General features: G+C 37.1%; 1 protein-coding gene across 1 annotated transcript; it reads left to right on the top strand.

Annotated features, from left to right (window-relative positions):
• The first annotated feature begins 38,291 nt into the window (after positions 1 to 38,291).
• On the top strand, positions 38,292 to 39,013 carry LOC131427383 (probable zinc transporter protein DDB_G0282067). Its single transcript, XM_058590527.1, has one exon. It carries the CDS (start codon positions 38,292 to 38,294, stop codon positions 38,991 to 38,993), a length of 702 nt encoding a protein of 233 aa, XP_058446510.1. The 3' UTR covers positions 38,994 to 39,013.
• Positions 39,014 to 72,089: the final 33,076 nt, after the last annotated feature.

Genomic DNA, 72,089 nt, shown 5'->3' with positions numbered 1-72,089 from the left:
GTTTTTGTTCATCGGCGAATTTACCGGGTTGAGATATATGAATGTTCATTTCCCAAAAATCTTCTGTTCGAGGATCGTATCAGCTATATTCAATGTGGGACGTTTTTGTTAAATTTCATCGAGCAAAATGCTCGCTAGTGAACTTTGCACAACTGATTTTTTGTCATGTGAAATCAGTTTTCTGATCGATGATTTTTTTGTCTAAAAATCACTTGTGAAAAATCTCAGTCGCGATTACCGAAATTTTGATTTTTTCCCAACACTGATGATATTGACATTGGAACGGTTTCATGGTACCACAAAGTGAAAACTCCATAATCAATATTTTCATAACAACGCTCTTCGAAAACAAAACCAAAAAGTGAAACGGCTCCGATTTAGTTAAGCGTATTGTCCAAGGGGCAAATCACTCTAAACTTTGTCTGAACTCAAACAAGTTTCACCGTGAGTAAAAAGGTTTAGCAGGGAACTCGCTGGATTAGAATGGGATAAGAAAAGTTTAGCCGAGATCTGGAAAAGCATTATTTTGACAAAAGAAGCTGTCAACGTAGTATTTGTTTCTTTTCTTTTTTTTCTTTCTTTTTGTAACTGCTCAACGCAGGCAAAGACATCATATCAACAAGATATCCAGATCTCACATTTCCCGAACAAATCATTGGCAACATCCTTTTTTGGGAGCATGGTGCCCTCATCGATTTCGTACATAGAAGTAGAGGAAGGAAATACCAAATTCGTGCGCGCCAAATTTGCAGCACTGCGCACCTAATACAATTGACATGATATGTTGAATATGATACCGTACGATGGCGTTGCTGAACTGAACATAGATTTCACTCCAAGCTGACAGCGTCTGATGCAGGTCAACTCTTTGTTTACTGTTTTTTTTGCGAGCAGAGATGCCAGATATTTTCATAGAAAATCTATATTGTTTTGTATAAAAAATCTGTATTTATCTGTATTCTCTAATCAAATAAAATTTTGGAAAAGTTTGTACTAGCTTGGATGTCTGTTCTGTATGAGCATGTAAAAATCTGTATAATACAGATAAATCTGTATAAATGGCATCTCTGTTTGCGAGCTCGAATGACAGATACACTTCAAACAAGATCAGGAAAAACTAGGTTAGATTACACTAAAATTACTCAAACTTATCTAGACTAGTTGGGATTAAATGAGATTAGAGAATATTATTTTGGAATGAAATGAGTTTATTAGTATGAGATTGTCTAGAGTTTCGAGTCATTTGCCCCTTGCTTATTGTCAAACAAACTGTAAAAATGAATATTGGGGAGTAATTCTTAGAGCTGAGATTTGGTTGATTTCTGACTGCAAGGAATTTTCTGACTGCTCGTAATTTTTGCTTACTATTTTGCTATGTGTAACGCTGTCAGGGGCTGTCCATAAAAGACGTCACGCCGCAAGGAGGAGGGGGGTGTTTCACAAAACGTGACCTTTCGTGACAAGGGAAAGGGGGGAGGGTTGTTGGAATGTGACGTCCAATATTTTCAATGAGCGCAATTTTGAAATACCTATTTATATTACTGCTTTGCCCTATTTCCTGAGAAAATCTACACATAAAACGTTTACATTCTATAGGAAAACGTGTATTTGTTGACGTAAAAGCTTCTTCTTGTAATTTCGGAAATGAATGATGCAGGAAATCAAACCCTGTGTTTCTGTTATTTCCATAAATTGAACTCATGTCAAAAAACGTTTTATTGAGTTTATTCAAAATAGTGCATCATCATAAATATCATCATCAGCATCAACCAGCTGGAAGTAAAACGTCACTCTAATCCCTACGTGGTGTGAAATATTTTTGTAAACTAATTTTGCATGGAGCATTGCTATTGCGTAGAGAAAATGTCAAATTAACAATATCACGATCCAAATTATTATTTTCATGAAACTTTCATCTATCATTTATTTCTTTTAATCTAGTATTCATTTTATTGCGAATAAAACAACGGTTGCGAAATCGATGCATCAAACGAGAATATATGTTGAAACTACGTAAACCGTACCGTAACGAAACCGATATTTTCCCCAACTCTGTTGATAAGGAGTGTTAAAAGAGCCTTTCCCAAAGATACAAAATTAACAATGTTCTATGATTTTCGAAAAATCTCATTGACGACACGCGTTATCCTTAGTTATAAATTCTTGTATGATTGCTGTTTTTACTAATATTCACACCCCTCAACGATTTCAGACGTAGATCATGTCATGTCTTATCTTGATTATATGTGATTTTCCTCCACCAAGATCAAAGCTGATCGAACCATCCAATAAATGAACTTACATGAATCAAGAATCATTTTAGCTCAAAATCACTATCGATTTTGTGTGACGGAAGATCAGTACCGATTTCGATCGATGTGATTTAAAGATCACTGATCAACTGACCTTGAAAAAATCAGATCAGAAGTGATCTTTATTGGGAAAGATAACAAGCGGTCTTCTTCGGCAGTGATCTCGATTTGATGAGGTTTTGATCTTTATTTGCTCAGCCCTGTATGCTACACTAAGGGAATATTATTCCTTAGCTAAAGAAATAATATATCTGTGTGAATTTTATTTATTTTGAATTCGTGACATGTGACATAGGGGGAGGTGGGGGGTCTTAGCTGCTGTGACAATTTTTGACCAAAGGGAGGGGGGGGGGGGGGTTGAAGAGTCGAAAATTGCCAAAAAAAAGCGTAACGTCTTTTATGGATAGCCCCTTATCGTTTACATTGCATTTTGATACAAAGAAAAAAGTGTTCTGCAAATAGCAGAAACTTTACTTCTGCTTAGCGGCTCAAATTGAACTGCCGAGTTTTGCATAAAGCAGTTCAATTTGAACTGCTATGCACTGATGAGTCAAAGACGAAACGTAAACATATTAAAATCGGTTATGTGCCCTAGCACAGAATTTGGCTAACCCCTGAATGATCTATATTTAGTTTCAAACATCTATACACCGAAACCTCCATTTACGAACTAAACGGGGGTTCGTAAATGGAGGGATTTCGTAAAAAAAGTTTACGTTATTTGGGATTTGGTTCGTAAAAAAAGTTTACGTTATTTGGAATTTACTTCGTAAAAAATGTTTTGTGTAATGAATGTCACATGGCCATTTTCGGAACGGATGTGATAAGTGTGTGCAAGAAAATGATGTTTGGGATCGGTTCAAAATCCAAGATGGCGATTTCCGGTTTATCAATATTCCTAAAAACCCTTACAATGTGGGTATTTTCGAACCGGAATTGATGAGTAGTTGACGGAAAACGATGTTTGAAGCGGTTTTTAAATCCAAGATGGCAACTTCCGGTTTATCAATATTCCTAAAAACCCTTACAATGTGGGTATTTTCGAACCGGAATCGATGAGTAGTAGGAAAACGATGTTTCAAGTGGTTTGTAAATCCAAGATGGCAACTTCCGGTTTGTATATATTCCTTAAAAACCTTTACAATGTGGGTATTTTCGGAACGGGATTGATAAGTAGATGACGGAAAACGATGTTTGAAGTGGTTAGTTACGGTTTTCAATTTCGACATTCTAAAAATTAATTTTGAGTCGAAAAAGTTCCTTTATCAGGAAGAAGAGATTGCCATACTGAAGAGGTGTACATTGTCTCATCCGATTCGGAGAAAATCGATCCTGTCAGTTTATCTGCTATTTATTTCTGGAATTGCTCATAAATGTTAGAAAATCAGTGTCATGTGGTTGTCTAACTGACTCTTAGCACTTGAACCAAATAATATCCCTTTTTCTCAATGGCTTACAAAATGTTAAATCATATTCCGACGGGCCAGTTGGCATGAGATTTTGACAAGTTTTAATAAAAACAAATGTGTCGTGATGAGAATAACAGTACTTTTTTCGACTTTATCACGTACACTATAACAACTGAAATTATAAAATGAAAATAAAAAAATTTGGGAACACGGTCATTGATTTGAAACCAAATTTTAATGTTTGTGGTTGCTTCCAAATATTCGATTGAGATTTCCATTTGTTCAATAAAATATTGAAAGCATACAATATAACTATAACAATATAAAATTATTATAGCTGTTCAGACGTCTACTTGTTATGGTCATTTCGAAAATATAGTACAATATTCATACAATAATTATTAGCAGGAAACACTTTTGTCAGAAGCATAACATCTTTTTAAAAGATATATAATCATATCGTAATGATCGTCAAAGAATACCGATACAACTAAACTCACCATTTTGATTTTTGAAGCGCTCTCGAAAATACCCATATTGTAAATGTTTTCAAGCAATATCAAAGAACCGGAAGATGTCATTTTGGATTTCCGAACCACCTCAAACATCGTTTTCCGTCATCTACTCATCAATCCCGTTCCGAAAATACCCACATTGTAAGGGTTTTTAAGGAATATCGTCAAAACGGGAGTCGCCATCTTGGATTTCCGAACTACTTCAAACATCGGTTTCCGTCATCTACTCATCAATCCCGTTCCAAAAATACACATATTGTAGTAATTTCCATGGAGCCGGAAATTGCTTTCATTGGATGCAAAAACCTCTTTTTACGAAGTTGGTTCGTAAAAAAAGTTTACGTTATTTGGGATTTGGTTCGTAAAAAAGATTACGTTATTTGGGATTTGGTTCGTAAAAAGAGTTACGTAAAAAAAGGTAACGTAAAAAAAGTGTTCGTAAACGGAGGTTTGGGTGTATTTATTTTCAGCTGTTTTGCTAATGGTTATAGGTTAGGGAATTTAGACAAAGCAAAGTTTGTTTGTTTCCAAAGACTTTCCAGTCAATTCGTAAATAAACAGGACAATTGCAGGAATAGTACAAAGAGTAAAAGTCAGAGCTCAAACATTTGTTAACTGATTGACGAAACCTACGCCTTGCACTTAAAATTGTTCTGGAATCAAAAGATATCAAAAAATCCTCTCAAACTTGGTTTCTTTAGCTAAAGGAAAAAAGGATAAAATAAAACAAGTTATTTTCACATTAAAACATGTGATAGATAATCCGTCACCTGTCATTACGGCAGCCATTAGGTATCTTGAGTATCTCAAACATAGTGCAAAAGGTAAGGAGAGTCGACATCCCGTTGATTGAATAATGTTTTTTTTTTGGTACCATCCTCTTCCAAGCTGTACCAGGAACAATAAACAAAGGAACCTCGCGGAAGGAATCTATGCCACCTTTCATATCGTTACCAGCTTCACGTGCAGAAACGCTTGTAAAATGAATTACTCAACACTTGTTTTGACATATCTTTAAGCGATGAAGAAGTGGCACGAGGAAAAAAATGAATCCCCCCTTGTTCCTCCAGAACACAAGAAAACGGGTACACGGAAGTCAAGTTTGCGTTTCCCCCGTTTCGACTGCTGTTATGTTGCACTCACGGCACGACGGTTGAAGTGCTTTGGAAATAAATTGTTAATATCATTTTTCAGGTCCACGACGGCACGACGTTTCTCGGAACTAGAAGGACACATTTCAGGCACAGACCGGTACACTTGAGTGGTCCTTTCGTGTTACTTTGCTGGAATGAGTTACGGACTGTTCGTCATGTGGTGGTAGACTGAGAACAAAAAAAAAAACGGAATTACGTTTTAGTAGAAGACTTCTTTAGGTGTTTCTGCGACGCTTTGTTGTTGTTTTGTTTTAAACGACGTCTACCGTAATTTCCGTGAAACTTGACAGTAAGGATGTCTACTTTCGAAGATACTGACTGACGGACTCTGGATGAGAACAATCTGATATTAATCGAGAGATTTGAAATCGTATAATGACACAACATGTGAGAATTGCTCGCCGTGGGATTTTTTTTTACAGTTTGTTTTGAGTCAGCATAGTACAGTTCAAAGTTTGCAATCTAATGACTTGATCAGCTTTTCGGTAAGCATGAGCATGGGTGATGATTGAGACTGTGTTTATCGGAAAAGAGTCTCATAAAGATCCAAATTTCCAACGAATTAAGGAGTTCGACATTTTTTTTGCAAAGTAATGCCATTTTTTTCAAGGATTTTATAGCATCACCGGTTGGCAAAGTTTTCTACTTGCATATGCCTTGCGGAAAGCATCCATTTCAGTTCGGTGCAGTGTTGTGTGTTGCTTGCATGGCACCATTGCAGCAAAGGACGCCATTAACGTGGCACGGAATAATGAGCACTTGGGTGCATGCTAAGCTAATTTCACTCGAAGCGAACCCAAGTGAGCCGTTCAGTTTCGTGATGCTTCATTTTCGCTACTGCCCACTTGATTATCGTAATTATCGAATAAAAACCAGAAACGGATTACAATGCGTCTACTTGGCTTGAATCTATTACTTGGGGCGGGTTGGGATGAACACTTTAGTGAGGGGAGAACGGAGGTACGTACTCATTATTGGCTTGTGGCTACATAGTCTGCATAAGTCGTGCGGTTTTAGCTCTAATGAAGTTGTATTGCTTCCAAATGTTGACTGGGTGGTAAATTATCAGGGGGAAAAGGATAGGTTTTTCGGAGTGAACGAATGAAAACGTATGGATTAAGCAAAGATAAGCCTTAGGCATGGGAAGAGGTGTAGTGGTTAATGGGTCGTTTCGGAACAGCTTAAGGTAATATGATTACGACAACTTGCACGGTGGCCCCTCCCCGTTTCTGTCAACATTGCATACTAGAATTAAGTTCATTAAAATTTGACCGTGCATGCTAACAGTTTATAACCTGGACTAGATTTGAGTTAGATAGATTTGAAATGCATCAGCAATAGGAAAACAAAACATTTAAAGTGTTACACCTTGTCGGTTTCACATTCGACAACAGAATTTCTAATCTACCAATCTGCTCGTAGAACTTTCGATTCAGCCCAACACAACACACAAAGATGGTCTTATTCGCATTCAGGTGATCCTCATAGATAAGCCATTAAGACAACCTACGTGTGTGCCCTGCAAAATGCCATTGTGAATCCTCATCATTCTCATAAATGGTTCCACCGGGTCAGTGATATACTCAGCTGATAAACGTGACCCCTTTCCTCAGATGGAACAAAGCAAAGCATTTAGAAAAATGCAATCAACATTCCCCGAGAGGCATTTAGTCTCGTAGGACCTTTTCACTACACGCCTAGGATAGATGATAAATAAATGTATACTGTTCATTTCCGGCATGTGCGCGTGAGGTTGACGACAAAAGGTTGATTGCTGTGTATTCTGCTCTCGTCATAAGCCCCAGACTTTGTCGTTTCATTCATACGGCGACCGGGATCCCAGCCTAGGTCAGTAGGCGGATGTTGAGACCAAAGGGCTGCTGTTGTTTGAAAGGAAATTTCACACCATATGCGAGTGAGTGCGTATGTCTGTATGTGTGTGCTGGTAGAACCACTCCTCCACTGCTTGGCTAGAGTAGCTATCCGCCATACGATTTAGTTGTTATTGCTGCTGTTCGTGCTTCAAGGCGGCATCGATCAATTTTACGATGTGTCAACGACATGCTCTTGTCATTAATTACATAATTTATCCCTTTGCCAGTTTCTTTCCACGCATGGGTTTCCAATTTTCATGGGTTATCCGAAAGGCATGACGAGGCGTTTTTTTTTGTTCGAGTTGAAGAGGACCCACGACAGGGACATGTTTCAGTAATTGATCGATACATTTTAGACTCTTCCGAAACACATTTTCTAACATTCGATAGAATTTTGTTGAAGAATGAATGATATTTTCTCTGTTTTCAGCTGTGTGATTTTTTTTCTAGTTTAACGTTCATACTACTCAATTCTATTATTGTCGAACCATAAGTACAGGTGTTTCTCTTATAAATTTTTAAAGTTCGATTAATGGGTTCTAAAAAAATGTGATGTTGGCTAAGCTCGAGTGAATTCTATACTTAGATAGCTTATGATAACACCTAGCCTAAAGGATTTAAATTGTTATAATCGCTGTTGGCGAAGATATCGATATTTGCGTACAAGCTACAGCGTACTTTGTGACCTTCATCACAGTATGAGATGATCATGATCAAGTTCTCATAGTGAGGTAAGACGAATTCATGTTAAGAATTTCGTATTATTTCAAGAAACCTATTGAAAAATATTCAGAAACCACGCGGAAATTTTTACACGATTTATAGAAATATCAGAACAATGTAAGGAACTACCGTGGTATAACGAATTATTTATTTAAAAGATATTTTTATTATTTGCGTACAAGCTTTACGTGGTCGATTGTCCAGTTTATCACATGGTTTACCGTAGTGAACAGCTTTTTGGCAATATTGACATGTGGCCATCTGATTGTCATAGGAAACAAGCGATTTGCACGGAATTCTTGTATCCTGACCGAAAGTCACATTAGAATGTATAGGCCTCTTCAAGCGCATGCGTAACAAACGTACGCCATTTAGAATACCGGGGAAAAAGTTCTTCCACCTAATGATTTCGTGCTCCACATAGTGCACTTTGTTATTGTCTTTTGCGAATTGAATTGCATCCAACTCTTTATAAAACTGTATGTAAACAATATTATTTGTCTTATTGCATTGAAGTAAATGCACACGTTTAATGTCAAGATGCATTTGCTCCTTAAGCAAACCTTCAAGTTCTCGTATCGAATTTTTCACTGCCTGAAGTCAACAATAATTGTATTCTTTCGTATATAAGGTAGCTTTTGTTCGTTTGGTTCACTCATTTCGAGATTGTTCTATTGTTCACTACACAATACTGTACTTGGTTTCTTCCGTCCCGAACGTAACGGGTGGCAACTAAAATTTTGAAATTTCTTTCTCAAGCTATCAAAAAAATAGATAAACATACTTGGAGAAGATCTGATTTATTGAAATTAAAGATACATTGCTCATTGTTGAAAAAAATTAGTGAACATTTGAAAACGGTCCGTAATCGGATGTTCGGCGAAGCTTCCGTTTGATGTCGGAACAGAAGCGTTGTACGGCCTTCATGTCAACTTTGCGAATGTATCTCTTGGTTCTACCAATCAACTGTTAGCAATTCGTGGCTCTCCAGTTATTTTTGTACACCAAGGAGCTCAAAACCCCGAAGAAATCTTCGATTAGGCGACACTGAGGTAGATTTATCGGGTTGTGGTTTTTGGGTACAAATGGGATCGAATGGGTATTCAGGAACGATTGTGTTTTTTGGCGCAATGCGATGACGTTTTATCCGGCCAAAACACGTATTGTCCATGAGCATGATGTTTTTGAAGAAACGGGATCAAAATTTTCTTCAAACATTCGTTCTGGTACACATCTTGATTGATTGCCAAACCAGAGAGCTTGAACCATGGCTTAGAAATACCTTTCTCGGAAATGGCAATGTACAGCATCACTTTCTGTTCAAACTTATGTTTAAAGTAATATTTTATATTCGGATGTACAGTAGAACTATCCGTTGAATAGTATCGATCGTTTGCGGGAATCTGCGTCTTCGAAAGAGCGAATTAACTTTCGTCGTCCAAAACAAAACTTTTTCCGGAAAATTTTTTAATCAACCAGCGGCATTGGGAATTCAGCGTTGAAATCTGTGCATCAGTATATCCTGGGGCTCTTGTCTTCTTTCGGTACTTTATTCCGAGTTTTTTCAATGTTTTGCAGATGTACTGGTGAGAACAGATGAATTTTTTTGCGGCATCCCTTTGACTCAGTGAATCCTTGTTGTTGAAGGTACGAGAAAGAGAACGAAGTCCTTTTGCGTCCATAATTTTGGCTGTTCTTCCACTACCTTCCTTACGAGCAGTTGTTGGGCATCTTAGGATATTGTAAACTGTCGAAGCCGCAACATTTTTGCTTTTAAAATGTTGTACCGTATACTATTTGCCGAGATTTCTGTGCAGTTCGTAGAACTGTACAATGCGCTCGTGAAATACTTCTTGTTTCAACGGCATTTTGAGCAAAACTGAGCAAGCATGAACAAAACAGAAAATACTAGCAGAAAGAGGAGAAAAAGAGCTTACACATAGACACTCTTAGTTCTTTCTGAGTTCGTTTGATGTTGAGCACACAGGCCTCGGAAAAATTCCAAAATTTTAGCTGCCACCCGTTAAGCGGTTTTGTTTTATCGACTGACTTGGATGAGATGTGAAAGCGAACTGGTGTAACGAATTTGTCTGCTGCTTTAAAGCTCTTCGAAATAATAGTGAGCAATAAGTTAGAATATATTTCAGTTGATCAACACGGCTTTATGCCCTAGTGTTTGGTCAGTTCTAATTTTCTGGATTTTACCTACACCTATATTTTGTGTTTGGAGGAAAAAGTTCAAATTGATGCGTCGTTCGACCGAATTGATCACCGAATTATTTTATGCAAGTTATCGCATCTGGGCGTAACAAAAAAGTCCTTTGGCTGGCTATGCTCTTACATAAGTGGTAGAGTCTTACGCGTCAAGCTTGATTCATGTATGTCATCTTCGTTCTCGAACATATCAGGTGTACCTCAAGGCAGCAACATGGGTCCACTTCTGTTCTCGCTGTTCTTTAATGACGATATTTCGCTGCTCGATAATGACTGCAAATTAGTTTACGCTGACGACTTGAAACTTTACCTTGACGTACGCTCTATTGACGACTGCGTGCGTTTTCAAAAACTTCTGGATGAATTCGTTACCCGTTGTCGAAGGAACTGGCTTATCGTTAGCGCAGCAAAATGTCAGGTCATAACATTCCATCGAATATTGAATCCATTACATTTTGACTATAAAATTGACGGCCAAACGCTTCAAAGAGTTGATCGTGTAAATAACATTAGTGTTATGTTGGATTCCAAACTCAATTTTAGTTTGCATCGATCCACATTAATTACAAAAGCGACTCGACAATTAGGTTTTATTTCTACAATCGGACGTGATTTTAAGCATCCACGTTGTTTGAAGACGTTATATTGCTTGCTAGTTCGGCCTATACTTGAAAATGCTAGTATAGTTTGGAGTCCGTATCAACTAGCGTGAAGTTTACGAATTGAACGCGTGCAGAAAAGATTTGTTCAATTTGCTCTAAGAAATCTTCCCTGGAAAAATCCGTTAGATCTTCAACCGTATCTCAATCGCTGCCGTCAGATTGGTCTGGACACACTGGAATGGCGCAGAAAAATTCAGCAAGTAATCATTGTTACGAAAATCTTAAACGGCGATATTGATTCTCCGAAGCTTTAATCTAGTCTTGATTTCCGTGCATTACAACGATCGCTACGTTCTACCAGTTTACTTGAACCGAGATTCCACCGAACGACGTTTGGATTCTATGAACCGATAACAGCATGCATTAGAACATTTGGCACTGTTGAACATCTCTTCGATTTTGGCAAACCTGCACATAAATTTGCGCAGAAAGTGTTACGATCCACTCTTTTATAACTTGACTACATTATATTCATTAAGACCTTTTATTGTCGAATGAATTAGAGAAAAATAAATAAATGAATGTAGGTTTGTAAGAAAAACTCCCCTTCTTACTTTTTTAGTCTTAGTTATTTTAGACCTAGTTTCGGAAGCGTTAGTGAACTTTTTTTTTCAGTTTTTGCATCTACCTTTTCCTTCACCAGCGTACACTTACGTTTGGTTTCATTGAGGAATCGGTCAAAATTTGGATCAATTCGCGATTTACGACCTTGACAGTCCTGCGAGGAGAAAGCTCTGGCGTCTTCAGGAAGGCCTACATCTGCAGCAGATTCTATTCTGAAGGATGAGCTTCGTTCGAGATTAGGTCGGTCAGTGACGAATCCTGTCAGGAACTCTAAATGCTAAAAGTTTCGTTGGAATTTAATTAAAAAAATATTGGAATAATCTTTTTTATAGGCAATTTCCAACTGTTAATGATCCTATTCTCTTATTTCTATTTGTTAATAAATAAAACTGAAATAAGCTGGCAATTATTTTGAATACTATTCAGCCGCAAAACTTTCACCTTCCTCGAAAATGCACTCAACCTAGCTTATTATGGAACATTAGAATAAGCAAATTTACCACAGAATAATCGAATTCTTTTTGTTGTAGCTTTGGTGTCGTTAGCCCGCCGTATTGACTGGAATCGTGTAAGGACGCAAATATTTAAAGTGTGCTTTCATTCGGCTAGTGTCAGTAATAATTTACTTTGCATCGTGTGAAATTTTGTGGGGAAAATCGTACACATTTTGTGACAAACAAGTGACGCATATTTTCATCAATATTCAGCAACAGAATAGGCAATATATGACGGAGCTAAGCAACATTCATTGGAAATCGAGTTAACTCACCGTCCTTTAACATCAACATTTACATGATGAAAGATAATTTTAGAATTACGTTATTTGCGTTGCGTTCCCGGGTCGATGTATATAACAAACATCTTGTCTTAATATTTCTGTGCTGTCATAGCGATATTAGATAATTTCTTAATATTTCATTGAAGGAAGCAAGAAATTGTACAGTATCTGCTTAGCATCAAAATTAGTTATTATATCGATGAGTTATTCATATTTGATTAGGTTCAATTGATCAAGTAGTTCTTCAAATCAAATGCTATTGAATAAATTGCATCAGAATCAGACAAAAAAAAAAATGCTTATAATATTATTCTACTCTGAATGCAAGAATTTTAAATACATGAAAAATTCGTTTTCTATAGATATTTTGTTCTTGCTTTGATGCTACAATGATTTTGTAACATATTTTTGATATTTTATTGTTTTTTTTCATGCAGACATTGTTATGATTTTTGATATTTTGGATCTTATTTCAAATTAAATGATGTGTAATTCAACGATTGAAATGTTTGGTTTTAATAATTTAATTTTTTGCACATCACTTCTACCCGGATTGTGACAATGATTTTGGCGGATTGCACACTGATATCATCATGTTTTCTGATGTTTGACAGATTTGTTTAAGGAATAGTAATGGGAATTTATACCATTACACAGCATGAAAGACACCATTGCTGGCCACCCCCATCTTTATCGTTCACAGGAAAGGATAAAGGATAAGGAGTAAACGAAATGCTGATGCTTCACCTACCTTCCGGAAGGGCGACGACTCACCATTTTATTCCATAGGTGTTGCGGAGGATTCACTCTAAGCTAGCAATACGATGGTATAAGATGGAACCAAGAGTTAAAAGTTGGATTTCATATTTAAGCTCGAATCTTCTATTAGAAGATAAAAATTAAATTACTAAAAGATTTCTGCTTTCTCAAATGACCCTTGTCACGTCTTATCTTTCCATTCTTAATATTTTTGCTCTCCCTTGAGAACTATCACTTTATTATTTTCATTGCATCTTCCTAATAAAAAGTCTCTGTTTAGCTGAATGTCACACAATAACAAAATTGACTTTTAAGGAGTGTATCGAAAATAAGGTATCCACCAATTTCTCTTTCAAATTATGATAAGAAACGATATTTTATTCAAACTAAAAATTGATCCTTTATTGTACGAGGTTAAACTTGAGCATAACGAAAACCGGATGAAATTTAAGTTATTCCTTCACGAATGTTCGAACTTTTGGTTGAACACTCTCCATCAAGCTCCGGACAAGTGTTGCATCGCATTTTTTCGGCGCTTGAGCCCACATTTTTTGAACTCCTGCATGTTCCCAGCTGCCTTACCAGTCTTCTTGAAGACCCTCTTCACGATTGCCCAGTAACGTTCGATGGGTCTGCCTCTTCCTGGTAGTTTATCCAAAGAATGGTGTTCCCCGAACTTATTAATGATGGTTTTAATTTTGGCATGGTGAATTCTAAACCGATTCGTCAATTTTCGCATAGTAACTACCCTTCTCACTTAGCCATGTGTCCAAAACCTTGATTTTCACTTCTTTTTAAATACGCGACGCATTTCAACCGCACAAACAAGTAAACAAACGCAAGCTGACAGCCAAACGCTCAGCATGCTGTGATCTGAGCATAAAAAACCATCACATATACATGCGTACAACACAAATGTATGTGGATAGCTAATTCTTAATACACTCTTTATTACTTACTCGTTTTAAAAATGAGAAAAAATGGAGCAATAACACCGACTACACCATTATTTTCCAATAAGGAGTGCAATCGTCATGGTCTTTAGTTCCATGTTATCACCAATTTAACAAGTTGAATGAAGAAAAGTATTCATGAAGACTGGCTCATGAAATCTTTCCTATGAACACAAATTAGCTTTCGTAATTCGAATCACACATCTCCACACGACGAATCTACAGCATTTTCTCATTTTGAAAGAAAATGTAAGATAAAGAAGTTTTTATTATTGCGATTCTTAACATAGAATGCTAAGAATTCTTTCTATTATTTACTAGTATTTAGAATACTGTTTTCAAGTTAAGAACTCACGTTACTTTAACCTAAATCTGGCACCCATGCCCAACTGTGGCGTATCCTGCTTTCATAGTTTCGAAGCTTCATTTCTATGGGAAAATCACATTTTTTCAAATCAAATTGAAACCTAAGCCTACTACGAAAACATTTTACCCATTTCAAGGAAACAGTTTTGCTCTGCACTATATTCTGAACAACTTTTTCTTGAGTGCCATTAAAACTCGAGTGACTGTTGAGGCTCCAAAGAGACGAACATCGTTGCCGCTATTATTCGCAGAGTTGAAATAGTTTCGAAAACCGATGAATGTCGGTTTGGAATACTTCAAACGAAAACTGTGATACTCTCGCAGAAAGATCATTTAAGGCGATTTACATGGAAGAGTGCCTTAATAAGAATCTCTTGCCATTCACAAACAAAAACACAAAAAATCAACTCTGTTTTGGCCTGATCTGGCATCCTGTCACTACGCTTGAAACGTGTTGGAAGCCAACAAAGTCATTTTTGTGCGAAAAGATTTGATCCTACCGAATTCACCGAAGCTTCGCCCAATTGTAAAATCTGGATAACTATGAAAACGGAACTTCGCGAATATCCCAAAAATGGTAAAACAGAGCTGGAGTTGAAGAAAATTTGACAAAAAACTACAAACAATTAGGGTTACAGTTTATCAAAAAGGCTCGCATCTTTCATCGAATGCGTTTTTATTGTATCTGCTTCCTTAATGAAGTTTTCCATACATTGTCTAATCTCTGTTTATCACACAAACTACGTGGTTCATCTCTACGAAAACACGAGAATAATTACACCTTTTCATGCCATCTCATAAGTTAAATTGCGACGAACATTCGAAATCATATTGATTGTCTATGTAACTGTGCACATTTGCATTCGATACCAATTTGTCACGAGAAATTTTTCCTTAAAGTCTTAATGCACCACCACTTCTGTGTTAGGAAAAAATGAATGGTTTTTGTCTGAAAAACTCGATCAAGTTTATTAGCTAGTATGAATGAACTAGAATGAATGCTTGCTATGAGTCATTGAATCAACAAGCACCACTTATTCAAACAAAAGATTTCGTTCTTGGTTATAACTCTTTTCTATATATTTTTGCATTATATTACCGGCATTCGAATCTGGAATTTCAAAGCGTAGAGATCATTTAACTGAACGTGTTTGTCGCCCGGCAGAACTTTCATCACATCCAAAGCCTGGAAAAAAAATCAGTGGATGTAGAAGGTTAAGCTCCCCAACGGTTCAAAACACCAGATTGGTGACTTCATTTCAACGTTGAGGTCAATATGACTTCATTTTGGTTAGCGCTCAACGCCCCCCTCAGCCATTCCGACGCGTAGAACAAAATCCAATCACTGCCAAAGTTAACAGAAAATCCCGTTACTAAAAACGTTTCTAAACGAACAGCATTTCCATTGGCCACAAGATCTCCGCTGAAGATTTCCGGAAGCTTTGCAATCTAAAATTCCAATCAAACAATTTCCATTTTTAGATTCTGGTTGCCAGCTGGCTGCCTGCCTTCCGAAAAATCCGTTCGATCGGTCGGAGGTGCCTTGACGTGGTCCTGTGGGTGATTCGAAAGCCAAAAAGAGAACGTCAGAATGAAAATAAATGTAATCGTATTCATGTTGGTTTGGTAAAATTTTCCATCATTCCCATTTCTCTGCTCGATAGCTTGAGTTCCGTTTCAGTCCCGCGTCTCGCTCCTTCCCTCCCTCTGCCATCCATGACCAACGTCGGCCGACGAGAAACTGCACCGTAACACGAATGTCATTCGGTTTTTGTTTCGCTTCGATGATAAATGATAAAACTTCCCTCGTTGGCACTCAGCTGCCCTGTCTTCGGCATCGGTACTGACACACAGTAAAATGATGGAGGGCAAAGCGTTCGTTTCCAGGCGCTAGAACCTTGTTCCGAAGTTGGCAGAAAATAAGAATAGCGAGCGGAATCGTGTAAATGAAATTTGCCAACACATTTCGTTTGGAATATCGGCCAGTAGGTTTCCGTCTCAGTTCATACATTTCCTACGTTGAAAGTTGAGTCGTTCACGATTGGAAAATCGGAAATGAAATTGTGGTGAGTAATGCGACAACGGTCAGAACCATGCATTGGGAAGAGAAACGAACAATATAACTATACAAAAAATAAAGAATTCGTCGAAAGGAAAAGCTAATGGAGCGCAAGGATACGGCAAAAGAAAATCAACGAGGGAAAATATATATTCAATCAAGTGGCTGAACTTTTTGCACAAATATTTGCATAATTTTTCCAGTGTTCTCGATTTTCCTCGTCAGCACCTTGAGCTGGTTTAGCATGGTAAAAGAAAACTCCGGATGGCTGGTCATGTGTAGCGTTGCTTTTCTATATAATATCGTGCTCGTGATTCAAAATATAAACTGCAAACAGTATAAAACTGGAACACCATTGTTTTCCTTCCCGCGTTCAAAGTGTTTCCTCTGCTGAGCACCAATTTTGTAGTTGTTCCATATTTAGCACAGTACCAGCTAAGAGCGATGCCGGTTGGAAAAAAATTAGAATGAACGTTTCTTTGAACTAATCTACTTGTTGCTCAAGACCAACAGCTAATCAGTTTGCTGAAAACTCGTGAAAAATATAGAACCGATGATTGCGTGCGAAAGAAGGTTTTACTATTCTTTCAAATAAAATGGGGTATCTATCACAGGAAGATTAGTCAATTCGCAACAGATTAGTTAAAGAACGCAACGGTCAATCTAAAATAAGCTTATCAAAAATGTTATTAGACTTTAGTTAGAGTCGACACTTAGGAAGATAAACGGCGCTTTGTGCGATGAATATTGATGGATGACGTCTACACCGTAGTAGTCGTTGCATTCGTTTAACAGTTTAGTAGGATATTTACTCTGAGTTTTGTTGGAGTTACTGCATACTTGATGCCTTTTTTATGTTGAACATATCATTGTTTTCTATATATGGGAACAGACAAATATTCAAAAAGGTTACATGTTACTAAACGGTCAGATTTTGAACAATTACATTTTCAATTATGGGTTTCTAGAATTTTCGGAAAAAGCGAGCTTTGTCTAATTTCGCCTGTATTTAAGACGTTGTGCTGGAATAATGACTTTTCCTATCAAAAACAACAATATTGTGAGAACAAGGGGCATATCATATGAAACCACAACCACAATCACAACCACAACCACAACCACAACCACAACCACAACCACAACCACAACCACAACCACAACCACAACCACAACCACAACCACAACCACAACCACAACCACAACCACAACCACAACCACAACCACAACCACAACCACAACCACAACCACAACCACAACCACAACCACAACCACAACCACAACCACAACCACAACCACAACCACAACCACAACCACAACCACAACCACAACCACAACCACAACCACAACCACAACCACAACCACAACCACAACCACAACCACAACCACAACCACAACCACAACCACAACCACAACCACAACCACAACCACAACCACAACCACAACCACAACCACAACCACAACCACAACCACAACCACAACCACAACCACAACCACAACCACAACCACAACCACAACCACAACCACAACCACAACCACAACCACAACCACAACCACAACCACAACCACAACCACAACCACAACCACAACCACAACCACAACCACAACCACAACCACAACCACAACCACAACCACAACCACAACCACAACCACAACCACAACCACAACCACAACCACAACCACAACCACAACCACAACCATAACCACAACCATAACCACAACCACAACCACAATCACAACCACAATCTCAACCACAACCACAACCCAACCACAACCACAACCACAACCACAACCACTAACTCGTAACTGTTCGTGCACAGTGCTTATCTTTAGTAAGAATTGGGTATGGTAAAAAATATCAAAAGAGAGTGTAAGAGTCGATAGTAGAAAAATATAATCAATAATAGATTCACGGAGTTCCTGGTTCCATGTCGTAAATGGCGGCGATAGCGAAAGTTGTTTTTTTTTTCGCTTCTCGGTTACCAGAATCTTTTGGTTCATGAAACTGGTTTTTCTCAATTTATCAAAATCGCCCTTATTCTGAATAACGTCGTATCGCTTTTTCGCTCGTATTTCATTTGTATTCCCCATAACGCTAGCAAAATCAAAGGTAGCTATGATTCGATCGAACCACATTCGATCGAAAAATCAATACGTCGTTATTCAGAATAAGGGCGAATATCTCTTCGTTTCTTTTGTTAGGCGAAATTATTGTTGATTCTGTTTCAAATCGATTGATAAATACTATCTTGTATATTTGTGAGTAAAATTTTATCTGTTGACAATCCTTGAACGTAGCTTTATCTGTCAACGCAACGTTAAAAAATATCGTAATTATTACAAAATTTTGGCCAGGAACTGGTGAATGATGATGCAACTATTTTTGTAGTAAGGTCTGCTTTTGTTATAATTTAAACTATCGAAATTTTCAAACAGGTATCAAAAAGAGAAATAGTTTAGATACGATATGTGTAGCCTAAGCTCAAACATAGGATAACAATTTTCATTTAATTATGATTTGAGGTTCTATAGTAATCGTAATCTAGTGCAAAATTTTCTTTCACCGTAACAACTACATCGCTAAGAAGTTTCTTTCAATGACCTAATAGCTAGAATATTACTAGATATTCGCCCTTATTCTGAATAACGTCGTATCGTTTTTTCGCTCGTATTTCATTCGTATTCCCAATAACGCTAGCAAAATCAAAGGTAGTTATGATTCGATCGAACCACATTCGATCGAAAAATCAATACGTCGTTATTCAGAATAAGGGCGATTATAATCAGTGTTGGTGATTGCCGAAAATTTGACAGAAGCTGCTCGATATTCATCTATGTTGTATACAACATTTTCAATCCAGTAGAAGATGCTACAAGAACTCGAGTCTCTCAATACATGAACCGCGAGAGAATTTTTCTACTTTTCTTCGCTCCACTTTATACTCTGAGTATTTCACGGTCCTTAAAAAAATTACAGTCTAATAATGATTGGTGCTGTGAAGAATTTACCAAGAGAGAATCGCAAGTTGACAATTATCGCAGAAAATCGAATCGATGATTCGACTTGATGATTCTCATACTAGGTTGCAATATTTTTAAACCCGTGTATGGAGCATTCACATATATTTTCATAGACACAAAGGTTTTATGCGTGTGAGTGAGAATATGCGGCAAAAGTTAAACGATTCTACAGCAATTATCAACTGCTCATACAGAATCGGATCGCGAAACGAGAATAAGCGACCGTTTGTTGTTTTTAGAGAGAATCCCCACAGCAGCGAGCTAACCTTTGATTCTCAGACAGGTCATCGAGAGAAATTCGCTTTCTCACTGGTATCTATTCTATGTTAAATGAACCATGCCGGTTTTTTGTTGCTACGATGATATCCGTCTCTCTCGTGTGAAGAGTTGCTAGTGAGCGTTCTTTGATACGATAAAAGCCATCCTTGATTCCAAGTCAGTTGCATGAAGCGTCCTTTTGGAGTTACCGGTAGAGGCCATCGATTTTGTAAGCTCAAGAACGCGCAAATTTATCGGGGGAGCGTTCTGTTTCTCTTTGCTGGTTTGGCGGCTGACCGATTAACGTTTGCATTTAAAAAATCACTAAATTTCTGTTTGAGCTGTTAGTAGAATATTCTCACTTATAGTCACTATTTTCACAGTCACTATTTTCACAAAAGTGTATCAAACGTTATAATATAGATACGTATTTCAGAATGTTATTTACATCCTTCTTCAGTGTATTGGTAAACCGGTAAAACGGTACAAAAACAGTACTATTAGATTAAGAAAATATTTTTTTCCGGATGGTGATAAAAAAAGCTTTTAAAAAATTTCCCATGGAAGGCACTTAACCGGAACATTCACCATGGTAGACGAGAACATGCGTGAGTTCTTTCTTCGTTTTATTTATCAATTCCTGCTCAGTTTTCGCGCCCAATTGTTGGAGTAAATCTTACCCTTCAGGTTGGCCCAAAAATTCGCGGGGACGCAGTTGGGGTACATTGGGTGGGTTCGCCGACTTGAGTACCACATCGATATTCAGCCGCTCAATCTCCTCCAACGAAAGCTTTGAATAGTGGGCCGACGCCAGATCTTGCCAGAACAGAGCGTCTTTGCCTTTATGGCATTTCTTGATGAACGAAACAGCTTCCAGGTATTTAGTATTTCCCCGTTCACGACTAGCCCGGATCGAAAGAAGACAGACTTTGACATCCTCTTCTCACTGATTGTCAGAAGGTGCTCTTGGGGGACTTGGTGTGTGAAATGCAATGTGGTAGAAGTTGTGTGAAATGAACTTCACCTCGGAGCTCACATCCTTCGTGGAGAAAGTAAAATACGAAGTGACCTGCAGTCGTGACCCGAGATAGGTCGTTGGGTGAGATAGGCCTTGTCGTCCATCACCACAGCCACGTCACGATTTGCCAGGAAAATCGATTTGACCATCTTAGTGCCAAGATGTTATAGATACCGGAATGGGCGTCCTGCGTCCACAAAGTGCCACACCATGCCCAGTTTTCGACGCGATGGAGTTGTTTCACTGTTTTTGATTAGAATTCAACTAATAGAGCTGGCAAATTTTGTCTTGGTTACTACGATTGATGCTGCATGAGTAGGTTTGTCAGTGCGGGTGAGGGCAAACCCATAGAAAATCGACAATTTTTGTCCATTTTTAAATGCAAACGTTAGTTAGGAGTTGTTCGTAAACACGAGACGTGATGACACTGTGTGGTACTAGACCACAACTTAGTTACCACGTTTCGCCACGTTTCCGTGACCATTAGCAATCAGTGCATCTCCATCACAGCAATCGTTTGCTACATATGACATCTGCATCGTTATCATTATTGGACTTAGTCGAGACAAGAAGGTTTTCTTGTTGGATTGGAAATAACGAAGATTTCAGGAATTCAGAAGTCACACAATGGCGATCCTGCCAGTAGACGACAGTTAGCTTGTTCGTCAAAGCCAGTTGACGGATGAATTTTTTCTCAAGAAAAGCACAAAAAATAATAGGTAAAATAAATGAATGCAACTTAATTTATACGTGGGAAAGCGCGGCCGCGATTCGGAAGAAGGTTTAGTGCGGATCGGGACGACCGCTGAGAAAAATTTGGACGCGGACCGGGACGGCCACGAGGAGTTCTAGTGTGGATCGGGACGACCGCTGAGAAAAATTTGGACGCGGACCGGGACGGCCGTGAGGAGTTTTAGTGCGGATCGAGATGACCGCTGAGAAAAAATTGGAAGTGGACCGGGACGGCCACGAGGAGTTCTAGTGCGGATCGGGACGACCGCTGAGAAAAATTTGGACGCGGACCGGGACGGCCGTGAGGAGTTTTAGTGCGGATCGGGACGACCGCTGAGAAAAATTTGGACGCGGACCGGGACGGCCGTGAGGAGTTTTAGTGCGGATCGGGATGACCGCTGAGAAAAATTTAGACGCGGGCCGGGACGGCCGTTAGGAGTTTTAGTGTGGATCGGGACGACCGCTGAGAAAAATTTGGACGCGGACCGGGACGGCCGTGAGGAGTTTTAGTGCGGATCGGGATGACCGCTGAGAAAAAATTGGACGTGGACCGGGACGGCCACGAGGAGTTCTAGTGCGGATCGGGACGACCGCTGAGAAAAATTTGGACGCGGACCGGGACGGCCGTGAGGAGTTTTAGTGCGGATCGGGATGACCGCTGAGAAAAAATTGGACGTGGACCGGGACGGCCACGAGGAGTTCTAGTGCGGATCGGGACGACCGCTGAGAAAAATTTGGACACGGACTGGGATGACCGTGAGGAGTTTTAGTGTGGATCGGGGCGACCGCTGAAAAAATTTGGACGCGGACCGGAACGGCCGTGAGGAGTTTTAGTGCGGATCGGGGCGACCGCTGAAAAAATTTGGACGCGGACCGGGACGGCCGTGAGGAGTTTTAGTGCGGATCGGGACGACCGCTGAGAATAATTTGGACGCAGACCTGGAGTTTTAGCGCGGACCGGGTCGGCCGTAAGGATTTATAGTGCGGATCGGGACAACCGCCGAGAAAAAAATTTGGACACGTGCCGGGACGTCTACTTTATTTGGAGATGAGGGAGGATGTGTGGTTCTAGACCACAACTTAGTTACCACGTTTCGCCACGTTTCCGTGACCATTAGCAATCAGTGCATCTCCATCACAGCAATCGTTTGCTACATATGACATCTGCATCGTTATCATTATTGGACTTAGTCGAGACAAGAAGGTTTTCGTGTTGGATTGGAAATAACGAAGATTTCAGGAATTCAGAAGTCACACAGACACAACGAGCCGTGGTAATTCTGAAGAGTCTCAAAGCTCATTAAACAACTATGAACTTATCAGTGGAAGAGGCAACAGTGTTTCGGTGTTGGTCCGATCCGTATTCATTTTTGTAAGCAAACAGAATTTAGCGCTTAGGAATCATTTTTAGTTGACGTTTCGTGTGTGCACCGATAGAAAGATATTATAGTTTGTGATTCATCATCGCAGTGCCTTGATTTCATTTGGCGTATTGACAGAGCCAAACGATCCTCAAAAACTCATCACCTACGCTATACTCAGTTTTCTGTAAGTGATCTAAATATTCGGTAGCAGCTTCTCGTTGTCATGAGGCTACAAATTCGCCGTGGATAATCAGCATCTACCATTGCGTTCGATCGAAGCAAATGGCGTTCATCATCAACATCGTCAGCAGCGAAATCGCCATCTTCGGACACCAAACATAAAATTTTATGTTTTGATGTCTAGGAGCATGGGACCGCCATTGACGTCCTTATCTTATCGACAAATATTATATTAATGTCGTATCAAGCGAATATTAATATTATATTAATGTCGCATCAAACGAAAACGGCATTAATACACGGAACGACCGAAATTAGCTCTGCGCCTAATTCGTATTACTGTTTTTGAATTAGTTGATTCTAACAACAAAATTTCCAAAATAACTATAAAATTAGTTAAAATGTAGAATCTACTGTGCTGAAAAAAACTCTTATTTTTAGAGAATGTGTTTAGTTGGCGAATATTCTGGACACAAACCAGCAATATTTCAATCCAACACGAAATTCTCATTGACAACTAATTTCGTTATTAAAATCAGAAACTTTGATTCTATTTATCTATCACCGTCATTACTGAACGACAGCAGTGTCAAAGCAAAACAATCCATTAAAAAGCTAAAAGGGACAGTCTTGTTGAAACTGCTCGCAAATTGTTTAGATGTTTTTCGCATGTGTTACGATATATCCCTATATAATTTTCTAAACCGATATGTAAAAATGACGTAAACTGTTAGTGAAAAGTGTATTTAATCAGAATTTGTGCGCATTTAAACCGATTGTGCGTAATAATGTTTTTACGGGGAACAGTGAAGTGAGTTTCGAATATTGCACTCTAATTGTATATGTCAAATGATGTTTTTTGTATCTTCCAACCTTCTGGGCTACGCTGTCCGGTGTACTACTTGTATTCGGTTTTTGTTTTCCGAGTGCTCAACGTTTTCACTGATGTAGTTCAATTTCGCGAAGTCGAATGAAGAAAACAGCAATTGAGAAGGAAAATTTTCAAAAAGAAGTTTTTGTTTCGCTTATGTCTTTTTCTCCAATACAACATCGTATTTATACCTGCCAATATAGAAAAGTCACGGTTGACTGAAATTTTTTTCGGTAGTCGTGTGCCATCTAGTGGCTAGTAGTCATTACGGTGTTAACGTTTTTTCGGTGACAGAGCGCCATATAGCTGCAAATGGCAGAAACCAATTCAACCATTTATGTTGGTTGAAAACAACGTTTTATTTATCTAATTCAACTAAAAAATTAGTTGAATGGATATGAAGCGTGCCTTAGCTAAGAAATGACAGCACGTTTAATTGGTGAATTCAACTAAAAAAATAGTCATTTCAACAAATATTTTATTATTATTAAGGGAATTAGAATTAAAAAATCTATATTAGCAAAAGTAAGATTTTTTTAGTTGTCTCAAAAAATAACTAACTAAAATCAGAAAATCAACTAATATTTTCGCCAAAATGCTGATTTCGGTCTTTCCGTGTTCGATTGATTACGGGTCAACTGGGAAGATTGATTTTGCCAATTTCCTTCGGATCGTTCAAGCTGGAGGTTTTAACTTTGCAGTGATGATAACAAACGAGTACGCTCTTCGATTCAAGCTGTGCATTGTTTTTTGTTCGTAGGGGAAACATTTTCTGATTTGTTTCACAAAGATTTTTGAACAATTATTATTTATTTGCCTAATCAGATTTGACATCCCAACCGGTTTGAAAATTATAGGAGAACTGAGCTATCCCTGATGTGAGCTTTCCAAGCTTTAATGTTCAACTAATTGTTTACGATATGTAAACTCCCCTTAACACATCACTAAATCAACCATTAATGTTACAAGTGGCTAACCAAATCGATAACCGAACGTTTTTAATATTATGACTGAAACACGCAAACTAAGTTACATTGTGGGTAACACCGGTGGGTTCTACAAACCGAGTGTCACACAACTGGAAAATGCTACAACATGTTGTTCATATTAAATGAACAATAATTTGCCAACCGTGCGATAATGTGGATGCAGTATAAGTGTGCGCTGCAGTGTTACTAACATTTCTACCGAGCGGGATCCAACTGCAAAAGAAGAAATCTGAACTCTACAAAAGTCTCTGCATCTCAAAGGCTTAGCCTAAACCAACTTTGTGCTTACTTGAAGCAGTGTAGCAGATTTAAATTAACACCGTTAGTTGCACAGGTTTACTTTTTTGCCAGATGAAAATTTAGCTGAAGAAGTTGAACAAATTAAATCCATTCTGGAAACATTTTAAGGTTCTTAGGAAACGTCAGGAACCAATTCATACTCTCAAAGACGGAAATTAAATACTAACAAACAGCGAAAAAGCTTAAAAACTTGCTCAGCAGTTTGAGTGTCCAAAATTTTAATTTAACATTGTGAGTCCTATTCTAAGCGACGTTCAACTGAAATATAATCACATTTCAACTCAAGTATTGTTGCAATATGACTTTACTGAGACGAAATTTTGTGAAATTGGGTCAATCATTAGGAAACTTAAAAATATAAGAAGTGGCGGAATTTTTAATATTCTTGTCAAAAATCTGTCCGATTTTTCCTTGGGATTCTTGTTTAAAATTTACAACACGTAATTTGCATTAGCTTACTTCCCTAAGAGTTTTAAAAACCCTAAAGTTATTCCTATTCTCTAATCCGATATACATCCGTCAGAAACATCCAGTTATCGATCATCTATAAGTAATCCTTTCGAAACATGGTAAAAACAAATACGTCGTCTGGTTTATCCGCTGGAGTTACTTTTCTAGACATAGAAAAAGCATTCGACAGTGTTTGGCACAATAGTTTAATAACAAAAATGTTTGTAACGATTTATTAATTTTTAGTTTGACGTAAAGCCGCCATGACTATGTTCAGTTTTTGCAATGACTGAGCGGAAATATATATTGGAGAAGCCAAGTGAAAGAAAAACTAACAGAAAAGATGAATTTTTGGAAAAAGATACGCTCAGAGACACCATTAAGAAGGTGACAAGCGATTATAAATACACTCTCCTACTCAATGCTTGATCGGAGAAATAGGTATAAAGCGAGAGGACTAGTGTTTGATGAACAGAGAAGATGTTTGGATGTGAGATATCGGTCGGGTGAGACGGCCAGGATGTAGACCATGTTCGATGTACGTTGCTACTGTGTCTGTTTCGAGTTTTGCAGTGGCTAAAACAAGATCAGAGTGGCGAAATGGTAGCGCGTATGCACGGAATGCATAAGAACGCAGGTTCGAGTCCTGTCTCTGAGCGTATCTTTTTCCAAAAATTCATCTTTTCTGTTAGTTTTTCTTTCACTTGGCTTCTCCAATATATATTTCCGCTCAGTCATTGCAAAAACCAAAAATGTTTGACTTTCAGTTTGCTTTACGGATAAAACTCCATTACTAGTACCATGGTTGAGAAATTATGAGAATCATGAAACAGTTCTTCCCATCAGATCATACCTATTATTAATGATACTTTGAGCAAAATTTTTATGCGAGACGAGTTATTGCTCGTGACATGAATCATTTTACTCATAAAATCATCAATAATCGGCATGACATCATGATTTTCATGATTACTTAATCAAGGTACCGACAATGGATTTGTATCCGTGTATTCATTTGATCAAAATGAACCAACATTATTTAACTGATCGTGTTCTCCAGGTTAGCTAGGTTGAAGTTGTTAATCTGAATTGCTCCAATCTTGTATAATCTCCCAAATCCCCAATGGTTGTGAGGAATCTCTATTCTGTGACGACACGAGTCTGCTAACAAGCCCGTACCCAGCATTTCGTTTCGAGTGGGATCAGGTGACTTGTTCTTGAAGCATAGAAAAAGGGGTAAAAAAAGTTGGAATGCACTTGGTACGGATTTCTCAGATATTGCTTGGCCTATTTCATGAACTTATATTCAAATGAAACGTGTTATTATCTCGTATGACATTTAATTTCATTAAGATCCAACTTCTAAGCCCAAAGTACAGTTGAAAATTTCAAACTAGAAATAACGATGCAATAAATACAGAAAAATCTTGTCCACTTTGTTCAAAACTGTTTCAGTTTCAAAATCTTGTTAGTTGGTTTATATACTAACTTGGCTTTACCGGTTTCCGGTTTTCGGATCTGGAAGTAACGCTCAAAAATTTCATTTCTTAACGTTTACTCTCATGCAATTTCTGTAACACATATCTGAGAGCTTTCAAATGAACATTTATATAGCACAGCAATCCACAAAAGTTGTGATGATAGATTGCCGAGATAGCTCTCTTACTCTGATTAGTGGAGAACGGGAAACATTTTCTAAATCTGTAGGTCATATTAGTTGATGACTATACAAGCATCAATGCACGCTAATACTTGCATTTCTCAATGATTTGTTTTAGACTTGTTGAGACGTATAGCCATAGTGATGTACTTTTAAATTTGATCTGTATCTGACGGGGAAAACATATTGGAAATAAGACATGCATATTTAACTATGTAATGAAAACCGCGAAAGTGTTACCGCAGAGACAAGTCTCGAAACCATAGCTAGCTCTTAAATGGGGAAATGATTTTCCCAATTAAACTACCCTGCATATGAAAACACACGTAGAGACAGCCTTATTGACTTACATTTCTGTTTTGAGGTGGTCCTTCAAAAGAGTATTATAACAATCCCAGAAAACCGGCATCATGATCTTTCCGACCCATTTGAGGCACTCGTGCCGCATGGAAGAACTCGTGCAGACTTCAGTCCATTGCCGGGTAATCATCCTACTCTGGCGTATAATAATGGATCCAACCAAACATGTATTTGAAGTGCGCTTGCGTTCGTATTTTTTGTCCCAAATGCGGGATCCATCGTCTGGATATATTTCTTATCTGCAGAATCTTGCCCAATTATGTCATACTAGCGGTGTCTATTTCCGGTAACCCAGTACAAGTTTATGTATTTTATTATTGTCGTTTATTTTACCCCGGTTTCAATCTTCATTTTATGTAGAATAAACACTGTCAGTGGAGTTTCGGCCATCACGAAACCACTGTCTAAACTTTTTATTATTTCTGTTTCTGATTTCGGGAGGGACCAGGGACCCTCGGGCCCCACTCTGGGTACGTGCCTGTCTGCTGGCAGGTAGAATTCTTCGAGTGATCTGTCGCCTAAAGAAGCTTAGAAATTTTAAGGTATTACCAGACAAAATGGAAAATTCAACCAAATGCGCTAAAAAGAAAACAATTAATTATTATTTCTCCTAATCCTAGAGCTTCTTTCCTCAAACTGAACAATAATCACTTCCGTTAACAAAATGAATGGATTGAAATTGACATGGTATGATCAAGCAAAACATTTAGATTTAACGTATGATAAAAATCTCACTTTTAAGAATAACGCAGAATAAATCGGAGCAACGTATAATAAATATATTAAATGTGTATATCTTCTTATGAATAGAAATTCTAAGCTCTGTCTTAAGAACAGTTTATTGTTTTTTTTTAATTTTTAGACCAGCCATGCTTTATGCAGTACTAATTTGGTCAATTTTTTCATTAGGAAGAAAAGGCTTCAAAGGATTCAGAATAAAATTTTGAAAATAATTTTGAAACGTCGTCTTTGGTTTAGTATAAATGAGTTACACAGACTCATCTATATAGAGCCATTAAATGTAATGTACCATGATATTATAAGCGAATTCCGAAAAAAATCTATGCAAACCTCAATTAAATCGATTGGCTGTTTGTATTAGTTAGCAAGCTGGTTTATAAATTTCTTTCCTTCGTTACACATTACAAGCTATCTTACATTTTTGCTACGAAAAATCACCGATTTTCTGATGTAACTAATGTCCTAGCGTTCTGAATATTTTCTAATCCTAGTTCATCTAGGACTTTGGATAAATAATTTTCGTAGTAATGCTTGGCTCAGCTAATATCTTGTTGAACTGCTTATTTTTTGCAGCGCTTCAAGTAGTCAGTTCAGGTTCAAGGGGGTCGGGGTCATTTTACCGAAAGCTGTTTCGAAAAATACTGCAATTGTCTTAATATCGTAATAGGAATTGACTTCAGGAAAAGACAAATGAAAGATGATAGCGTTATTGCCCGCTTTGTTGACCTACAATTGTACTTCTTGAATAAAGCATGAGCGTCAGAAAGGAGTTCCCAGGAAAACTTGTTGACTGCATTAGACATTATGCAAATGTTTGTGGTATTTTCCCTCTACTGAGTAAATGAATGCGGCTTCTACACACTGTTTTGACTCGTGTGCTGTCCGACCTCGCTACCACTCGTTCGGACCTTAATAAAGCAAAGAAACCTAGCTTTGAGTAGATCGGTCGCTGGCGTCGCTTCGGTGGTTGTGCCACATCAATTATTCAGGATACATAAAAACACAATAATAATAATAATATGATGTATTAGAAATTATCCTTTCCATGGAATGCCCCTTGCTGTTAAATAACCTGTCAGGTTAAACGACTTTCGGTGAAATGATCTATTCGGTGAAATGGCATTCGGCGAAACGACTTTCGACGAAATGGCTTTTGGCGAAATGACTCGCTCCCGTTCAAAGTGGTGTTTTGACAGCACTTCGGTGAAGCTTTCTATAGTTTTGTTACAATTTATTCAGAATAAACATAAGTTAATATAGATGGAAACCGAAATAAGGAAATTAGAACATTTGAAAAGTCAACGAACTTTTTTCTATCCGTTCAATTTTCTTGGCAATGGTTCAACCAATTTTAAATATCTTAAACTCGTCCTAAAGCCACTCTTGGGTAATCAATTCAGGTTGTAATCAAATGGCTAATACTTCCGGTTTCAGAGCTATAACTATATGAGTTATATATTTTGCATCGATCTTTAAAATAAAGGAGTTTTTCGTAATTGATTGGGTAATTAGTTGATTGATTGAATTCAACATACAAGCTCGTACTCCACATGAGGTTTATTCAGTTCTGTTCGATTTTCCTTTGTTTTTCGTTCAATAAAGACATAAGATGACGAGAGAACAAAATCTAGGTAGTGTATGAACTTAAAGAACGAGATGAGAAGATCAAACATAAGCATTTTATGGATTTGAAACGCAGCAGTGTTCGTTTCACGGTAAAAGAGATTGGAGTTTTGGGGAACGGGTATAGCGTGATGGGTAAGTCGATGCCTTTCACGCTGCCCACCTGGGTTCGATTCCCAACCCCGCACATAGGGTCAGAAAACTTTTCTAGCCCGAAGAGGTGAATGACCACAATGTTAAAACCTCTATAATCAAAACAAAAAAAAAGATTGGAGTTTTGTAGAAACGTAGTACAAATTCATATTGATATGAAAGTGTTCAAGAAATACTATGGCAGCTACCGGGCAGAAGTGATTGGCAAACCAATAGCAAATTTTATTATTAAAGCTGAACATCTCAATGATAGAAATTAACATTATTTAGTTTGAAATGAGAGTTAAAATATCAAAAACCATAACAAAGTCTGCATGAGAAAACAGCAACAAACTATCAAATTCTGCCATTGTAATATCAAAGTTTCTAAAAGACGAATTTTTCAGTTATTGGATACTCTATAGCACCCCGAAAAGAATAATATTATAAGCATTTCTCTTATCTGATTCTGATCCAGTTTATTCAATTGTATTTTATATGAAGATAGAACTACGGGACCAATTGTACTAAATTAAATTGAAATATCTCATACATTACTAAATAAGATATAATAACTAATTTTGATGCTTAACAGATATTGTACTATTTCAAGTATCGCTATGAAAGCACTTAAACATCAAGACAAGCTATGATGGTAAAATTTGGATTTATTTTGTTATTTGCTTCTTATTCACATTTACCCGTGAGGTAGTCGGATAATTTTGTTCAACTGGTTAGGTAACGGCATTTCGAACTTTGGGCTAATGTATTTGGGTCAACATTTATTCAATTTTTTCAACGGCATCATAGAATTCGACTATTTCCGAAACATTATTCGCCAAAGAAACGCGATATTGGAAATAAAACAGAGTTGTCATCGATGAAACCATAAATTATTAGATTTTTACTCTTTGTGTCTATAGAATTGCAAAAGGTTTTATTCGTAGAGAATTGGCTGCGAAATGCAAATTTCCATATGACACAGCTCAACATAAACTGTTATGCACTGATGAGTCGAAGACGAAACATAAAGTATACAAAACGGTTATGTGCCCTATGTACAAATAAGGGTCAACCCCTAAATGACATGTGTCACAATTCATTTATATGTTATTCGTAACATGGCGTGTAGACTCCCATGTTTCGGCGCTAAGAGCTAGATAACTTCTATTTCCGTTTAAAATAATAGAGAAATATCATTCTTAAATAAATGATGAACAAATTAGGGTTATTTTCATTTATTTACTATATTAACTTTTTTATATATATCCAGAATGTATCATTTAATTGAAATTAAAAATTGTCAAAACAAATGTAATGGATTAGCGCAGTTCATAAAGCCTTTTTAAATATTATTGTGCGTGCGTTTTTCGTAGAATAAAAATAATTGTTATTGTTAAATTCATGTGATTTTGCTGTTGCGAAATAGCTTAACATTATAATTAAATATTCTTCAAACAAATTGTCGATTGTGGCGATATTGCATTGAAAAAAAACAAACTTTTCCGCCTCAAAATTAAATTACCAAAACTGAATGACCCAATCAGAACGAAGCAAAAGCTGCGACATTAATCGACTTATCGTCATTCCTACCCGGGCTGACACTTGTTCGGCTCTTTCCAAATCCACTGACTTTCCATACAGTGGGGGTGATTCTTCCTTCTAGCCGTGAACCTACACATATTGGAACAAGTTTCAACTGGAGAACAATCGCATAACCAGCGCATCCAATCAGATCGATCAAAAAAGTCGTATCAATTCTCAGCAGCAAAAAGTGAAATAAAGTAAACCCCAAAGTTTTTCAGTCGATTGCAAGCGGTGCTTGACTACCAGTATTACAATTCGTAAGTACAGTGGGAATTTCTTCCATTGGTGAGACGTTTCTTTTCGGGGCATTTGAACCTAGCACTCGGTCACCCCGATCTAGGGGACAAGCCGGGTTCAAATAGAAACGAACGTTCGTACTGACCGCCAACGGTAGCCACTGCGTTCAAGTAGGAAACAAACGGAAAACTATAAGAAAAAAAAACGTAAATCAATTTGCGATTACATCGATCTCTTTGTAACGCTTGATTGATCACATTGTGTTGGGTTCGCTTCGCTACGTTGCAAAAGCGACTTTGAATTTGTTTCGATCCGGGAGTGTTCGGTCGTACCGAATGTCACTGCGCTTATTCGCTATCTATTCGGTGTTTCGTTTTTAGTTTTTTTTGTCGGTTTCGATCTTGTTTCACCTGCATCAACGTATTTACGAGATAGAGAAAGTTTTTTCTCGATGTATTTATTTATGCAAGCCGATAGTTTTACATAAACCACTTGGACTGGAGGTAGAATTCTACAATCTATAGGCTAATGCAGTTGAATCTTTGGGAAATGTATAAATATAACTTTTGGTGTGGTTGAAATATTTGTCTGATTCGACTAATATTGTTATCACTAATCCTAGTTTACTTAAAATCTCTACCGTCCAATATATATAGAAAGGTTGTTTTTATTTTAAAAACCTTTTTTAATCCACCTAGTGGTGTAATGATGCCTTTCTCATATTGCTTATATTTTCAAATATGTCAATTTTTTTCAATCTTGAATAAAATAAAAAACTTTCTCTAAGTATAAACTAACATTACCTTTTTAATTTGTAAACAGTTATGTCAAGTTTATAAGAATTTCTCTTTATTTTGCATCGTCGCACTAAGTGATTAAACACACTTTACCCTATAGTTCTTGAACCGGAAGTCGGACCCGGATGAAATTAAACAGCAGCCTATGAAACTATAGGAACTTTTATTTGAGCCTGTTTATGAAAATCGATCAAATCAAATCTGAGAGAATTGAGTGAGTCTTATTTTAAACTTTTTGACCACTATTTCCGGTACTTCTGGAACCGGGAACTTGGAACAAGTATAGCCGAAGTCGGTTCGTTTAGTAAGTAACTTATATAGCCTACAAATTGAGTCTGTTTTAAATCAAATCGAGAAGAATTTTCCCCTTTTTTGCATCGTCGCTCTAAATGACGGTGTGAAATTCAATAGCATCCTATGGGACTATGATATTTTTATTTGACATATAGTGACATTATTTGACACATTCTTACACACATACACGCGCAGACACATACATTGCTCAGCTTGATGAACTGTGTTGAATGATGTAGAACACTTAGCCCTCTGGGCCATTTTTCAATAGTCAATTTTTCAAGAGATTGCATCAAATTTTTATATGAGAAAGCCAATAAGTGTACTTTTATAGAAAAGCATCGTTATCATGATCTTGTAATAACACTAACAAGTAGGTAAAAATTGGACAAAAAAATTTTTTTCACCTTAAATATATAAATTTTAATGCTACGCACGCTGCGAACGGAGCAAAGCCGCACGTACCGTCTCTCACTAGTTTTGCATCGTCATTTTGAATGATGATTGGAATGTTTTGACTTTCATCGCCCTATAATTTCAGAACCGGAAGTCGGATCAGGATGAAATTGCACAGTTTATTTAAAGACAACAAGAGCTTTAATTTGAATCATGATTCGTGAAGATCGGTTTAACCGTTGTTGAGAAATCGAAGTGAGTTCCGTTTTTGGAGATTTTCTTCACTTTTATCAGTGCTGGGAAGCGGAAACTGGGAACTAGTTGTCCCAAAGTAGTTTTATATATTCACTAACTAACAAGACCTGCCAAGTGGATGAATTTAGCAAAAACTTTTATAAAAATGTGCATCTCGTTTCGCCATCGCTTGTGAAAAAATACTCATCAAATTAAAAATTTTCACTAATCGCACTGTAATACCGGATGTCGGATCAGGATTAACTTTTCGGGAACTTTTTAAAGAATTTCAAGACCTTTAGTTTGCTTCTTAGTTTGTGAAAATCGGTTCAGAAATTTCCGAGAAAATCGAGTGTGCATCTTTTAATAAGTTTGCACGTATTTCCTTGTAATTCGGGAACCGGAAGTTGGATCCAAACGAAATTCAGGAAACTTGTATTAAGGCGTAAGACCTTTCATTTTATTCTAAGGTTGTGAAAATCGGTTCAGCCATCTCTGAAAAACGTGTGTGACTATTTTTTTGGTGCATAGCACCCTGTAATTCCGGAACCGGGAGTCGGATCCAAATGAAACTCAGGAACTTTATATGGGACCTTAAGACCTTTCATTTCGATCTAAGCTTGTGAAAATCGGTTAAGCCATCTCTGAGAAATTTGAGTTTTATTGTTTGTCACATACACACATACAAACATACATACATACACACAGACAGACATTTTGTGATCTTGACGAACTGAGTCGAATGTTATATGACACTCGGCCCTCTGGGCCTCGGTTGTAAAGATGGTTTTCACAGCGATTGCAGAGCCTTTTTATATGAAAAAAGCAAAAAGGCTCTGTGTTACGCAGTTTTGAATACACACAGGCGAGAAAAATTTGTTCGAACTGTGAATATTTATGCGTACGGGAAACAATAACAATAACAAACAACAAATCATATTGGATCTAAATGAATTTTACAGGTTGCGTTTGTCTCTTGCACTTACGATTTATCTTTTGACTCAGAATAGGCCTAAGTTTTAACGATAACATCTTCATTCGTGCGAAATTTCTCACCAGCGAGCAGTTTTTCATGTCTGCGAACAACCAGTAGTCACTGGGAGCCAAAAATGGGGAATACGGCGGATGTGGAAGCAATTTGAAGTTCCCAAAATACCGAAGCTATAACCTTTACAGCCGATTGATGTGCTTTCGAGCGCTTTGGACGAAGTTCACCAGTTGCTGTCCACTCAAATGACGATCGTTTTGATTCCGGAGTGAAGTAATGAATCCCTTCACCGTCCCTCCAGGTCGTGAACTTTTTGACTGCATCGCTAGTAGTGGCTGACTTGTTTCGTTGAAAATATTACACAACCTTTTTGTACAAATTATGGTTACTGGGATCGGAATTCTGGTCTGTTCTAGACAGGGCCGCCGAGAGTAAAAAAAAACGGGCCCCCTTCGTTTAGTGAAAAAAATGACTTCACTCCATCTCCGCGAATTGAACGAGCATTATGAATTTGATTATGAACAAAAAATAATAACAGTGTTAAATCTTCAAATTTCCGGGCCCCTGAAAAAAATCTGGCCCGGAGGGAAATATCCCTTCTCGGCGCCCTGGTTCTATCTAAATCCTTAGGGAAGATTTCTTTACAAAACTTTTTTATTGAAACGTTTTACACTAAGGAGTATATCGAAAATAAGCTATCGACATACATTTGTGTGGTATTTGTGATAGTTTTTTATGCTCAGGTCGAAGCATGCTGTGCGTTTGGCTGTCAGCTTTCGATTCTTTACTTGTTTGTGCGGTTGAAATTCTGCGTTTTCAAAATGTCGCGTATTGAAAAGGAAGTGGAAATTAAAGTTCTGGACACATGGCTAAGTGAGAAGGGTATTACTATGCGAAAATTGGCGAAGCGGTTTGGAATTCATCATGCCAGGGTAAAAAACATAATTAATAAGTTTGGGGAACATTATTCTTAGGGTGAGCTACCAGGAAGAGGTAGAAAACCCGGTTCTTCCAACCCGAAACTGGACCAGAAAGTTGTATCTCTAATCATGAAGAACAAATCAATGTCAATACGTGATTTTGCCAAAACAGCAGGAAATCACCTAAAGACCTACAAGAAGCAGAAAATTTCGGAACAAAGTGTAAAACAGAAGAAGCAAACAGCAACAAGGGCCCGGAAATTGTATTCGCGTCTTTTGCAGGGTCCGGATGCATGCGTTTTGATGGACGATGAGACTTATGTAAAAGAGGACTCAAAAACCCTTCCAGGTCCACAATACTTTACTGTCATCGTTGGGGAGGATGTGAGCGATGCGGACAGGTCGATTCAAGTGGAGAAACTCTGTCGAAAGGCAGTGTTGGTGATTGCCGAAAATTTGACAGAAGCTGCTATATTGCTATCTATATTGTATACAACATTTTCAATCCGGTAGAAGATGCTACAAGAACTCGAGTCTCTCAATGCATGAACCGCGAGAGAATTTTTCTACATTCCTTCGCTCCACTTCATACTATGAGTATTTCACGGCCCTTAAAAAAATTACAGTCTGATAATGATCGTTGCTGTGTGGAATTTCCCAAGAGAGAATCGCAAGTTGACAATTATTGCAAAAAAACGAGTTGAAGATTCAACTTGATGATTCTCATACTAGGTGGCAATATATCAAAACCCTTGTATGGAGCATTCACATACATTTTCATAGACACAACTTATACAAAGATTATATGCACATAGTTAGAATAAGCGGTAACATAGTGTCGATTCTATGTTAAATGAGCCATGCCGGGTTTTTGTTGTTGCGATGATTTCCAACTCTCTTTGATGGCACTGATTCAATCGTTGAAGAGTTGCCAGTGAACGTTCTTTGATACGATAAAAGCCATCCTTGTCGAAAGGTACTGTTCCTGTGGTTTGAGGTCAACCATTTTTTACATTACCGGAACTATAAATGCAGAAATATATCGATCTGAGTGTTTCCAGAAGAGATTGCTGCTTTTATATTAGAAGCATAGTACACCTCCACTGTTTTGACTGGATTTTTTCGTCGGCTCACTATGCCAAAACCACTCTCAATTGGCTTGCGGAAAATGGTATACATTTCGTTGAGAAAAATATCAATCCACCAAATTGGTCTCAGCTTCGACACATCGAACGTTACTGGGCAATCGTGAAGAGGGTCTTCAAGAAGACTGGTTAGGCAGCTGGGAACATGCAGGAGCTCAAAAAAATTTGGGTTCAAGCGTCCAAAAAATGCGATGCAACACTTGTCCGGAACTTGATGAAGAGCGTTCGATCAAAAGTTCGAAAACTCGTGAAGGAATAACTTTAAATTCATTCGTTTTTTTTTATGCTCAAGTTTAACCTCATACAATAAAGAATTAATTTTTAGTTTGAATAAAATATCGTTTTTTATCATAATTTGAAAGAAAAATGTGTGGATAACTTATTTTCGATATTGAGCTGAGTAAACCACATGAACTCTTCTTGCAATGTGATTGTTGGTAACATACTTTTCAGTGTCTTAACTGTGCAGAAGCATCCTTTCGTCGCCCCAACTGTCTTAAATTAAATCCACGATAGTTTGATTACAATGTACAAATTGGAATTTTACAAAATTTACACTAGTTCATGAGTAGCATCGCATTTAATATTCATAATTACTTTTAGATACACTTTTTCTATGGAAACACTCCTTTCTACATATTGATTTTTAGAGTATTCTATAAAATCGCTTCGATTCGTATAATTTGAATAAAAATTCTATTGTCCAATAGACTAGATAACTAAAAACATTAATAAAACTACGAATGTCGAAATACTTTCCAAACATGTTTTTGGATCCAGGAACTTTGAAATAGCAACAGTCACAGTTATATAAAAATCGGTTATCTAGAAAAGAATAGTCACTCCAGGCATTTTTACTCAATGCAACCTTCAGTTTTTCATCGACGCTGGCTATCATGTGCCATTGAACTCGATTCGTAAAGATCGACAATTTATCTCGATCTAAAAAATCTCTACTGATTGATATGTGCGATTCTTGTGAATTGATTTTTGATATCTTTTGATACCAATTTGATGATAACTTGTAAAATTTTTTCACATGAGGATATAGTGTTAGCATGTTTGCATAAATATGAAAGCATTTTTGTTCTGGATTTGTTGTTACATTCCATTTGGGTTTGGTTTGGAAATGTTCGATTCTCCAAGTCACTGTGCATCTATCGAGAAGATTCTTTTGCCTTGGATTTTTTTTCCTGGAGGGTGTTCAGATCTTCACTAGCGTCGTTAGAAGCAAAAACATTCTTTTTCACAAGTTTGGCGAATCAGCAGACACAATTAGGTAATTCGACCATGACAGAACTGGGTACAAACAGCATCATTGAAAGATGAGCATACTCCGTGGAAAAGTTAGACCGTTGGCAAGTTTATTTGCGCTAGCACTGTAGCATCACCATCAGAAACTATCTAAACTGGCTCCATCACCGTTGGGAATCGACGAGCACCGGCTCAAGTCATCCGTTCGGAAGGCAACCATCGAACCAACCATTTGGCAACGAACGCCAGTAGGTAACGAAACGATTGAAAGATATTGGAAATTGTTCGCGGGTGTCAATTTCCTGCGCTGATTGGAGTGGGTGGGTGGGAATCGATATAAATAGTGATTGAGCTTGATTGAGCTAATGTAGTTTGGGCATTGTTTGATTGACGGTAGCGCGATGGTGGCTGGCAGGGTACTATTCTTGGTGGCAGTTGTCTGTTGTGTATTTTCACTCGTCCAGGGCAGACCAAACGAGAAGGAATGGAAGCACGGTGGCGGGAAGGATCATCATTCGGAGGAACACTCATCGCATGGTGAGAAGGGTGATAAAGGCTACAAGCAAGATGAGGAACATGAGGAAGGCAAGAAAGGCCATCATGATAAGGAAGGCCATAAGAAGGAATATCATGACGAAGGTGGACAGAAGAAAAAACATCACGATGAGGGGGGTTATCATAAAGAGAACAAAAAAGGTGAAAAAGGTGAAAAGGGGCATAAATTTGAGGAGAGCGGTAGCTTCAAAAAAGGACACTCAACGAAAGGCCATCACGAGATACACAAGCTAGATGAGTTCAAAAAAGAGAAAAAGTTCTTCGACGAAGATCATGATGAGGCATTCGACGAGAAATTCGGTGATTTCAAAGAGGAACACGGCTATAAAAAGGGAGGCCACGAGAAGAAAGGACATAAGAAATCTGGACATCATCACGATCACTATGGCAAAAAGGGACATAAAAAGAAGGGATCACATCATCACGACCACGTAGGTCACAAGAACGAGGACGGTCATGACGAACATTGGAGTCACAAGGAAGAATTTGCTAAAAAGGGTGGTAAGGATCATCACAAGAAATGGGGACACAAGAAAGGACACCATTAGGGTGGTTTTGGTGGCAGCTAACATACTTGGAAAAATATATGAATATGAAATAAGAAACAATCTTTCTTTTGTCAAATTCCTGTATGATTAAAGTAGTAGACTGTTATTTGGACCAATGTTTTGAAACTGAAATAACTTGAAGTATTTCGGTAGTTGAATGTGGCAAAAAAACACCGAAATACTAGTATCTGTGACTGGTGACATTAGTGGCGAAATAGTAAAAACAATTATATATAGTGAAACTGAATGGAATTAATTTTTTTTTTAAATCAATTTCAAAACGTTCTGAGTTCGCATTAGATGTGTAAGGCATTCGAAAATGCTACATAGTTGATGAACTATTTCTCAAGGTTAGTATTCATAATATCCATATATGTTAAAAAAAAACCATCTTCTATTCATCAAAGTGTCGCTATTTTACTACCTCATTTACATCGCTTCATCCAAAAGAACATGTAGATAAATATTTCTGGCTACAAGGAAAATTTACAATGCCATCCAGTACAGCTCATTCAAATTTTAGGTTCACTATTTTTCGAAGTCCGAAAATCAGTCAGTAGCATAACCATAATTTGGATGCGAAATATGTTGGAATTGCTGTGGTTCAAACTGTTGGTTCATATTAAGACGCTATAGATGTCTTCAAGTAGTGTACGAAAAACGCACCGACTTCGAATACGAAAGATAAACAGTAAAATAAAGAGGATAGATTTTTCGGAATAGTTAAATTTAGCTAAGATTTTTAGGATTTTTCATTGCTAAAGCATTCTAATGAGATGCCGAACCAAAAGTAAATTATTGTTGAAATAGAAACTGTTGTGTTTACTTTTGGAAAATTGGTCTAGAATTATTTAATACGACATACGACAACTATATACCAAATACACTGAGGTTTTTTTTTCTTACGCCGAGGATACGTACCGCACAAAAAAACCTCACAAAGAACAAACGCGTAAAAAATGCAAAAATGCAGAAAAATTTCGTTGTTGCTAAATGTTTTCAAATATTCATAACTCATCGAGATCTGGTGTTATTTCGACAAAAATTTGTTTGAAATAAAATCGGCTTTGGAACTTTTTTATAAAATTTTAGATTTCCGAAAACGAATATTTTTTATGCAAAATGTCTTAGAAATGCATGACACTACGAGATCTGATGTGATCTCGAAAAATATTTTTTTAACAGAGTTGTTAACTTAAAAAAAACTCGACATAACACCAAATCTCGACGCTTCATGCATTCCCAAGACAATTTGCATAACAAAGTATTCGTTTTTGGGGACCTAAAAATTTTCTGTGAAAAAAAACAGCGGACCTTCGGAAATCCGCGTAAAAAGGCCACGTGAAAAAATAAATTTGATACATAGATGATTCAAGACAGTAGAATGCTGAAGAACGCCTGAAGTCTTAAAATGTTCGAATCATTTAGTAAAATGCAAAACAGTCAACGAAGAAACATGCAGCAGCAATCAAAGCTTTGATAAAATAAAGAATCATGAAAGGAAAAAAAAAGGTACATTCAAGGTTTGAAGCAGAATGATTACATTTAAATTATTTCAAAGCTGGTAGTATACGACATAGGATTGAATAAAGGAATCACATGCTAAATTTATTATCGTATATAATCAGACTTACAAGTAGATTTACAATTTTCTCTACATACAATCATAAAGACTGTCCCAGAAAGTATGGACGCACTTTGATTTCGCTGTAAATAATTCACAAGTGTTAGATATTCAAATTTTATTCGATATACTGATAATATTAGACTACAACAACAGAATATTATTCTCAACATTTACTATTTAGCCATTGTAGACTAGCTGGCGCACCTTCTTGCGAACGTTCCTCATTAAATTCCGTACAGACTTCTTGGCGATAAGTTTAGACACTTTTTTCCAATCTTTTTCGAACTGTTGAATGGTTTCGGCTGCCGAGACATGATTACTAAGATGTGCCTTCGTTAATGCCCAAAATTCCGCAATTGGTCGAAGTTTTGGGCAATTTGGTGGATTCATGTCTTTTGGGATGTATACCATTCTACCGTTGATTTCGAGTAGTAGCAAGACGCAAGATCTGGCCAGAAGACAACATGATCCTTGTGGCTTCGAATCATGGGTAGAAGTCGTTTTTGTAAACATTCCTTGAGGTATATTTCGCTGTTCATTGAAGCAGTGGTGATGAAGGGTTTCGAAATCTTATCGCAGCTACAAATTGCATGCCAGACCATAACTTTCTTACCAATTTTTTCGACTTTAATTGATGTCTCGGACTGGTTTAACACTTGCTCTTCTCGCACCGTTTAATATTGTGGTCCCGGCAAGGATTTGTAATCGAGTTTCACGTAGGTTTCGCCGTCCATGATTATGCAGTTCAAATTTCCAGCAAAAAATCGTATTGTACAGCTTTCGAACCCTCGGTCTGATCGATGCTTCTTGTTTCGGGCTACGTTTTGGTTGTTTCTGCTTCTTATAGGTTCGAAGATTCAAACGTTCTTCAGCACGAAGAACATTTGACTTCGAAGTGCCGACTTTATTGGCCAAATCCCGAACTGAAACCTCCTTCTTTTGCTCGAACGCCTTCAGTATACGTTTATCCAACTGAGGGTTAGTAGGACTTTTTTCGAAGCGTTTTCGGTTTATCCTCAAACTTCCTGATTGCATTTCGCACGGCTATTTCACTTACTTCTACATTTTTGCTATCTTCCTCAGTGACAGTCCGCGTTCTGTGCACCATTTGAACACAATTTTTCGACGTTGTTCTGCTGAAAGTCCACGCATTTCGAAACAAGCTAAAGAAAACGAATAAACAACTGCACAAGTGGTTAGAGAAGAGTATAAAAAACAGGATGCAGTCATAAAAATTGACAGACTCTGAACCATTGCGAAATGGCAGCGGTTTTTGGTTGCGTTCATACGTTTTAGGACAGTGTTTAGAATGGTATGATGATGTACTATGGTAATAATCAAATCATATATATAATAGGGCTGAAATCTTAACAATTCAAATTTAATTCATATTGCAATAAATAACACATTTAAAAATCATTTCCTTAGCTGCAGATATTATTCAGCTGAATTTTACATCGAACTGGACACAAAATTTAATTTACGTGTTAATAGAAGTAATATTCGTTCAAAATCCATGCTACGGTATGCTTGGAGTTACATCATATGTAAGTTTCATTTTTTTTTTCTAAGTGTGTAGCCAAAAGTTTTATTTCACTTAGAAAACAATTAGATGAAATCAAAAATTATTAAACAATTTAAAATGAGTGAATAAATAGGAATAGAGTTAGGAAGCATGTAGTGCTAATACTCTCAAATAGCGTAATTATCCTACAGTAACCGTTAGCTGCGTCTAACGTATCAACTCTATAGGTCCTGGATGAAACCATAGAAAACACTTAACCTCTTCCTACTCTAAACAAAGGCTATAGCAGAGTAAGCATGTGAAATCCACCACAATCGAAAGGTCATAGACTGGAAACAATTTTCTCAAAGTTTCAACCCTTTAACTACCATATTGACGGAGCTAGGGTGGTTCTATTGATTTTTAGTTTCATTTGATTTTTTAAGCTCCTCCGAAAAATAAAAAAAAGGCATTATGGGAAAGGCTTACAATTTTTTCAAAATGTTTGAAGATGTATTTCTTCCATTGAAAAATACTTAAATATTTTGAAACATATTTCTTTCCTCTTCCAATTTTGCACCACCCTGGATTTTTTAGTGATAAATAAAAATTTTTTGAACATGTTAAAACGGTATGTTTTCATATTTTCAGAAAATGTGGACGACCATAATATTTGATTTTTTCTCAAAAAATAAATAACAGTCGACCATGTGTTCCCATCAAGTTCTGTTAGAAGGAAACGCGTTCTGTTAGAAGGAAGGCTGGTGCTACGATCCTACTGACATTACGAATCCTTCCTGGTCGGGGCTCGAACATACGACAGCTTGTTTTTAAGACGTCCAAAGAAGACTACAAAGAGTGAACCGGAGAAGTTTATTCTGAATGGTTTCGACGCGTTGGATGTCGAGTTAACAATATGAAGCCAAAACGACAGCACCATTTTCAAGAATTGCTCGAATAAGTTCATAATATATAGCTCCTGAATTATCACACATTTAAGATATGTCGTAATTTATGTTGTATTGAGCACTAGGCCATATGCTATGCGGAGAGGACAAGATCTTCCGCACTTTCGAGTAAACGAAACGAGTATTCTGATAGATACTGTAAACATTACGGTACACAAGCTCCACCTGGTAGAGTGATTATTTTTTAAATACATTTATGTTTTGCGCATAATTTATGTTTTGCATAGAAACTGATTCAGGACCACTACCTTTCCAGATAATCAAAATCGTTACGCGTAATCCAACTTTATGGTATTAAATGCAATATAATTTTGTTCATACTTTTTTCAATGCGGCTCTGGTGCGAAAATTCTCAACTAATTTTAATTATAATATCACAAACACAACAAACTCTACGAAGTCAGTACAGTTCTATACTATACTAAATTTATAAGAGTTTTCAAGAAATGTTGATGATTTGGGGCGATCGCTATAAAATAAAATTAAAAAAAAACTATACATATCAGGTTTTATGTACCTATCATTATATCTAGCGATACAAATAATCAAAACATTGATATTAGGTTCGAGTTTCACTCTCCCAAGTTCCTTAGATTTCAGATGACGATAGCTAATTCATGTTAATAATTTAGTAGCTTACCAGCGACTTCTAGAAAAACAGATTTCGATTTGTCTATCCTCCACCAATATATTGAAAAACTGATCGAAAACATCGCTGTCGAAAATTTTCAGTTACCGAAGACTACTTTGTAGATACAATACGAGCTGCTTAGTCAATCAAAGAAACCATCTGAATGAGTCAACATAAATTTCCAACCTTGAGATGAACACTAGCGCCACCAATTGGAGAATTTTCAGATACTGTTTACACTATTTGATCTGTTTTGAACTCCCGAACATTCTTTCCGAAAACATCAGCATAATATATCATCATTATGAATTTTCTATCGTCAAATTGTTAACCCACTAGCGCCATTCAGTGGACAGATTCTCAACTAACATGGTTTTCATAATGTATACCCTGACATTCCTAACAACTTTCCAACAAAAAACCGTTCTATATATTAAAGTTTTTTGATAAGAGCATAATTCTGATAATTAAAATTTGTATTCAAGCACATTAACTGGTTCCGAGTTAAAACATTTGCTGTTTGACAAACTTTGAATTCTCGCGTTCTTCAAAATACTATAATTTGCGAGCTCAAATCGTTTTGTCTGTGTTAAGCAAATAATTTATATCATGCATTTTTTAAAGCTCCCCTGGCGAAGCAGTTCTCCACTAATTGTCTGTCAAACTACACTAAATTGTTGGTCTAAGTATCCAAAAACAAGTTTGCCGAAGATTGTGTGGCTCTATCTGTCGACCGAAGCGAGATAACCGTTCACAGACAACAACGAATACCGGCAAAACCGAATCCGCGTTGTACGAGAACCCGCTGTATTATGCAAAGGTTGAAACTCATTTCCTCCTTTTCGTTACTTTAATTTCTAAGCCTTGCGCTTGAGTTGCATAAACTACTAGAACAAAGCACCATGCGTTTCCTTCTAACAGAACTTGATGGGGACGCATGGTTTTTAGAAAAAATCAAATATTGTGGTCGTCCACATTTTTTAAAAATATGAAAACATACCGCTTCGATATGTCCAAAAAATTGTTATCTATCACTAAAAAATCCAGGGTGGTGCAAAATTGGAAGAAGGAATTATTTTTTAATGGAAGGAATACATCTTCAGAAATTTTGAAAAAAATTGTAAACCATCCCCATAATGCCTTAAACATACATGATTTTTTTCCAAATTATTCGGAGGAGCGGTTTCTTCAAAAATCAAATAAAATAAAAATCAATAGAACCACCCTAGCTTCGTCAATATGGCAGTTAAAGGGTTGAAACTTTGAGAAAATTGTTTCCAGACGGAGAAGAATGAAAAAAAAAGCAAACTAAGAGATTTTTCTTTCATTCTGCCTCCGAATGAATTAGATTACACTAAGCGAACATAATAAGTAACAATTAGATCAATGTTCCAGATGATTACAATAATAGATTGAGAGTGCAATTTTATATATCATATTCTGTGATTTTTTTTTCAAATTGGTAAGATCAATACCAAAAATCTTATTTAAGCGTCGTCTCTCTAAGCAACCAAAAGTTCCACAGTGCCTGGAGAATATTCTCTTTGTTAGAGCTCTAAAATACGCGTATCACTTTTTGGCAACTTGAACTGAACGCATAGAAAAAGTTCTGAGGATACTTTCTCGCTGTTTAAAAACTGTATTAGAAACTGCTTCAAAGTTTGTTCTGTTTGCGTTTGCGTCGGGTGAACATTCAACTATGAGCAATTCCTTAAAAACGGACTCTTCAGAATGCTTTGCATGTTTCTTAAGCCAAATCTTTTTTACGAACTTTTGGTTACTTGGGCTAAATACTAATTGTAAATACCTATATCCTACTCTCCGAATGAACAACTCTAGAAGAGAAACTCTTTAATTAGAGATGAGAAGTATTTCACATTTTCACTTTAATTTTTTGTGATATTTCTTTTCGGGCTAAAGCAAATGTGTGTCAAATTCCGTTGATTGTAGGTTAAGTAATCAGAAAAATAATGGAGAGAAACGTTAACCACTCAGTCGTTTTACAATTCTGATGTACGAGAAGATAAATTCGAACAAATTTTGGGGCGAGACGAAGTTCGACGGGTCAGCTAGTTTCATATAAAAGGAAAAACTTTGCAGCATTCTTACAGTAAATCTTAAAAACCTCACAAAATAAATTTATGCTTGTGAAATTATTCTACTAAATACTCAAACGCTGATAAATTAAAGTACCGCGATATTACAAAAGAAAGTAGAAAATTTTATTTTCTGGTGCACACCAAGAAATTTAAGCTAACCAAATTACACCTGACTGATTCTTGTGGGGCGAAAGATTATAACATTTTTGATAAATTTATTCGATAAGCCATTTTAAAAGTTATTTCATTGAAACGAAAGATCAAAATTCACGCACTTGACGAGAGTAGCAGAAAGTTTTCGATGCCGCAAAGAGGTACGTGTGGCTCAAATGAAATCTCCATATGTAAATATGCAACCGGGCCAACTGCTGCAGAAAGCAATTTTGCGTCTGTTTCCATTTTCCGTTTGAATATCAAACGCATTGAAATTTCCTATCAGTACCGTACCACTTCGAGTCATAGTTTGATCTTCTGAAAGCTTCTCTGTGTAACTGCTGCCTCAAAAGAGTGTAAGAGTGAGCAGTACTTTGAATAACACATTTACGCTAACTAATGTGCTTCTTTTGCACCTTGCCACCGAGTTTGGGAAACTGAACGACACTCTTTTTGGCAAACGAGAAAATCATCGGCTTTAAGTGCATAACACCAAACGACAGATGTTCGGTATGATATATAATGGCGTTTTAATGTTTTATGGAAGTGTGAGATAGTGCTAGCTTGAAGGTTGTATATCTTCCCGGAACGGATCATTGACAACCCCTTCCTCGATGGATACATCCAAGGGGGTTGAAGTTTCTCACACACAAGCGTTTGCATGACATATAAGAGATATGAAATGTAGCCTACAGGTAGTAGATAACGAGGTCGAAAGGTGAATTCTCGGAATAAATCTTGTGCTAGATTTGGATTTATGCATAATGGATTTGTATTAACAAACACTCATGTAAAGGGGCACACTTACACACAAACGCATGTTTTCGGGAGAATTTGAAACACGTTGCTTGGGATGAGTTCGTTACTTACATTATCATGTCTGCTATGCTACGTTAGTTCAATTACTGTGGTGCCTAGTTTCCTAACGGTGATGCCAGTCGAATTTGGCATGCATTAGAAATGATAGTTTACCTACCAAACGATAAAATCAAAGTACTTACATAAATCTGTTGAAATGAAAACAAACATAAATCAATGAAAGAAGGAACTTTACTAAACAAACTTAAGTTCCTTGTGGAACCCGATGGTGCATAATAACCTCTTCGTCACTGATTAATTTCGTGTAGCATTTGGTAACGGGAGGCCCTTGGAATCGGCTCCACCCCAAAGCCAATATTCCTAACCGGAACCCATTTAGACTAATTGCAGCCTCCCGATGATGGTCGAATCGAGAATCTACCGTTGAACTTTCCTGCTTCGATAGACGGCACAAACACTCGACAGCTGCTGCCTCTCGAATGCGGCAAATAACCAAACACTGCATACACACTTTTGCCTAGATGTGGCGTTGGCATCCTAGCTTAAGATGAAGAGTAAGTTTTTTGGCAGCATCAAGATCGTCAATAGGAAATAATTGCCAAAGTTCAACTAGCAACGATTGGAAAACGAGCACCTTTTCAACAATTACGTGACTTTCGACTTCGGGAAAGTGCGCACATACACACAATTGGGCCCGAAATCTTCACGGCTGTTTCACTCCTGGTATGTGCGGCACATAGGAAGGAGATGCGACCAACGCAAGTCATAACTTATTTCCCTCCCAAACAGGACTTGGTTTCATGCCGACCCCGTCAGCCTGTTTGCTTGCAGGCAACGCTACAATATTCACTCAGAATTCGTCTTCCTGCCGACTGCGGTGATTTTCGTTCCTTCTTCTGGTGGAGAAGGTTTCCGAACTGCAAAACTTATAACAGATAATAATTTCTGCACGATCATAAATCCTTCAAGAGAACTTGTTGTTTTCTCAAAGCTGCTTGAAAGATCTGTGTTTGAGTAGCACGCAGAGAAGAACAATTTCTGTTATGGCTGTTTCACTGGCAAACGTCAACGACTTGTTCCTAGTGAGAAATCAATGCGAATATGAGGTTTTATTTTCTTCAACTCTGATTGTTTTGTAAAATCACTTCGCACTTTTATCACAAAGGATTTATTAAAAGCTAACGCGAAACGTTATCCTGAACTGAGCTTAAATCAAACCATGCACGGAACTAGCACAGTGCATTTGCTGTTCTATTCACGTTTTCTAAGACACTGGCTTGATTGGGAACTTATAGCTCTCACATGCTGGGAAATTGCACGGCACTAAGTCCAGAAAATAACCTGCCTGCAGTGAAGGCTTAGAGGATTTTATGGAAAGGAAAGGGCTTACACATTGTTAAAGAAAGATTCGCGTTTGTACATTTGGAAAACTGTTACTTCATTTTTGTTAGTTCATGGTAAGTTCGGCAACTTACTTCTTGGTTTGGTTTATAGTATAAAAAATTGATTTTGAGGATGTGTTTCAGCAGTTTTGTGTTGGACTTCTAGTGGATTGTGGAGACGACAGACGATAGACGACAGACGACAGACGACAGACGACAGACGACAGACGACAGACGACAGACGACAGACGACAGACGACAGACGACAGACGACAGACGACAGACGACAGACGACAGACGACAGACGACAGACGACAGACGACAGACGACAGACGACAGACGACAGACGACAGACGACAGACGACAGACGACAGACGACAGACGACAGACGACAGACGACAGACGACAGACGACAGACGACAGACGACAGACGACAGACGACAGACGACAGACGACAGACGACAGACGACAGACGGCAGACGACAGACGACAGACGTCGTGCGGTTGAAATTCTGCGTTTTCAGAATATCGCGTATTGAAAAAAGGGAGTGAAAATTAAGGTTTTGGACACTTGACTAAGTAAGAAGGGGATTACTATGCGAAAATTGGCGAAGCGATTTGGAAGTCATCATGCCATTGTCAAAACCATCATTAATAAGTTTGGGGAACACTATTCTTTGGATGAGCTACCAGGAAGAGACAGAAAATCCGATTCTTCCAACTCGAAACTGGATCAGAAAGTGGTATCTCTAATCATGAAGAATAAATCAATATCAATACCTGATTTGGCCAAAAAAGCAGGAAAGAGTGTCGGAATGATCCAGCGTATCAAAAGGCGAAATCACCTGAAGACCTACAAGAAGCAGAAAATCTCGAAACAAAGTGTAGAACAGAAGAAGCGAGATGGGGACGGGTATAGCGTGATGGGTAAGTCGATGCCTTTCACGCAGCCCGCCTGGGTTCGATTCCCAACCCTGCACATAGGGTCAGAAAGTTTTTCTGGCCCGAAGAGGCGAATGACATTAATGTTAAAGCCTCTATAATTGAAACAAAAAAAAAAAGAAGAAGCGAGCAACAAAAAAGGCCCGGAAATTGTATTCGCATCTTATGCAGTGTCCGGATGCATGTGTTTTGATGGGCGATGAGACTTATATAAAGGAGAACTCAAAACCCTTCCAGGTCCACAATATTTTACTGTCGTCGTAGAGGAGAATGTGAGTGATGCGGACAGGTCGATTCAAGTGGAGTAATTCGGTCGAAAGGTACTGGTATGGCAAGCAATATGTTCCTGTGGTTTGAAGTCTACTATTTTTTATACTACCGGAACTATAAATGCAGAAATCTATCGATCTGAGTGTCTCCAGAAGAGATTGCTGTTTTGGCCGGATTTAGCGTCGGCTTACTATGCCAATACCACTCTCAATTGGCCTGCGGAAAAGGGTATAAATTTCGTTGAGAAAAATATCAATCAACCAAATTGCCCTCAGCTTCGGCCCATATAACGTTACACGGCAATCATGAAGAGGGTTTTCAAAAAGACTGGTAAGGCAGCTGGGAACATGCAGGAGTTCAAAAAAAAATTGGTCTCAAGCGTCCAAAAAATGCGATAAAACACTTGTCCGGAACTTTATGAAGAGCGTTCGATCAAAAGTTCGAAAATTCGTGAAGGAATAACTTAAAATTCATCCGGTTTTCATTATGCCCAAGTTTAACCTCGTACAATAAAGGATCAATTTTTAGTTTGAATAAAATATCGTTTTTTATCATAATTTGAATGAAAAATTTGTGGATAGCTTATTTTCGATACACTCCTTATTCTGGGTGAATCATTCCAAATAAACCAATCCCCGTTCTGTAAAAAAAACTACTGTTCCTCAACCAGACACGCGTGACTCGAACCGAAAGAAAATCTTTTTAGACCAAACGCAATTCTTATGATTTTCCACCCAGCTAAGAAGTTTATCCAAATGGTTAGCCTTATCAGATATTTCGGCCTTGCATAATATTATTGCAACTTGTGAACGTTGCCATCGTCATATTAAGGGTGACACGAACACTTTCTCTAACATGTTTAATCTTGACTTCACGCATATTATTGATTAAAATATGCCTTTAATTATTATCGTTATTCACAATGGGTATCGATTTTTGCTAAATGCTCGTAACTATTTTCCTATTTTTACATATGAGTTCTAGCGAAAGGTATTTGTTTGCCGGCACCCCAACGTAACTTTTGACAGAAAGCAGATAGCGTCATTTCGACATATGTCATGTGTGTGTAATAGCAGAACGTTCTTTTTGTGCCGAATACCGAAGCAAACAGACGATTGTACTTTTTTCTGCGTTCAAAATAAATTTTAATTGCGTGAAAATCAACACAAAAGTTGTTTCTGGCTTTTGTTATAGTATCATACATTGAAGAGCATCAATCGGAAAGGTTAGTGGATTGAATATTTATGAGGTAAAATCGATCTATTTCGTGATTTAATACCGGATGCTATCAAAATTTTCGCAACCAAAGATTTGCTTTGTCATTTTAAAAATGTCTACCGATTTCGGTTACCGGCGCCCCATTTTTTTCGACAAATCTTGAAAAATTGTCAGTGATACGCAGGCTGCGTGGAAGACCATCCAAATCATCTACCACGAGAGCCAAGGCGAAGTCACCATCAGACAATGAAGACTTTTGTCCAAAGCGCTTCCAAAAAGAAGAAAAAAAATTGTTTTTTCTTTGAAATTTATTTAAATTTTTCCATTTTCAGTAAAATTTCTTGGGGTGCTGGCAGTCACGTACCCAGAGGGGGGGGGGCCAAGGGGCCCGGGCCCCTCCCGAAATCAAAAATAGATATATAATTATTTAGAAGGTCTCAGACAATAATGGAATACAATAACAGTTCCAGTGGAAAAGTTTAAATTGTATGTTAAAAACACTCGTAAAAGGCACACCGAGAATCAGCTACATAGGCAATCTTCAGTAACATTATTTTTTTATCTTTGGTCCCCTCCCGAAACGAAATTCTGGGTACGGGCCTGGGTGCTGGTAACCGAACAGTTAGCTCTGTTGTTAGCTAGGGTATTTAGCTTTCCATTGATGTATAGATGGCCGCATAATGTGCACTAAGTCAGAAATTATGAGCTTAAATTGAAAGGGTACCGGTAACCTAACACTTTCCCTTACTAAGTGCATTAGTAGTTTATGTTGATCATCATATGATCCACAATGGAAAAAATTTTTTAATTATACTTGGTATTATTTTAATTCTACTATCAAATACCTCGCATTTTTTCATGAGAAACAAGTTGCACTACGAACAGTGTCGCATAAATTATGGACTAACCTTTTGATCCAACGAATTTCTCATTTTCTTCAATATTCATTTGGGGAGAATGCGTAGGAAATATAAAACTTTTTAAATAACTAGAATATTATCTACATGGGTTACCAGTTCATTTAGCATTACATCGATGGTAGCAAACGACAGACGGAAGGGGCTAAGTCAGGGGAGTGTGTCGGGTGAGGCAAAATTTCTCAGCTGAGTTCAGAAATGATGTTCCTAACTGTTTTCGCTGTGTGTGAAGGGATGTTGCCGTGCTGAAATATGACTTTCTCATTTCCTGTGGAACATTTTGGTAGTTTTTTGAGCAATGCTTGATCCAATTTTATTATTTGCCGTCGGTAGCGATTAGTATTAATAGTATCCCCTGGTTTGAGATGCTTGTAGCCCAAAACATTTGCAGTTTTGCAGTTGATATCAATAGTTGGCCAGAGTCGACCCTTGTTTCTCTGCGCTTGGGATTCTCCAAATAAGTTTCTCTACTTTTGTTTCGATTTAAAGCAAAAATTGTTCTGTTTCTTGCCGGAAAAGCAAATTTTGCTCAATGTTTTTCACTGTTTGTCATTCAGTTCATGGGGAGCATATTTTTTCTCCTTGTGAATCATTTCCATGACGAGTAGATGATAAGAATTGGCTTGGTAACTATCGATTAACTTTTCCTTTGCGTTCTTTACCTGTCACAATGACATCTCTTCTTTTAAGGAGTAACATACAAAGTTTCGGATCTGAAAGTCCAATTCCTTAAATTGGATATTCTGCAAGTACATATTATCTAAAATAGCTTTGGGAAATTTCACCCGGAACGGAGTGCTAGATTTCAAAGGACATCAGTTCGACGCGCTTGTTCATCCATAGACATACCTTATGATCAAAACAGAACCGGAAATTTTATTTTTAGATTCCCGCGCTTGTCCAATCGGTAAACTTTTATTCTCTTAACGTTGGCAACACTTTTATACACATTCTGTCAAATTTCGACGTATATCGTACGATTAGTTTTTGTTTGGCGTCTGTACAAAGAAGTTGAAAAATTTTCGTATGGCGATTTTTATAATGGATGGTTTCGGCTCGCCTTCGAAACGCTATTTGGTCGATTGTTGTGCGGTGTCGACTTCATATTCATAGAGCCACACCTCATCACCAGTTATGATGCATTCGATGAATGTGGGGTCACTATCTGCGTTGGAAATCATCTCTTTGGTCACATCAACACGACGCTGTTTTTGAATGAAATTCAGCTTTTTTGGCACCAGCCGATAAGCGACGCGTTTCAAACCCAAAACATCAGTTAAAATGTGTTCGGCTGATCCATAAGAGATGCCCAACAACACAGCAATCTCTCTAATCGGTACAGAACGATTTTGCAACACGATTTGCTTCGCTGATTCAATGTTTTCTTCAGTAACAGATGTTGTTGGGCGGCCAGGGATCTCATCATGATCCAAGCTTGTACGACCACCTTTGAAGCGTTTATACCACTCGTATGCCTGTGTTTTTCCTAGACACGATTCACCAAAGGCCTTTTCTAACATTTTCAACGTTTCGGAACACTTAAATCCATTTGCAACAGAAAATTTCATGCACGCACGTTGTTCTAAATTTTCATCCATTATAAAAATCGCCACACGAAAATTTTTCAACTTCTTTGTAAAGACGCCAAACAAAAACTAATCGTACGATATGCGTCAAAATTTGACAGAATGTGTATAAAAGTGTTGCCAACGTTGAGAGAATAAAAGTTTACCGTTTGGACAAGCGCGGGAATTTTAAAATGAAAATACCGGTTCTTTTTTGATCATAAGGTATGACGAACGAAACTTTAAACGCTATTATCTTGAAGTAAGGTTTTTCGAAAAGTGCCGTTGTGGTGAACGATTTTCAACCGAGTTTCATAAATGAAGCAATAGTTTCCACAATGAACTAACTTCTGTTTGTAGAGACGTCTCTTGAGAAAATGCCACATTATTAGGTACCATACCTGGTAGTTTGAGCGTGTGTATAGCGTTCCAGTGTAGTATAAAAAGTGTCAAAAATTTCGTGATGAGAACAAAAACCATTTTCTCTAGTAAAACTGATTGCGTTGAGTTATTTTGTGATGCAAACAAACCAATTCTCTTGAATCAATTTGGCATTGGTGTTTATTTTTTCTACTCAATCACTGTGTAGGATATATGAATTATATGCGGTTTTCTCTGCATTAATAGAAATTTATTGTTTTATTTGTTTATCAACTACAACTGCTCGGCAGGTGCTGCAATGCAACTGGCACCCAGCTCGGGGGAATTCAGTATACTACCCTTGAACCGTCGACTCTGACTAAATAACGCCACATCGCTATCGAATAAATGTAATCTTCTGAACATAGGGAGATAGGGAGCGTTTTAGGGTTCATTTCGACACCCCCTACATCGCAAATTGACTAGGAAACAATGTTACCTTGCAGGAAAGTTGCGTCAATTTGGACTTTATTCAGCAAGCTTTTACGTACTGGTAGCGGAAATCAGCGCTATATTTTAGCGCATTTTATGAAGGCAATTATCATATCCTTTGTCATCATTTCGCACGATTTTACCTTCTGTTCCTTCGGTTTTCTCGTTAAAGCGACATCGGCAGTCCCGAGTAGAGCTACAAGAAAACCTGATGCCCATAATCAGTGTTAAAATGCTGCTTCTTTGGCTGCTTTTGTCATCGAGACCAACCAGTAAATGTTTTAGTTTAAACAACTGAGAAAAACGCAGTTTTCTGCAGTGAAACTTTTTCGGTTACGAGATTTTGGTTGAGTATGTGGGATCATGTCCAGTTAGATGATTCAATCCAAAAAAATCATTTGTACAAAGTCAAAAGGAGCAAACCTGCTGAATCGATTTACTGATGTTGACTACCATTTAAAAATGTTGATTGTTTTGCACTTATTTGTAGAGTTTTCAAAATATCTAGAGTCTACTATTACGACGCAGTGACATAAACTTCTAGTAACATTTGTTTACGATTATATTCACTATTTTTTCCACAAACAAACAAATTGGGAAATCTGATCCTGTGCAGCAAAACAAAACACACTCTTGCCTTATCTTCGGGTGAGCCCAGGAGTTTAGATTAATATCTACAACCACTGTTCGGAGAACGTCCTTGGTTTGGAAGCGAGGATTGTGTTTGCTCTGTGGAAAACTGCCAACGCTTGTTGATTTCTCAGTAGCTCAGCCTGTCAAACGTTCGTGTGCTGATTCGCCATAAAAACAACCTGTTTTTTTACATTCATATGGGTGCGGATGAAGAAGCAGCAGAAATCATGGTGGTAAACAACAACACGTGTTTGGATTAAAAGTTTCGCGAAATAGGGTTGATGTTACACACGGTATTACAGACTGTTTGAACATTGCGGGATCGAAACAATAGGCTAAAGTGCACAATCGAGACGGTGGCAATTTCGAAGAAATCACGAAACTAAAAGTCTTTTCTTGGATTTAATTACCTCAAACTATTCTATTAAACCATACATTATGCAACATATGTCACATTCAAAGATTGAAAATGGCAGAGGATTAGTCAACGCTTTCGAATCAGAAGTGAAATATGCATACATGTTCGAGTATCACTCTGGCCGCACTTGCTTTCGATACCGACCGCATTGTGCCGTCTGCCACTACCACCGAATGCAAATATATGTCTAGCGGTTACGTAAATAAATTATAAACTCATTTTCACTCTTCCCATGTTTCCGTTTTCCAACCGCAGCCACCAGTGCAACCTGTGCTGCTGACTTTCACAGTAATTGAGCAATAAAGTGCGCCTGGTTCTTATACTACTGTGCCACTCAGCAGAAGAAGAGCAGTGCCAACTTTTAGCGACTAATGCTGTGCATTGCCATTTAGCACCACTTAGCATGGGGCCGGCTGGAGTTACTCAAAATGCACCCAATCCGGCATAATTCTGTGTCCCACGCGTTGCCATCGGGCCATAAACTTCGCCGATTCCCATACACACCACAGCAGACGATTCCGTACCAATCCGAAAGTGTACCGTCTCTCATTTGCCGCAGCAGCCAAAGTAACCAGTGCCATGAATCAAACGGATTAAATTTTCTCCTCCGGCAAATGGCCATTCGTGTGACTGCTCGGTCTGAACAGGGTTTACGGTAAGACTACCACAGCAGAACCGCAAAATTATTGATTCAGTTATGATTTAGTGCATTAATGATGGTAGGGTGGTGTGCTGGACACTTTATAGCATTCTATTCCCGGACACATGCGAGCAGTCCTTGTTTTTCTTTTCATTTAAAGTTGCATGAGTTACCAGTACAGTTGGACACTTATGTACATGAACGTTATTCACTGAAATCAAAGATCTCATATTAACAAGATATCCAGCTCATCCCGAACAAATCTTTGGGAACATCCTTTTTTGAGAGCATGACGAGTTGGCATCGAATCTCGTACAAAGAAATAGAGGAGATAAATGTCAAATACTTGCGCACCAACATGATATGTTGAATGTGATGCCGTGCGATGGCGTTGCTGAACTGAAGATTGATTTCGCTCCCAGCTGATAAGGTCCGCTGTAATGGATCACATATGATAATTTGAAATTTTAGTATTTTCATTCAATGAACTTTGATTAGTGAAAGCAATAAAAAACAGAAACAGTAAGAATTTTTATTCTCAAGACTAGCAACAGTTATTTAAGTCTAACTCATATTAACAATGTTCATATTAATGGTATAAATAAGTAGCCGTTTTTTAAATTTACAAAATATAGTTACAAAAATTCAAAATTCAAAGTATTGTCCATCACTAGCCACTACTTTTTCTAATCTTCCTGGCTATTCTCGGATACCGCTTTCAGAAATTCAACTGGTTTAACCTCACTCCTCAAATTGATTCATGTTTTGACTTCATCAAAATTGGAGAAGTGCTGGTCAGCCAGGCCAAGCTGCATCAACCCGAACAAATAGTAATCGGAAGGAGTAAACTGCTTCAACCGACATTTAGGATCCCATTCGAGCGATTCTAAATGTCGGTTGCAGCAGTTTATAACACACCACATCCAGCTGATCCCACCATATAGGGGGACTGGTTGGTCGAAGGGGCAGGTTTGCCGAGGGGTTTCTTTGAAAAGTCCATAATGCGCAGTGGCGACATCTACAATGCCATGTACCGACGTAATTTTAGGTGTTTTTGTGTTGTCGTTTGTACAGGAGTACGTTTGTACGTTTTTCGGCACTGGTGAGTGAATTTCTATTTTTGTACAGTAATAACACATGGGCTGAAAAGTCCCGGGCCTAACACATAGATGGCGCGAATTTTATTACAGTCATCTTTCAGCCTTCAGTTAATACTAACCATCAAAAGAAAGCTGTTGAAATTTCACCGTTCAAGCAAAGTGTTATGGAGACTCTTTTCCATCAGAAACAAAAAAAAAACGTTGGTTTACTGACTTCAAACCTGGTCGGAGAGTCACCGATGATACAGAACGCCGTGGAGGTCAAAATGAGGCGATAACACCAGAAAACATAAAATAATCCACAAAATCGTTTTGAAAGATCGAAAAGTGAAGTTGCGTCAGTTAGATATCAAAAGAGTTTGTTGGCTTTATATCGCATATTTTTTTATTCAATATTATAATATAATTTTTAGGCACACTGCTTAAGCTCTAAGATGCCAAGGGTATTTACTAATCTTAATTACGACTAACTTAAAACTAGAATAGTATCATTATGTAATGTAGTATCGGGGTAGTGGATTCTCGACAATTCAGCTTTCAGCAGGCGAGGTGAATTGAATATTGGATGAGGGTCTTCCAAATGGCGAATATCCATGTTGGCCGCATCCTTCGGTCCGTGTGGGTCCGCGGGAAACACCCCCAGGCTACGAAGGCCCGGCGGGTGGCCCGCATGCTGGTTTTCGACTGGAGCGATCTAACGTGGACGATGATGGTGATGTTGCGGAAGAGAATGAAAAATAAGTAAATATTGTGGAAACGGGGTAAAAAGGGGATGTGGGAACAAAATGTCTGAAAACAATAGAGATCTAATTAGTTGCCATCGAGATGGTGAAGAGACAGGGAAGGGGGAACGAAAAGGTTATATCGCATTATCATTTGAGTTTGATAAAGCTCTGTGGTGCCGCGTTTGCTCACTGTTGACCAAAAACGAGAACGTGTTGATGATTCTGAGCAGTGTTTGGCAGTGTTTGTTGTTTAAACGTAACAAGCCGGAATTTTCGCGTCGATATGTGTCAATGGATAAAACATGGATTCATCACTTCACTTCGGTATCAAAACGATTGTCATCTGAGTGGACAGCATTTGGTGAACCTCGTCTAAAGCGCCCGAAAGCACAACAATCGACTGGAAAGGTAATAGCCTCGGTATTTTAGGTTGTGCGTGGTGTAATATTTATCGACTACCTTGAGAGAGGAAATATCATTAACAGTGAATCTTAAGAATCATGATTTGCGGTGTCGAGAAAAACACGTTTAAAGTTTATTGTCTTTAAAATCGAAGTAAACAATTTATTACTCAAGAGAGCTCGTAGGCTCTAATATTCTCAGAAAGCCATATATTTTCTTTTGAATTTTGTTATAATGAAACTTCTTGAGAATGTTTTGTCAAGTTTTTAAGTCAATCGAAGCAGAAATCTTGGGCCTGTGTGCGCAGCTCTTATTTCTTCGTAGTATGAGATCGGCAAATATAAAAGCCCATAACATCAAAATTTCACACAGCCCATAGGCTTCAAAATTTCGCATAATATTCTTGAAATATTTTACTATCAGAATATAGAAAAAAAAGGTTTTTCAAAAGTGTTAGACTCTACCCGCCTCTTAAGTTTTACGATAATCCCAAAAAAATCACTATAGAACAATTTTAAGTATATCTAAAACAATTGTGCAGCAATTCACCAACTTGCGTTGCACTAGTAGTTATAGAAGCTCTGCCAAAATGTTATGTAAAAACGATGTAACTGAAACAATTGTTCAACTTATCAAAAATTTTCCAAATGGCTGTCATAATTGTATCGGACTCAATATATGCCGAAATGGCCGTATATCTCTTTTTTTTTAATTCAATAGTAACATATTTGTAGGCACACTGCTTAAGCTCTTAGATGCCAAGGGCATTTTCTTATTTTATTTAATAACTAACTTAAAACTAGGGTATTATCATTAGGGTAGTGGCGAATTCCGGTCGCAGTGGTCGATTCTGGCAGATTCAGTCTGCAGTTGGCGATCGGCAATGGTCGGTGGATTAAATATGACATTAGTGTCTTCCAGATGACGATTATACTTTTCAATGGGTCCGCGGGAAACACCCCCAGGTCACAGAGACCCAGCGGGTGGCCCGCATGTTGGTCATCGACTGAAGCAGTTTCCCGTGGGCGATGATTTTGCCTAAGAGAATGAAAGAAGTATAGAGAAGTAATTTTGTGGAAAACGGGGTGAAAAAGGGGGTATGAGAACGAATGACTAAAAACGATAAAGATCTAATTAGTTGACATCGAGATGGTGGAGAAACGGAGAAAGGGGGAACGAAGAAGTTAGAGACAGCAAAAAGATCTTGTTATTACCGTATATCTCTTGTGAAGAGAAAAATAGTGAAATTATGCTCTCCGCAAGGCAAAAACTGATAAGCCAAATTGAAAATCTCGCAGTAAAAACTATTTTGCTGCCGAGTCCGCATTGTTTTGACTGCCTCGTGGAATTTGAGGTCAGTGTGTGCAGTTTTCTTCATTTTTAGAAAAACAATTCGAAACTTGCAAATAAGTTGTACCAGATTTATCTGCTTGAAATGAACGTAAAACTTGTCGACATGAGAATATTATCATAAAAGTTTCAGAAATACAGCATTACATACGCGATGAAAACAAAAATCAATCAAACAATTTGTATTCGGTTTTCATCTCGCGAAAAAAATGAACAGACCTGACATCACTTTTCAAAGATATTGAACGAAAAGCTACGTTCATCATAGTTACTCTCATGGTTATATATTACCGCTTGAGCAACTTGTTCTTGCAACTAAAGCACATGGGCTCACCAATATAATACCAACAGTGCGTATCACAAATGTCGGGTTCACTAAGATGAATGAATAAACTGTATTGTTGTTTAAGTAAAAGCAAAGCCTTGGTATTACATTCCTGTAGTGGAATTTGACCTTCTGTTTCAACAGACTTCGCAGCCGATTCATAGTGTACAGAACCATTGCATGGCTAGTGCTACGGTTCTACTGATACTACGAATCCTTCCAGGTCGGGGCTCGAACATACGACAACTGGTTTGTAAGACCAGCGCCCTATGCATTGAACCGCCAACCCGGGACGTTGTTTAAGTAAACTAGTTTGATAAAAATAAAAACAAAAATTGCTCTTTTCAATATTTACATGTTTATATTGCCTTTTATTTAGGTAAAATAAATCATTACGTTGGGTGAACCATTTTCTTTTCAACACATTGTTACCCTCGATGCCATATTGGAAAATATTGAAGAAAAATTCATTTCAAGATTTTTCAGATTAATTGAAACACCAATATGATTAAAATCGTCTGAAAAGGTGTAAGAATGTTTGATAACTTTCTTATACATATTATAAACACTCTCCTGATCATATTCATTGCAATGAAAAGAGTAGATTGATATTTTCATAGAAATTGATGTGCAATCATCAAAACACGTACATTCAAGGGCGCTTGAAAATTTCTGGTGTACGAAGACATTTTTCACCATAAAAATGCAGTTCGTTGTCGATTTTCTATTTACTAAAATATAACAGATCAATTCTACAATATGTAGTATTGCCATTTATTTGTGTGCAGAATATTTTTAAAGCTCCATGTTTGTGTTACGGGCAGTTGTATTGAAAATTAAATGTGAAACTTATTCATTAGAAATTATGTTTGCTATGTTTTTGTAAACATCAATTCAATTCTTGTTAACATTACGTAGTAGAGTGTTGTTCCATGAGTTTCACAATTGTTTTTTCGCTGATTTAATTGCTGCATTTGTAATGGGATTGATGCATGAGTTTTTGTATCAGTTGCACAATCGTTGTTGATAAATATTCGTAATAACGGATAAATTTGAAGATATGTTGGACTTAGTACAATAGTAATGTGAACTAATTTGATAAATTGCAAATATGTAGAAAAATACAGGACAGTAACTTAACGTGCTACTTGGATATTATATAGCGTTATTGGAGCGTTTGAAGGTTGAAATTGCAAAGAAACGTCCGCATATGGCAAAGAAAAAAGTTTTGTTTCATCAAGACAACGCACCGTGTCACAAGTAAATCAAAATAATGGCAAAATTACATGAGTTGAACTTCGAATTGCTCCCACATCCACCGTACTCGTCAGATTTGGCTCCCAGCGACTACTGACTGTTTGCAGGCCTGAAAAAAATGCTCGCCGGTAAGAAATTTAGCACGAATGAAGAGATTATCTCTGAAACTGAGGTTTTTTTGAGTCAGAGATTAATTGTTCTGCAAAAGTGGTTACGTTGTTGAATAAAGTGTGATGAATTTTGAACCAAAATAATCGAGTTCTCTTTGTTAGGCCCGGGACTTTTCAACCCATGTGTTACCTGTAACGCGAATCAATGTATATCCGATTTTCAAAAACGTGGAATCGTTGTTGATAAAGAGAGGACTGGGTTGTGAACCGGGGTTTGTTTTTGATCTGCAACTTTTTATAGAATTTGAAAGCTGAACATAACGCGCAACTTTGATCTACTTACTTTTCTTTGGGGCGCCTTTTCAAAATTTACCGTGTACAAGAATGGGTGGAACTTAGTCACGAATATCTTTTCAGTGCTTGAATGCAGTAGGCTTACGATACTTTTTTCGCCAGTAAAGCAGGTACTAACTCTTAAGGCTTATAAACCATGAATATTTTCATTTGACTAATTTTGGGACGACACATTTGTGCATGATATTTAAGGTTAATTTTGGTTATTCAATTTCCAATTAAAATGCACTTGTAATTGATTTTCTCGCATATAGCGAAATTGTTCATTCTTTGTTACACATCAAAATCTTTAGTGTGATGATAATACTTCACCAAGCTGATTATTGTGTTATTGTATCATTTTATGAAAGAACTGAATAACATTCATACAAGATCCATTTTATATGGAATAAATAGTTAGTAGTAAATAGTTAACAAACCAGTTCTGGTTAACTATTCAATAAAAACATTTAGTTTTTTTTAGTAAATATCATATCAGTTTATAAGCGAATAATATTTTACCATTTCTAATGAATTTTTGAAAGAATCATGGATACTTTTTGTCCACGCTTGGCGGTATCAATAATTTATATATCCCGGTGAAAGACCGTAACTAGGTTAATGTCGGGTATAAATAAACCAATGTTAATAATTAGTAATAATAATTTATATTTTAGAATTCCTAAATTTGGTTTGTGGGTATTCTGTCAATTCTCTATACATTTTGTATTTTCGAGACCGGTTTGACAAGCAAGTTATTGAAATTAATGTCATAATATTTGTCAATTTAAATTTTGAAATAATTTTATTTTATTTAAAAGGTTTTTTATTTATTCAGGCCTATTTGCGTACAAGCTTTACGTGACCGATTGAGCCGATTTTTTAAATAATTTTTTTTGAGTTGGATCTCGTTGTCACCCTTTTTCTAGGGGGAGAGGAGCTTCCATTTCCCTCCTGCGATGATTGAGGGGCACTTCGTTCGTGGTTCGTCTCGTCAACCATTGCCGCATCGATGGTATTGTTGTCGATTTCCGTCTTCTTTTCGTTGCTAGTTGCTGTAGATGTACCTTGTTGTACATCGGTTGCAATTGCTGGTTGGTTGGAGGGTAAGCTGTTAACTGCGGCTGGTGTACTTTGTTCTATAGGGGATGGTGATGGATTCGTTGAAGGGGATGCTTCATTGTTGTTGGTGGCTGTCACAGGTGTACTGGGGTTGCTTGGGGTTTGTGTGAAGGAAGCACCGCTGTCCTTTGGTATAGTTGTCTCCTTGTCCAGTTTATCACATGGCTTACCGTAGTGAACAGCTTTTTGGCAATATTGACATTGACATATTGATTGTCATAGGTAACAAGTGATTTGCACGGAATTATTGTATCTTGACCGAAAATCATATAAGAAGGTATAGGCCTCTTCAAGCGCATGCGTAATAAACGTACGCCATTTAGAATACCGGGGAAAAAATTCTTCCACTTTTCTTTTTCGATAGAGAGAATCTCTCCGTATTGGGACATAGTTTTGCGAATATAAGATTCGGTGACGTTTGAGGGAAGATCATGCACACGCACTTCTATAGCACTATCATTCATATATACTGGAATGTAGTACTTAATGTTCTCGTGCTCCACATAATGCACATTGTTATTGTCTTTTGCGAATTGAATTGCATCCAACTCTTTATAAAACTGTATGTAAACAACATTATTCGTCTTATTGCATTGAAGTAAATGCACACGTTTAATGTCAAGATGCATTTGCTCCTTAAGCAAACCTTCAAGTTCTCGTATCGAAGGTCGAATTTTGAACTGCCTGAAGTCAACAACAATTGTATTCTTTCGTGTCGGCGGTAGCTTTTGTTTGTTTGGTTCACTCATTTCGTGCTCGTTCTATTGTTCACTACACAATACTGTACTTGGTTTCTTCTGTCCCGAACGTAAGCGGTTTTGTTTTATCGACTGACTTGGATGAAATGTGAAAGCGAACTGAAATTATTGTTGTCTAGGAACGATTTGTTCTGGATTTTTCAACTTGTGAATGAATTTGAACATTGCAATTTTAATATAATCGGTCTTGTGACCTATACAACTTCGTAATGTTTTGCTTTAGTCTGTTCCGCTCTGTAATTGTATCGTTACAATTATGCAAGTAACGCATTGAATGCTTGCAAAACTCACACAATTGACTAGTACGTACGTAGTCACTAATCATATTCGAAAGTATGGATAAAGCATGTCAGTTTTATTCGTATTCACATCATCCAGTTATGTTTGAAATTACCTTCTCGAATTTTTAATTTAGACAGATTCGAAATTAAATAAACTTCTTCGATTTTCGGAAGACGTGATTTTTGCCTGTTTTAAGAAAGTGACTGGGTTGTGAATCACCGGTAAAATCCGGAACACATCTTAATATTAATCTGCCTCTGGTAGTGATAGGCAGACTATCAAACAGCCTTCAGAGGGTCTGTCGCTGACGATAGCTAGGCAAAGACTTACACAGCAGAGAAGGCAACAAGCGAGTATAAATATATTCTCATACTCAGTGTTTGAGCGTAAAATAGGTATATAGCGAGAAGACTAGAATGTTGTTGTCTGATGAACAGAGAAGATGTTTGGATATGATGTACCGGTCGTGAGGCGGCTGGAATTTAGATCATTGTTTGATGTACGTTTACCAACTAGGTGCTGTTGTAGAGCTGTGTCTACCACAGCTCAGGGTGGCAAAAATAGGAAAACGCGTATGCACGGATTCCATAAAAACGCAGGTTTGAGTCCTGCCTCTGAGCGTATCTTTTTCCAAAAATTCAACTTTGCTGTAAGTTTGTCATTCATTGGGCTCCTTCAAAAAATGTTTCCACTCAGGCATTGGAAAATTTATAATTGTTTGGAAAGCGAAAAAAGCATTTATTTACAGGATACTCGATTTTGGGAATTTATTTTGGAGGTTCCTTTTCGAATATTTTAGGAAACTGCATCTGATGGTTCTGAAAATGTTATTTTTTTCGCCTTAGGACGATTGGCTGGTGGTGACTGTGTCTTTAATGGCATCCAACAACGCATTGAAATTCATGGTTACGGAGGTTGCTTGTGAGATTGGCATGACTAAAAAATAAAATAAATTAACATTAAAGTGTGCAATTCCGCCATTGGCACGCCACCCAACATACAGCCAAATGTTCCACATACGACTTACCTCCACAGCAATTTACTAGCGTATGAATCAGCACTGGTACTAGAAACGACCGAAGCAATGCAACGAATGCAATCTAGACGCCCACTCTTTCAAGCGGTATGTTGTCACTCACACAACCTCACGTTCGTATCCGAAATATTTTGCTCCTTAAAAGGTTATTGCACTGTGCCATCAAATCCCATCACCCCGTCTAACAACGTGAATTGTGGGCTAATATCCCAAATTAAGTTCCGTACACCACCCACGGTATAAGTCGTGGTAATCTTCCCAACAAACTTTGACTGCAGTGCTGTCTCCATTAGAATACTGCAACGCGCGAGGGCTAACTCTGACGTTTCCGATGGAAATGTGTTTACGTTCCTTGTGGTGCGGAGCTTGCTACGTCGGTACAACTGCAGGCACATCACATCATAGCCTTATGATTATCGTAGCGAAGTCATAAATCATTCACTAATTATTACGCTGCTGTAACAGTCGACCAAAGGAGATAAGCTAAAATTGGCATTATCTTTGCTATGGTGGGTGGAAACTGCTCCATCGGTGCATCGCCTCCTCTCGCTGACGGCAACGATTGCTACGTGACGAGCGACCAAACTTGACGATTTTGAACGCCAAAGGAAATATTAATGAAACTGTAATGTACTTTTGCGTAATATCAATCAATATCATCTACCATGGCTTGTGATTCGAATGTTTTGGACCATCGAGCTGTTGATATATCCTCCTACCGTCCGGATTCGTGATTAGCAATTGTGCAGATGAACTCGGATAGCAATGTCTTCGAACATCTGACATGATTGCTCACTCCCTCTTGTGGCAACTTTCTTAATTGTTTTGGAAGTTTCAATCCAATTCCGGTTCTACCTGACATAGTGTAAAACCACGCCCATTCTGTCGTAGACGATGGATTTAGCTACGAATTTATTGCCATTTTGGGATCTTTGATTTGTTTGGGGATGATGTGACACGGTTGTAACATTAACATCCCTCGTTGCTACGGCTTGTCCGATAGCTTTGATTATGGTCGTTTCCTTCATCTAGACATGACAGGAACGATGTCTGGACGATTTAAGACTTTAGATAATTGAATCGAGAGTGCAGTGCAGACTGATCGAAAGTTAGTTGGAGTTCGATATCTCAGAGGATACGGAAAGTTTTACATAGATAAAAATATTTTGTGAATTTGCAACATTACAAAACTAAGCTGTTTGTAAATATACAGTCTTGTTCCAGTGTTGGTGATTGCCGAAAATTTGACAGAAGCTGCTCGATATTTATCTATATTGTATACAACATTTTCAATCCGGTAGAAGATGCTACAAGAACTCGAGTCTCTCAATGCATGAACCGCGAGAGAATATTTCTACATTTCTTCGCTCCACTTCAAACACTGATTATTTCACGGTCCTTAAAAAAAATACAGTCTAATAATGATCGTTGCTGTGTGGAATTTCCCAAGAGAGAATCACAAGTTGACAATTATCGCAGAAAATCGAATCGATGATTCGACTTGATGATTCTCATACTAGGTTGCAATATTTCAAACCATTCAGCATTCACATACATTTTCATAGACACAACTTATACAAAGGTTATACGCACATAGTTAGATTAAGTGGCAATAATAAGCGAGCGTTTGTTGCTTCAGGGAGAATCCCTACAGCAGCAAGCTAATTTTTGATTCTCAGACAGGTCATCGAGAGAAATTTGCTCTCTCACTGGTGTCTATTCTATGTTAAATGAACCATGCCGGGTTTTTGTTGCTGCGATGATATCCGTCTCTCTTTGATGGCACTGATTGATTCGTGTGAAGAGTTGCTAGTGAGCGTTTTTTGATACGATAAAAGCCATCCTTGGTCTTGTTCAATGAAAAACTAGATGAATCATAATGTAATTTTACATCAATCATGGTTTTAAATCAGATTTTCGTTTCAACTGATGTCTATTTCATAGTACTATCGGTTTACATGTCGTCTAAGGTTCATCTTTTTTTCTGTATTATTATTATTATTATTATTATTATTATTATTATTATTATTAGTATTATTATTATTATTATTATTATTATTATTATTATTATTATTATTATTATTATTATTATTATTATTATTATTATTATTATTATTATTATTATTATTATTATTATTATTATTATTATTATTATTATTATTATTATTATTATTATTATTATTATTATTATTATTATTATTATTATTATTATTATTATTATTATTATTATTATTATTATTATTATTATTATTATTATTATTATTATTATTATTATTATTAGAAGAGCGTAACTTACACTGCGACATTAACTGTTATATTGTATCATAGCATATTATTTAACATATTATCGTCTTACACTATTCTATGTTATTATATACTATGTTGTATGGTATTATACTGCATTGCATTATATCATATTATATTGTATTCTATTATATTATATTACATTTTATTATATTATATTGTATTCTAGTATATTATGTTATATTGTATTGCATTATGTTGTATTATATTATATTATATTTTATTATAGGCTTTATTATGAGTAGTACTACGTACCTCTGCGCAAAATATAAATTTGTTTTCCTTATAAGTTATCATTTTTAAAGTAAATTTTCACTAAATATCAAGGTCGTCACAAGGTGAGCTTGGTCCTCACTGGTTCCTGTTTCATGCCTACACGTGTATCTGTGGTGACAATTGGTCGATGGAATGCGTTGATGGCTGAATGAGAGGATGAGAAATGACATATAAATTGAAGTAATATAATATCAAAGCACATCGCAACATATCATTTTATTCATTCTATTATTTATTATATAATTCATTGTACTATATTATGTTGTTTTTTATTATTATTTTCATTATTATATTTATTGTTATTATTATTAATTTGTCATCAATAACAATAACATATATTATTTTTATAGATGTGGATATTATTGTTATTAGAAGAGAAGTATTCTACTTCCTGCAGTATTGCGAAGATAGAAGAGCATAACTGACACTCTACATTAACTGTTATTTTATATATTGATTTATAATATATTATATTGTATGACATTGTATTATATTATATTAAATTAAAATATATTATACTATATTATGTTATATTATATTATTTTGTAGTACTTAAGTATTATTATTATTATTATTATTATTAGTATAATTATTATTATTATTATTATTATTTTTATTACTATTATTATTATTAGTATTTCTATTGTTTCTATTAGTATTATTTTTATGATTATTATTATTATTATTATTACTATTGTTACCATTATTATAATGTTTATCATTATCAGCTACATTTTCATTTCCATACTACACATTTCACTTTACACATATATTATTAAATTGTATCATATTATATTACGTCATATTTTGTGGTATTATATTATATTACATTGTACTATATTATACTATATTATGGTACAATGTTTGGTATTGTTTTATATAGTATTGTAATGCATTTTTTTTAATACACAATTATAAGTGTATTATATTGCATTGTGATGTATTACATTTTTATACATACGATTTTGCACCGTTTTATACTATATTGTGTTTTATTGTATTATACTGCCGGAAATTATATTAAAGTGTATTATGTTACATTATATAATACTATACTCAAGTACATTGTAACGGACGAGGGATGGGAGTGCATCAGGGTATCTTACAAGTGAATGACTGGATGAAGGAGTGGAATGTCAACCCGATTCACAGGGGAAAGCTGTGTGTTTTCCCCAGAAGGTCTGAAATGAGTAAGACGCACCCTTCTAACAAACAAACCATCAGGCAGGTTTAAGCTGGTACAGCGAATTCTTTTATTATATGGCCGGATGTTATTGCTGGAAGGCGGCGGGTCCTCAAAGCCCATTTTGGCCTTCTTAACAGCAGTAATATGAAAGTTATCTGATAATCAAATTCGGATCTACTGTAAGTCTACCTGCATCCACTGGTAATGCCTTGAACTGATGGTGGCTTCACACATACATATATACATACATACATAAGGGCTTTCATTTGAATATAAGTTTGTGAAAATTAGTTTAGCCATCTTTGAGAAAAGTTGGTGCGTTTATTTTCACAATTTGTTGGTGATTTTACCTCATAACACCGGATCCGGAAGTCGGATCCGAATAATATTCATTAATTTTGTATAGGACTACAAGACCTTGCATTAGAACATAAGTTTGTGAAAATCGGTTCAGCCATCTCCGAGAAAACATACACATACAGATATTTTGTGTACTCGACGAACTGAGTCGGATGGTATAAGACACTCGGCCCTCCGGACCACGGGTCAAAAGTCGGTTTTTACAGTGATTGCATAACCTTTCTCTATGAGAAAGGCAAAAAAATGGCTATAAGAGGTGCGGACGAAGTGAGCTCACCACCATCGGTAGCTGGGAATTGCCAGAAAGATGGGAAAAAGAAGTGGCTAGCGATGGACAATACTTTGAGTAAACATTTGAGTTGTTTCGATACAATTTCAAATTTAAAAAGCTAACTCGTTCACTAATTTATAAGTAACTTTCAGCGACTGGTGCCATTATACGATATTGATTCATTCTCATTACTGTCGAATGAATGAAGCGAATGTAGTTTAATGAATGAATTATCCCTGTCGTGTATTTACCGGCCCATTCAATTAATACGGTGCGCTTCCTTTCAAATTCTCTTCATTTACTTAATTCACTGCCAATAAATCCAATCCAATTACCTCGTCCAAATCCCGGATGTGTACTTCACTTCATCGACCGGTGGCAGTGGCTGTCACCGGTTCAGTATCTTTCGTCAATTAAAATTCAATTTAATCCTGTTTGCCCATACATATTGGATTTGCTCTGCATCGGTAGATAATTGAATTACAGTGCGTGATTTTCGATCGAAATCGATAACGCACACACGCAGAAAATGATGGGTCTGCCGAATCTTCCTGGTGGGACCATCGATCAAAGTGTTACTCGCTTCCGATACTGTGTATTTTTTTCTCGTTATTAAAAGCTCCCAAGTGTGCCCCCAACCGGTTGCTCACCGGCCCCGGGATGGGAATATCGAGGCAGACTTGGGTAAAAAAAGATTAATTTTAGCACAAACAGGAAAAACATATTTTACGGCCACGATTTCACGGTTGTTGTGTTATGCTATTTTTATTTAGTGCATTCGGTGGAAAATATTGCTTCATTAAATCTTGCTTATTTGGTTGACTTTGAGCATGTTTTTTCGGGAAAAACACTGCAGTGTCGTCGTGTCTCACAACACAGAGAGAGAAAGAGAGAGAGAGAGAAATGCAAACTGCTATTTTATTAGTATTTATGTATGGAAACCTACGGCACTGTATCGTTTGGCGACTGATTTATTAAACCCTTTGCGAAAATTGAATATTTTACAGAAATGATTTGTCACGACTTAGTGCGAATGCAGTCTGATTTGAAATCATTAAAATTGAATTTATCAATTCAGAGTCCGATATTCGTTTACCATAACGCCATGTGTTTGAAAATGTTATATGTTGAAAAAAATATATGGTTGTGTTGCAATAAATGTATCCTGTTTGAAGGTGATAATTTAGTGTGGTAAGAACTGGAAAACTGTTAATTGTTCGAGAGTACACACCAATAAGAAATTGAAAGAAGAAAGTAGTTTTTTCAGGCCCTGTCTCGGAGTTGAATTTTTATCAATTTTTATTAGATATCGATAAAAAGTTAAGACGAAATTAAAAAAATTTTGTGCCCTCGGCGAAAGGCCTAATGGTTAAAATCAAGGTGAAATAAATTTATAATTGATACAATACAAAAATTGTGTTTAGACTAATAAGCTGGTAGTATTCGCCCTTATTCTGAATAACGACGTATTGATTATTCGATCGAATGTGGTTCGATCGAATCATAGCTACCTTTGATTTTGCTAGCGTTATGGGGAATACAAATGAAATACGAGGGAAAAAATGATACGACGTTATTCAGAATAAGGGCGATTAGCTTCTAAATCCATGACTATAGTTTTTTTTTCTATAAATACGTTTAGGGCAATTTACATAAGTTTTTCTTCGCCGTAGCATCACTTTTACGTAGAATTGTTATCTTAACATAATTCTAATATAGTCACTACGATTTGAATTTAATAAAACATATTATTCGATATATTTTTTAAATATCATATTATTCGAACCAAACGATTAACTGGTATAAATTATAAAATAAGCTGAAATTTTTGTACATTTCGTATCAGCGCATCATTTCTATACAAATTTAGCTATTGGTTGAAGTAATGGACGCAGTTGGAGTCAGAACTAAGTCTAAAAAGGGTCAATTATTAAATTGAAAGTCCAATTGTCTTTATGAAATGATAAAGAAGTTTCATGTACAGAAGTCCACGACAAGCAAGAATGTCTCAAACTGGAACATTGGATAAATGAATATCGTTTGTAGCTATATGGTTTAAAATGTAAGACCTGATCAATTGTACACATACATTTATTTTTCATTGGCGCATTTAGTTGAGCAGCTTTGAGCAAAATTTACAGTTGAAAATTTTCATAGCTCAAACATTCTGAGCAAGTTAGATGAGACTTGCAGAACTAGCATCCGGGAAACGGCTTTTCTTGTATCACTGGTGAAAAACATAATATCTTTTGTTTAAAATATAAGCAATAAATTTTAAAGCAGCTTTCTAATTTTAATCAGGTTTTGCTCTCAAATCTTTTCGTTCGTTGTAAGTCCTATGGTATGGACAGTATTGATGAGAAGAGTTTAATTCAAATGGTCAAAGGTCGTATGGTCCCATACGGTATTCCTGAATCGGACTTCCGGTTCCTGGATCACAAGATGATGAGTGTTGCAAATATGCGACGACTTAGAAAAGTAAAGAAATTTTACAATCTGATCTTGAATCACTTTCGAAATTCTAGTTTTGTGAGCTGTAGAATGATGAGGCTTAAAAATCCAAACCTTCATCATACCTTGCCGTTGCTAGACGATCGAATTATTTACATATCACAATCAAGTCTGGTTTTTGAATTTTTACAGCATCCAACAATCGATCGGTTCTTCATCGGTAGAGATCCTACATCCATTTTTTTTTGTAAAGAAAATATGTTATGTAATCATGCAGGGGTTAGCCAAGGTTAGTTTTTGACTCATCAGTGCATAGCGGTTAAAATTGAACTGCTTAATGCAATTTGAACCCTAAAGCAAACATAATGTTTCTGCCAGTACTTTCTTTTGAAACGAAGTGCATTGTCATGACGTGGCTAACGAAAACGCGTTTTCGACTATTTCTGGCCGACGCAGGTTTAGTCATTCAAGTGTTAGCTATTTTTTTTACTAGGGCACAAAACCGTTTTCAATATGTTTACGCACTGATGAGTCAAAGACGAAATGTAAACACTATTACGATTTATTTAAACAACCTTTTACGATTAATTTGAACAGTAAACTTAGGTGCAGCATTACACAAATCAGATCATTGATAAATTGTGCCAGTTTTGTTTCTTGATATAAAGATAGAGCAGGATTGAATCAACATGGACGTAGCCGATGACATCAACTAAACTTGTTCAATCAACTGATTGACATGTAATAAATCGTTAGTTTATTTCATAAACTTAGCCAGAACGAGTATATTTTCGTTTGGTTAGACAGAGA

The sequence above is a fragment of the Malaya genurostris genome, chromosome 2 (genome assembly GCF_030247185.1).
Source record: "Malaya genurostris strain Urasoe2022 chromosome 2, Malgen_1.1, whole genome shotgun sequence".
Classification (NCBI taxonomy): domain Eukaryota; kingdom Metazoa; phylum Arthropoda; class Insecta; order Diptera; family Culicidae; genus Malaya; species Malaya genurostris.
This window is presented reverse-complemented; position numbering and strand designations above follow the sequence as displayed.

Bases quoted from the DNA above. Each gene is read 5' to 3' on its own strand.
- LOC131427383 (XM_058590527.1), top strand. From the start codon at position 38,292: ATGGTGGCTGGCAGGGTACTATTCTTGGTGGCAGTTGTCTGTTGTGTA.